The sequence below is a fragment of the Nannobrachium achirus genome (genome assembly GCF_963921795.1).
Source record: "Nannobrachium achirus genome assembly, chromosome: 3".
Classification (NCBI taxonomy): Eukaryota; Metazoa; Chordata; class Actinopteri; order Myctophiformes; family Myctophidae; genus Nannobrachium; species Nannobrachium achirus.
The window spans coordinates 33,336,731-33,397,678 of NC_137812.1; the positions used below are offsets into that span (position 1 = coordinate 33,336,731).

The window sequence follows — 60,948 nt, forward strand, 5'->3', positions numbered from 1 at the left end:
GACAGGAGGGGCAACCACAGGTATGACTCGTATCACTGATCAGTGTCCAGGTTTCAGCTCAATTCAAGGCTAAATAAGATGGAGTCCTAAATGTAATGCCCCAATAGTGATGAGCCCAACAATAAGGCCACTGAATAAGTCCAAACTTTGAAACAAACTCCATATTGGCTGTGTCACCCATTTCGAAACAAAAATTGGATGGCAAACAATAATGCTTTGGCATCAGGCCTGCTCATCCCCTAACTAAGCAGCTGGGGAAACCAACAACTCACTCAAGTCATACGTTGTCGAGTCCAGCATCTGCTCAGTTGTGAGGTCAGCGGCATCTGTGTCCACCAGCACGATCCTCCTTTGAAAGATGTTTCCGCTAACAGAACCTGCCGACGCAAAAAGACACAATATAAATGCAAACACACACACACACACACACAAACGCACACATGCATAACTATGTGCAGACACCTAATCAAAGTTGCAATTTCTGTCAATTAGTGTCTCTTTCACGCACGCACACACACGCGCGCATGCACGCACGCACGCATGCACACACGCACACACACACACACGCACTCTACCTTCCATTAATTTGGCTGGGGGGAAGGCCATGCTCTTGCATAACAAGTGTGCCACAGCAGTATTTGTATAATTGTATCAATTCTAAACGGAACATAGCCACATTCTCCTGTGCTCCTTTTAGAGACTCTCCCTGTGTGTGCTGATGATCACATCAACAAATAAGGGCATCATAGTGTACGTGGAAGTTGAACAATGTGCTTTAGTTTTTTAATGTTTTTGTTCTGTTTAAAAGTTAGTTAGTTACCTTATATTTTCTTTATAAATTATACCTGTAACAATTATGTGTATGTATTGAATACTGTATACTGTATGAGTATGCCATTGACTATTGCATAGTTTATTGGAGGGAGCAGTGGCTTTGTGATGTTTTGAGCATATTTGCACAGCCTACCACAGACCTGTCTTGTACCTTTGCAGACCTGGTGAAATCAAATTATGATTATCAATAAAAAATATATATCTGTAATATTTGATACTGTATCTCTAATAGACTGATTAGATACAAGTGTTCAGATACTTACACAAGATACAAATACAGCCTTTTGTCCTCTCTCTCTCTCTCTCTCTCTCTCTCTCTCTCTCTCTCTCTCTCTCTCTCTCTCTCTCTCTCTTTAGTTGGTCCTTTCCTATAAACCTGTCAAATACATGTGCATTTTTATACAAGGGCTGAGACTGTTCCTGGAGAGCAAATCCCAGCCACAAACCTCTAAGTGAGTGTGACGTTTCTTTTTTTATCTGTTCTGCCCCTTCTTGAACTCGACACAAATAACCTGCTGCAGCCGCTGCTGCCCACAGGTGTTCACTGCGGATACACTGTGTTTGACAGTCCCACTGTTTCAGGAACAGGAGATGATTAAATCAAATGAGATGTAAATGTTCTTAATCAATGATTAATGACCGCCTGTTTGCTGCCTGAAGCTCACAACAAGGCTCTTTATCTGAGGCCCCACAGGGAGGTACAGCACAGAGGTACAGCTGCAGGTTATATTCCACACTGAAATGTATTCCATAAGGATCACATCATCCTTTCATCAGATCGCTAAAATAATCTTTTGTTTTATACATTTTATGATAATGTCTCACAAAGTCTTGTCTCCTGTTTTTGTATCATGATGATTTGGTATAAATACAATTTTCATTTGTTTAATGTTACAACTACCAGGCAAAAATAAGCATAGAACACATATGACTATGAATGATAAGTTGCAGCTTGTCTCTGGAACTTTCACTTTGTGTTCTTCTATAAGGAAATAAATAAGTACTCTAATGAAGGCGTTCCCATTTTACTCTAGCCCATTCAAACAGGGAAAGCATCTGTGTCATTTTTATTTAATATAACAATCACAGTCATTTTAACCACTTTAACCATTATTGCGACCGTAGGTCGCATTTACTACCAAAACCTCCACCGGCTGTCCGTCCGTCCCTGAGTCAGTCAGTCAGTCACACGTCACACGTCACACTTTTGCCCTGCTCATATCTCCACAACCGTTGCCCCCATCCATGCCAGATTTTGCACACACACTCCTTACCTGCCAAACTACAACCTCCAAGGACCCCCAGAGCTCCAGGGACCCCCAGGTCCCTGGGGGACCCCCAGGTGTAAAAAAATTTCCCTCCGTGAGTCAGACGTCACACGTCACACTTTTGCCCTGCTCATATCTCCACAACTGTTGCCCCCATCCATGCCACATTTTGCACACACACTCCTTACCTGGCAAACTACAACCTCCAAGGACCCCCGGAGCGCCAGGGACCCCCAGGTGTAAAAAATGACCAAATGTGCAAAAATGACCAAATGACCACCCCAACAGGGCTGCTCACGGGGAATTCCTGGGGACCACCCACTCCTGGTGCTCCAGAACGGATGCAAAAGTGGTGGCGCCCCCAGTGGAGGACCCCCTCCACTGCAGCTCACATAAAATGCCGTAACTCGGGCTAGGAGCGTCCGGGAGAGCCGGGGCCGGTACCTATTCGTCCGCCAAGGCAACGCGGAGACCCCACCCCTCATTTCTCACATGGCCCTCTTCTAGCGCCACCTTCAGGCCGATTTTTAAAACACATTTTTGGACACTGCTCCTACAGTTTTTGCCCTAAAGTCACGCAAATCGCTACACAGTATGTCTACACTCATCCCATCAACATGAATCTGTCCCATATAGCGCCACCTTCAGGCCGATTTTTAAAAACACATTTTTGGACACTGCTCCTACAGATTTTGCCCTAAAATCACGAAAATCACTACACAGCATGTCTACACTCATCTCATCAACATGGATCAGGAAGATTTTGGAAAAACATATTTTTGCCCTATTTCCCGATTAGGGAGTCTTACTGGTTTTATCCACAAGTTTCCAATGTCCCATCGTGCATTGCGCAGAAGGTGTGCGGCAGTTTTTTACTAAAATCTTTGCTTCTAGGATGCCTTGGAACAAAATATTTTAAATTGGGGGTTGCGGTGGAATACATACCATGTCTTTGACATGAAACTGTTTGAGCACCACTGATAAATATGTTGTTTGCAATCCACAGTAGGCTACAGTACCTGAATCCTCCTCCACTTTCAACTATGACTCCTGCAGGTAACAAACACTGACTGTATGTGACGGTCAGTAAACAGAGTCCTCTTCCCAGTGTCCTGCCTCACGTGGCTGGCAGGACACCGACTTGTCACCATGGTGACACATCTTCCTGCCACCAGGAGAGTCATTCTAGGCAGAGCTAATTGCAACAGGGAGCCGTTTGGAACGTTTCCCGCGGTGAGCCCTGCATGGACACAATAATGCACAAATCTCAATGTACACTGTATTCATGTGCGCGCACACAGGTAAGGTAGACGAAGGCAAATTCATGAACATGAACAGATGTGTTACATTTCGGTACCGGTACTATGTGCATCATACTGTTACAGTATTACCGTACATGTGCATTTCTGTCAACTCTGTCATCAGATTCAGAGATATGGGGATTGATTAACCAGTATTGTTCTATTATAACCAAACAGGTGCAGTGCATAGTGCACAGCAGCATATGCACACACTTGACTCTGCAAGTCAAAACGTCAGTCACCCTGGCACTCCAACAATTTATTCAAACCTGCAGACCCGGTCGAGTGCTCCAGTATTTTATTTGGGTATAGTCTCTTTTGAAGTGCCCAGGTATTTATTTCTCTTTTTATACAAAGTACTTTGGATAAAGGCATCCACTAAATGACATAGTATTTAGCTGGTCCTTTTAAAAACAACAACGATCTTTTCAGTGTACAGCTGAAATCAAACAATGTACACAATACTTCTGTATCTTCTGGTCATAGTTAGAAAATGTACAGAGATTGTAGAAATGCTCACATAAAAACAGCAATGCAGATCAACAGAAATAGTAGCTGTCTAAGACTTATCCCCTGATTATAAGTAGACTATCTCTGCAGCTAAGCTTTAATTCAAAGTGGAAACCTGAATGATTGAACAATGTTCCATTCACGGTAGATGGTATAAACAAACATCCCTAAGCTCTAGATTAGATGCATCACCACCACAACACTGCAACACTTGATGCTCCTGAATGACACTGCAGGGCACCTGAGATCGGTGGTTCCCAAACTTTTTAACTCGGGACCCAAAAGAGAAATTAAACGTTTGCAAGTGAAAAAAAAAAAATCAGATCTACAAGCTCACAACACGGCTTTGCGCCTCGTTATGAACTTGTAGATTGGCTATTTTCGCTACTGCTTAATTAATATATTTTTAATTTATGGAATTTCTTAGATGTTTTTGTTTGTTTGCTTTAACATTTATAAAATATATATATATATATATATATATTTATTCTTTTAATATAGGAAAAATTAAATTGTATGTTTTACTCGAGTCGTGACCTATGAAAATGTGGGAACCACTGTTTAGGAACCACTGCCACAGATGTTCAAGCTCCAGAGGTTTCATGACAGGCCAATGACAGCAGAGTCATGCTCCCATTGAACTGTGGTTTTCAAACTTTCTATAGTTTCAAGGACCCCCATAACTCCGAGGCCCCTTTTCCACCAGGGTTGAACCGGTTCAGTTCTTTTTTGCCACCTAGTTTTGAACCAGTTTAGAGTGTTTCCACTGACAATTAATTGGTTCCGAACCCTAAAAGTTGGTTCAAAACTGGAACCAAAGTTGTCACTATTCTACTGATGGGGCCGGAAAAAAACTAAATAAAATTAAATTAAAAGCAATTCTAAACAGGTGGGTTTTCAGGGCGGTTTTGAAGGAAGGGAGGGAGGGGGCGTTTCTGATGTGTTTAGGGAGTGGATTCCAAAGCGAGAGGGCACCTACAGAGAAAGCCCTGTCGGCCCAGGTTCGGAGCCTGGTCATGGGCGGTCAAGGAGCATCACTGGACCCGAGGGAACGGGCGGGACATGTAGCTGGATGAGGTCAGAGAGGTAAGGGGAACCCCACATAATGCAAATCAATCAGTTAGTCTCGCTATATAGTCACGCTACGAGTCAGAATAAAAGATCGATATACCAAAAGAAACTAAGCGATTATACCAAACTAAACACATTTTAGGGGATTCTGAGAATCATTTTAGCGGTGCTTGGTTCTGGTCATGGGTCCCAGCCACCTGATGAGTTATTTCCGTTCCGAACCGGACTAGAAAACAAAAAATGGTATTGATCTCAGGCTAGCTTGCCACCAGTTCTGGGTGCCTGATGCAGTACCCTGCCACCCTCATCCTTCTCTCTCTGACCTTGTCTGTGACCTGTGGAAGGCGTCCGTAGAGGTCCAAGTTTCTAATGTGTTCCGCCTATGTGATCTGCTGTACTGTGAGCGTATGTCTCAGCCTCATACAGCATCACCTCCTCCACTGCAGCTACAAACAGCCGTCTCCTGAGGTCATCATGTCAGATGGGCATCGTTCCATGCTGAGCATTACTGTCCCAATGCCATACCCTTATAAGCAGGACATTTACAATCTACTTTAATCATTTCATGATCAAAGGAAAGCTCATGATTGATGCCAACTGTCACCTGTCACCACCAGTGGACAATTCATTTTCCTTTTGATGCAAGAGCCATGACCATTCAGCAACTGGTACGGGTGTTTCATATAAAGTGCCCACACATCACAGTGTAGCTTATGTTATTATAGTGTCCCTGCCTGGCCTCAATAACACACTGTGGCATCTCATCTAATCCACTGTTGGCTAATCCCGGCTGGTTCAGGTTCACACGGCAGTTGTAGGGTGAGGGGAAGGACAAGACAAACAGCATAGGGTGACACAGGTAAACGCTGTGGTTCTAAAGCTAAATGTTTATGCTTCACTTCTTTTGAACCTATGGGAAGCAGTGGAGATCGGTAAGGTATAGCAACAATGGACAGCTCCTCTTAAACCCTGTCAATCCACTGGGGAGGATCATGTGCACAACGATCATGGTGCTTTCAACCCTGGCTCTCCTTCTGCGACGGCATTTCAACATCCGTGTCAGCCCGTAAGTTTAGTGTATTTTTTTATCTTTTTCCAAACAGATTCTCAGTTGGTACTGCATTAATGGCTCAAATCAGTAGGTCACACTTTCAGTAGCCCTGATCATTGAGGACACACTTGACACAAGACTAGAGTGTACTATCCATACAGTATATTATAAACACAAAAAAAAGAAAGAAAGAAAAGTATCGAGAGATACAGTACAGTACCAATCTAAATAACTTATCAGTTGAGATATAGTGTTCATTTCACATGAATTATAGATATGCTCACGTTTTGGAAAAATACATTGCCCTGATAAATTAACCATGCAACAATTTCCACAATCATCATGGCCTTCAGTATTATTTCTGTCATTATTCACAGTTTATCAGATATCATTCTCTTCACAGAAGTTCACACTAATATAATAGTGACATTTAAACGCTAATGATGCCAGAGTTTGAGCCATTTTCCAGGAAACCTTTTCTCCTTCAGAGCCTCAACACCCCCAGGCAGCGTGTGGTTGTGTACCCATGGATATTTCGCTTGTTACGCTCATCGGGGTCCAAAGAGGAACAAAGCAATTCAATTGTGTGAAGACCACCCTACACTTGCAGTTGAATTGATTAAAAGGGAATTATGTGCTGGGAAAAAGGTAAATAGTTAACGTGAAATGTTGTTTATGTTTCTCAGTCTATTAACCTCTTTGGTGAAGGTTTGAAGCGCATCTCCAGGAAAAGGCAGCCATGCTATGCTCAGAACATCCTAATGCTCACTGTCAGTGTCTGATTGTAAATGCCAAGGTGATTACATTGACTGCCACAACAACAATAAAAGCTTGTGATCTTTTTTAGACATTGAAAACAGTAGAAGACAAAACAAACAACATATTCATGTTTGTTCTATTTGGTTTAGATGTTGATAGTTTAGATAAGCTGCTAAATTCATTGCAACATTTCCTAATTATTGTGACACCAATGCTAAATCAGCTGATATGGTTGTTTAGATTCTAAGTTCAGTGATTTAGGCTATGCAACAGTACATGTACTTGAACAATTCATCCGCCTGCATTCATATTATCCTGCATTTCACCTTGAGAAACCAAATACATGATTTTGACCTGAGTGGCCGGTCACAAGTCCACCTTCACTACTGTCACGAAAGCTAAAATGGAACAGTGAGGTCTACCAGTAATAGAGGGTATGCGCATGCATAAAGTGAATGGCAAATCGAGTGGCAAATCGAGTGGCAAAGTGAGTATAACTTTGTTTAATGCAATCAGAAAGTAGTATTTTGCCACTCAGTAGGCGTTCCCGCATAACTTCCGGGTATGATGATGATGTCACGCGCATACCCTCTATTGTAATCTTTTTCTTTTTACTTTACCTCCCTTTGCTAAAGGTCAAACTAATTTGTGAGATCCCGCTGCTTTGGAATTCATGGTTAAGAAAATAGCCTCAGACTATCTGGGAAAAAGAGTGAGTGCTACATTGGATGTGTTAAATGGTCAAGAGAACAGTTACAGCTACAGAAACTGTAACTGTTTAAATGTATGCTATAGTGTCTGTAGACCAGGATATTGGTAACTAGCTGTGAATTAGCAGTTTCCAGTCTGACAGTTATCCTACTTCCTACAACGTGGTTAAAATTGTGATATATAATAATTGTGTGAGTTCTACTTTCAAACTAAGTGTTAAGCTAATTAGCTGATTGCAGTGTATGGACTGCTTTACTTAATTGCAAAAAAGAAAAAGAGTGAGATACAGTAAGTACTGTATATACTCCTGGTCAAATATTACTCTGCTCTATATTACTACAGTAAAGTGAAAGTACAGATCGGCTACACAAAAGAAATCACTTAAGTACAGTAGTCAAGTAAATGTATTCCGTTTGTCCACCACAAATTGTGTCTACGTGTGTGTGGTGACTGTGGTCTGTGTTTTGGGTCGAGGGGACGAATTATGTTTTATAAGAGTACGCAAAGTGTTTCCATAGTAACATAAGACGGCCCTGCATTAGGCTATGACATTCAGTTCTAGCTTGTGCTTTTGTATTTAGTAAATCAACAGATGCTGTGGTGTGACCGCTCTTTTACAGTCTGTGGTGTTGAGTGGTGACTTATTATTTTCTCACATGCAGTGTGTGTGTGTGTGTGTGTGTGTGTGTGTGTGTGTGTGTGTGTGTGTGTGTGTGTGTGTGTGTGTGTGTGTGTGTGTGTGTGTGTGTGTGTGTGAAAGAGAGAGAGAGAGAGAGAGTGTGAGTGTGAGTGTGAGTGTGTGTGTGTGTGTGTGTGTGTGTGTGTGTGTGTGTGTGTGTGTGTGTGTGTGTGTGTACCATTTACAGTTTAGGCATTTAGCAGAGCAACTATAATGTCAATAATGAATCTGAGCCATGACTAACATTTCATCTGGACTTGAAGGACAACACAAATCAAGATCTGCCCCTGCTATCTTCTTTCTCTATAAATCAAGATCTCTTTCAACGTTTTTGGGAGATAGAAAAGATCTAACTTAATTGTACAGTTACTGTACTGTATTTTGTATTAAAAGCTGAAAATCACAACAAAGCCCTCTAATTGCTCTGTTATCAGTGTAGGCTCAGTGTAGCCTGACAGTGTGTCAAACTTTGCTGTGTGTCACTCCCTGTCTCTCTCCCCATGTCCTATCAATAAAGGCATAAAAGCCAAAGAAAAGAAAAAAACATATCTTAACAAAAAAGGGAATTCAGCAGACACTATGACAGTAAGTTAGAAAAATGCAGTTCCACCACAGTAAATCCTATAGGTCGACCTTGGAGGGCTTGACTGAAGTGAGTCAAATCTGTGCTTGTTGGATCATATCATTTGGCCAAGGCCTACTGTATGTTAGGCACAATAAACAGACATATAGGCAATCCAATTGTCATTATACACATTTCTGCGTAACTATACTCTGCAAACTGACAAAGTAGCCAACACCACTTTGCATTTTGCAATCTTCATACTTAACTGCTTGAAATGCTAAAATGAAAATGATAAGACCCTGCATCAAGCAAAACAAAATAACTTTTCCTCAGAGCATTTCATCCTTCTTCTGCTATTTCCAAGTCTTCCTCTTGAGAATACTGTATTTAAGTCAAATAACAATACTTACTATATAATAGTTTACTATATTTGTATAGTACTTACAGTACTACAAATATGTACTTAGATATTCTTGTACCCTCTCCAACTCTACGCCATTCCTTTCAGCTACACAGATGAATCGGCGGAGAAGAATATGAGCAACATTCAGAGCAGCCCCTCCACCTCAACAAAGTGAGGATCCCCCAGTGCTTCAAGCATACTGTACACCTCCTCAGGTAATGCAATGTTCTACGTCTCTGCAGACAGACCCAACATTTGAAAGGGCCTTTCCCACAGATCCATGGGCACAGAATTTGGTGCTACATCCCTGCCTGCGTGGAGCATTGACCAGGGTGTTTTAAGGATAGGCACTTACAGAGATCCTATGTTAGCTAATCTAACTGAGTGAAGGGTTGTATCAGGCCTTGAAGGCTTGCCATGCCGTTGGTTGCCTTGTAGTCCAACATCAGTGTTTTGTACTTGGTTCAGGCTAGGGAGCCAATGAAGGCAGCAGAAAAGCTAGTGCCACTGCCTGAAGCTCATGCGTGCATTATCACCCCTGGACACACAGGGAATACCTCTCGGCTGAAATGTGCTATTTCATGCAAGAGACCTGGATTGCACCTTTAACTGAGAGTGTGAACATTTACCCAAATATTTCTACATTCAGTAGAAAGAGTTAACACTGCACACGTTTTTATGTGTGCAAGGAAGGAGGTTTCATGTTTTGTGTTTGTTTGTTTGTTTCCCACCCCACTCAAACATTGACACTGTGTGAGGGAGTATCAGTTTCTGGTATCAGATTCCATTGTGGTGTCAGTCACCTGATTGAAGATGTAGTGAGAGAGAGCAATGAGAGTGGTATTCTTCATCATGGCAGGGGACGGACGGACAGCTGATGCCTGTCTGCCAGCGCACTGGAGGGATGTGAGGGACTGGAGCATAGAGAAAAGACAAAGTCATGGGGTAAGCAGTGTTGAAAAAGTACACATTTTTTACTTAAGTAGGCCTAAAAGTATCAATACTGCAATGTAGAAATACTCTGTTAGGGTGCCCTCACACCAAAATACCTCAGGGTTTCCTGCAGCACTTTACAGGCCAGGCGCCCCGCCCGGCCTGAAAACCCCCCCGCCCCCCCAAGGGTATTAAAAAAAAAAAAAAAAAAAAATCAAAAAAATTTTTTTTTCTCAAAAAAACTTTTTGGACCTCCAACAATGTACTAGGCATGATCGCGATCGCGAAATTGCATGTTTAACCCCCATACCAACCCTATCTTTCAAACATGGCAGCCATGTTTGTTTACATTTGAAGAAAACATAAGGGCTGGTATCTCCTGAATGCAGGAAATACTCAAGTAAAGTGCAAATACCTGAAAATCTCCTTTGTACAGTATAAGTACAGTACTTAAGTAAATCTACTTAGTTACTTTACACCAATGTTTCATTTTTTTTACTGTGCTGTAGACTTCTATTTATATGGCACAGTGCTGGTTGATTAACCTGGGGGAAAAAAACAAGTTACACTGTCCTGTGAAAAACGTAGTTATTCAATGTTGAATAAATGTGAATGATAGCATGTAGTTGTGTTTTCCGTCATCATGGGCACATTCATGTGTTTTTTATAGGGCAAAAATAAGAATTAATATAAAAAATTAAGTGAATTAATTACTCGAATTAATTAATTAATTATCAAAAAATTTCGGCGCACGCGCTTCGCGCGTGCGCCATGAGATCCCCCCCCTGGTCAAGACTTTTTCCTGCAGGAAACCCTGTACCTATGAGAGTGGAATCTGCGTTCCGCCAATGCATTTCAATGATAATGGAGCGTTTTTTGCAGAAATCCTTTGCTTGCATGAAACCGCTTCACTCTCATTGAAATGCATTGGCGGAACACGGATTCCACTCTCATAGGTATTTTGGTGTGAGGGCACCCTTATAAATAGAAGTCTGGAATTAAAAATGTACTTGAGTAAAAGCACAAAAGTATTAGTATCAAAATGTACTTAAAGTACAAAAGTAGAAAGTACTTATCATGCAGAATGTCCCATTTCAAATAAAAAATAAAATATCCGATCTTAGCTTGTAGATCAGCTATTTTCAAATGTCCTAAATGTATAAAGGGTTTAACTGGTTATTTAATGTTTTGTAATTATAATCAATCTACAAAGTAACTAGTAACTAAAGCTTTCAAATAAACGTAGTGTAAAAGTACAATATTTGGATCCGAGATGTAGTGGAGTGTAAGTAAAAGTATTGGAAATACTCAAGTAAAGTACAAATACCTCAACCTGTACTTAAGTACAGTCCTAAGTATATGTACTTTGTTACTTTACACCACTGGGGGTAAGAATGTGTTACAGTACACAGTCTTTTGTGAAAATAGTAGATCTACAAGTTCACAGGGCGTCACGTGAACTTGTAGAACGTTTTTGACACTCAATGTTGTCATGTGATAACGTATGCCGGCTTTTGTGACTGTCTGTCTCGTTCTCCATCTCTCTTATTGTACCCAGCAAATCCAGTGTTAACATGTCGTATTTTGTTGGTGTGTTCTGGTGGTTTCTTCTCTGCAAGCATTGGGTTAATTTAATTAGCTCTCCATCATTTAACTGAACTTAAATGAACCCTATGCTACTGTGTGTGTTGCTTCCTCCTGTTTTCTCTAGGCAACCCAATGCAACACCGCCAATTCTAAATGGTCTGTTATTTATTACTGTAGGTGTACAAACCCTCTTTGAGTTATATACAATGAGTTACAAGTGTTGAATTAATGATGCTTCGAAACTAGAAACTTTAGGTAAAGAGGGTGGCTAGTTTAGTTGTGAGGTACAGTGTATGTAAAATAATAAAACAATGGACTAAAGTAAGTTGTGCTGCACGGCTGTTTTTTGTTTTATTTAATAAAAACAGTACGAAAGTTAACAATTATTGAAAGACACAGAAGTAAGAGCAGGTGAGAGGAAACCAATATTGGGTTTACAAGTTTCACACCTAAAATAATAAACAAGTAGTAAGTTAAACATAGTAATCAAATACAAGACACAAGGTCAAAGAAATACATTTAGCATTTTAAATAATTAATTTGATTAAATATTTGGTTAAAAATGTTTGCAAAGCAAAGTCTTGTACGTTATAATTTGGCATATATCTATTCTGTGGCGTTTTGCAACAACTCTAAATTATTAATCAACAACTCTCTCTCTCTCTCTCTCTCTCTCTCTCTCTCTCTCTCTCTCTCTCACATACAGCTGTGGGTCCAAGATATACAAGGTGTTCTCAATTCTATGGCCAGGCAACTGGTGAGTTCATCCAACACTTTTTCTTTCTTTCTTTCTTTTTTCTTCTTTTATTTTTAAGACTAAATATGTCCCAGGAAATTACCTTGTTGGTGTTTGTGATACTTTTGATTCTAGGATGTAAGCCTTTGAAATATAGCATGGCTATTTCCTGCGTGAACAAATAGGCCTATTGACTTTGTTGTGCCAACTGATAAAGACTGTGGGTGGGCAGTACTGCATCATTGGCATTCCGAACCCAAGATGACTATAGATAGTCTTTACAAAATACATAATTGCTTTTGAATTCTCCTTGTAGGTGTTGATCTCTCAAAATTGATGTGACATTTTATCTTTCCCAGAGTGCCTCCCTGGAGAAATATCCTCGCCATATAAACAGGAACAGCCAACACCAATATCCCCCTTCCTTTACGACCGACGGCAAGCTTTCTTCCATCAAAACAGTTTATCCATACGGGCAGTTCTAGGTGTTCAATCCTCCCACTGAAGGGACTCAACGTGGATCATGGGGATCTAGAACTCAAACAGACTCTACAAACAGAGACGTTGAGCTTACATTATAGGGGAATTTCAAAGATTTCCTCGCTTGAACGGAACCTATGAGATATGGGCTCTATTAAGATTGTCTTAAGTACCAGCTCTTATGCTTTAACTTAAGACCTGGAGGAGTGGCAAATGCTGTTTAGGCCAGCAGCATTTGCCACGCCTCCAGGTTTTAAGTTAAGGCATAAGAGCTGGTACTTAATTGACAATCAAAATAGAGCCCTATATACTGTATATTGTAATAAACAAATACTCTTGCTACCTGCTGGGCATCCCTCTCCTCTTCCTTGTGGCAAAGCCATTTTCTGGACTCTGGAGTGACTTTATTCTATCCTCACTCCTCCCCTACAAGACTAAAATGGCTGCATGCCATTGCTACCACACATATCAGTTCAGCTAATAAAATGTTGTACCTTTCCAACATTCCATTATTAAGCATAAAGAACAAGGGTTGAGTGATTTTTTAGCACATATATTTTATATTGTTTTGATAATTGTACTTCTTATTCTTCAATTCTTATTTAAACTGTTCTTATTTAAAATATAACTGCAATTTTGGATATCTTGCATACAAAATAAATTCTCCCGCTCTTTTACACCTGTAAAACGTGTAATGTGACAATAAAGTGAAGTTGAATTTGTGTTTAATTACCTCATGTAAATGGCATGAACCACTAGTGTTTTATTTTGTCCTTTATGAATTGGTTCATTTCCTTTGCGCCAAATGGTATCCTGCCTTTTTCCTGGCTAATTAGATAAACTAGTGAATGTTTGTTGTCATAATTGTAGTTCTGTTCTTGTTGTCCTGGGGACGCCATGTTGTAATTGTTTACTGTCTGTGGGGAAAACAGGCCACAAAGCTATGCCTGAAAAGGGGCCGAAAAACATTAGTGTGACAAGAACATGCCGCAGTCATTCCATATACTCATTTAAGTCTATTATGAAGACTATTATCATGAATGTCTCTTTTGTTGTCATTATTACTGGGTACCAACTCCTAGTCATGATGTGCTTCTGGCAGAAACCTGGGAAAAATAATGTGTCTAATATGTCCATGGGAACATCGCCTCTGCCAACTGTGCACTCTAAATTTGCCTGCGTAATCGAGGGGTGTGCAGGACATAAAGATCTGCCGATAGTGGCAGCGACACATCCATATCTCAGCTCCTTCCTGTCCTGATGAGCTGGTGGGTCTCAAATTACATGGTGAAAGTGTGGCTCCTGTGCACCCAGAAAGACAGGACAGCTCGCATAATGAGTATTCTAGGTAGCTTTTCCTGCATGTTCTGGCAGAGGGAGATAATTCAATGATAGGGGAGAAGGCTATGGCTCCTAATGACCTCAGAGACAGAGAGAGAAGCCATGGCATAGAAATAGGGAGTAATGATGTCTGCATAGCAGATTCCTCCTCCCTTCATCAACTCTACCCAAAAATATGATCATTTCTATCACTGCAGCGTCACACTGACATTCAATATGGATCATCTCTGACACAGGTAAATTCATAGAATAAATATTGAATGATTAACTCTTACGAGACTGACTATAGCCTGTGAAAGATCAGAGCAAGGAGTGCATTCAGACATCCGTATTTTGGCATCTTTGATGTTATCCATCATCAGCAAAAAGATTGATCACAGCCTGCAATGTTTGCATATTAGTGTATGATTTAAGGCTTTCTCTGAAATGTCGTTAGAAGGCTCAGGCATTAATGTGGCATGCCTGGACCATATAAAATGTATTAATTCACGGCCAAGTGTCATTATATTATTTAGAACATTTCAGACAAGTAGGAGACATGAAATTGCTCAGCGTCCCACTTTCTAGGAGGTCATGGCACTCATCTGTCTGACCAACTAATGCCTTTATAATTTATAAGAAATAAGAAATAAAACAAATACAGATATCATGAAAAGGAAATAGACAAGTATAAATTAAAATTAAATAAAACAAATAAGCCTAAGAAAAGGCCTTAAGATAATAAGATTATAATAATGATAGCTTGGAGAGCCTCCAAACTTTGATGCCCCATCGGCCCCATAAGGATGTGAGTTTTAGAAACAACCTATAAGTGTCCTACATCAGGTTGTCATACTTGTCCTACATGAGGTTTTCATACTGTGCTATTAGCTCAGACTATTTGTATAGCACATAAACTGCTGAAATAAAATAAAATCAGCAACATGTATGGCCTACTTGTGCCCCAGCAGATCGCGCCATGAGGTGCACTCACCACTGGCATCACCATTGGCGATGCCAGTGACATCATCACCACTGGCATCACCAGGATTGCTGGTCCCTCATTGGCTGTTAATGATGACGTGGCCAGAAATGCTGGTCCCTGATTGGGCTACGGGCTTAAAGAAAGGAGGACACCGACATACCCAGCCGATCGCAGAACTTGCACGCTCTGCTTGCGCAAGTACTGTAATAAACAAAACTTTTGGTTATGTTGGAGACGAGAGATATCTTTTTGTTTACTGGTGAAGACATACTCTTGTATGAGTGTGCATTCAAGCATAAAAATACATAAGCCCACACACACCCACACCCACACCCACACACACACACACACACACACACACACACACACACACACACACATAGTGGAGATCATCTGGTTTGAAGGCTGTGTTGGTGAGATAGCGTTCAGTGGCTCGGAGAGGTGTCAGAATGGTGAAGCGTCCTTTCAAACAGCATGACATCTTCTGCTCTCATTACTGCCAAGGTGCCACTTCATCTACCAGCACTGTCAGCAGGAGACAAAAAGGTGCTGCACCTAGACAGAGGAATAGACATCAATGAGCACCATGGAAAAGAGAACAGGTCAAAATGTGTCTGATGAAAAGGTGTATTCATTACATCATGTCATACATGCATGCATTATGTAAAAAGCATAGCACGCTGCTTACCAATGCCTGTTTGAATTGGGATGATTGTGTAAGAAAACATGCACAATAGGCGCCTCCATAATGTTGACTGTTGCCTGGTAATGGGTAAAGCATATAAGCAACACTTTCCAGTCTTGTGCACCAATCACCACATCCCAGTAAATTCGCCCTTGAGACATTTCATGAATTTGTAATGCCCACTGGCCGTAATATTTAACATGTGTACAATCCGAGCTGTGTTCAAATGGTGAAATGGGCCCCCCCTAATCGAAACAGGCAAGTTGATTTATTCATTGCACAAGGCTGCTTTTCTCCTTTTATGACAGATATCAATGCACATAAAACAAATCCTGTGTCACGAGTGTTCCAACACCACACCCACGAACACTGGGGTGATTCTGCATAACAGCCTGCAGTAGGGAAAGCCATGCATGGGCCCGCTGCATGCCATGTGGAAAAGGCATGGAGACTTAGATCCCCTAAGTGTGTGTATGATTTCATCTATAGATATTATTGACACATTAATTGAGGTAAAGAAATATAAAGAATATGGCCTAATAAGGATGTGGCCTCCTTGTCCAGTTTTTAGATATCGATAACAAGTTAATATGTGTAGACTTTGTCAATGAAGCCATGAAAATCACAAGGACAGGACTTCTGGTTCCCTCACTTAAAGCCATGAAAATCACAAGGACAGGACTTCTGGTTCCCTTACTTATTCAAGGAGTATGGGTGGAATTCATAAGATATGGGTGCCATGAATATGCAGCATGCTATAGGGCCACATCTGGCAGTACACCACCATCATGACAACCACTGATAGTTGCTACAGCATAACAGTTAGTTGCGTTTTTCAGGAGATGAAGCCAGATGGTTGTGAATGTCACTTGTCACAATGTGACTGGTAATTGGTGCTAATTGGTGCACACAAGTGTTGAAATTATGCGATGAAAATGGTTGCTTTCAGCGTCTTGGGAGCCAATACGGCCTCTCCAAGCTACAAGTACTGAGGTTCACGTGGGAGTGACAGGAGAGTCTCTTGGCCTCATGAAAAGGACCTAATGCAAAGACTGTTCTCTTACACACAGCTGGAGAATTGCTGCCATTTACAAAGCCTCTAACCACTCTATGCTCCCACTCCTCAGCTGCCACCACACTTTCAATCAATATAGCTTTTAGGAATTTATCATTCTTCCACAAGTTTCACATGAAAAACCTATTTTGTTGTCATGCCTTTGTGCAATGATTTGTATGCAGTGATAAGGTTAAATAAAAGGCAATATTTTCAATGCCATTTCTAGGTAAAGCTTGAAAGCCTTAGACATGAAGAGAACATTTTTCACAACCCAAACCATAATTACCCATCTTTCAGATCGGAGCACATGAAAGACATTGCCTTTTGGAAGCAGTAAGACTACATTTTGTTGCACAAGACTTGCATGTGAATAAGATCATCTCATTCACCCTCAGGGCCCAGGTGTTTACTGGGACCGATAATTTCATCTACATAAATGCAAACCTCCCCCTCCACCCCCTCTTTTCTTCTCTGTGCATCATGTGCCACTGCCTAGAGCAATAGCTTGCATTCAGGGTAACAAGAATACTGAAGTGACTTTGATTTGAGCAAGGAGAAGTCAGACATGACCAGTTTCAGGTTTGCTCAAACAAATCATGTTTCAATCTTAAATGATTGATTACTGTGGCAATAATGAACTTCATGATTTGCAGTATCTTAAGGACAATTTAACTTGACTCCTGTATCCTAGTGATGGGTTTCCTGCAGCACTTTACAGGCCAGGCGCCCCGCCCGGCCAGAAAACCCCCCCGCCCCCCCAAGGGTCTAAAAAAAAAAAAAAAAAAAATTTTTGTTTTTTTTTTTTCCAAAAAAACTTTTTGGACCTCCAACAATGTACTAGGCATGATCGCGATCGCGAAATTGCATGTTTAACCCCCATACCAACCCTATCTTTCAAACATGGCAGCCATGTTTGTTTACATTTGAAGAAAACATAAGGGCTGGTATCTCCTGAATGCCTGAACGGATTTCCAAGCGGATTTTTTTGTTTGAAAGCTGTGAAAAGAGTGTACATGCATAGTGCATCATCTGTGCACGAATTGTGGGCACATTCATGTGTTTTTATAGGGCAAAAATAAGAATTAATATTAAAAATGAAGTGAATTAATTACTCGAATTAATTAATTAATTATCAAAAAAATTTCGCGCGTGCGCCATGACATCCCCCCTGGTCAAGACTTTTTCCTGCAGGAAACCCTGGATACTAACTACTTTTTTCCTAGGATCCTATACTGCCATCTGTTGGCAGAATGTTTTCATAGCTCCATAGAATAGTTAAATTGTTTGCATAAGGTAATCACATAGTAGCAATAGTTATAGTACAGTAATAGCACATGTATGGTCATGCAGATCAGATTAATGTTAATTTCAGTACATTGTATAAACATAACTGGAACCAGCAACTGGTGCCGTGTATCAGTAGCCAACATATAGGACTGCTGCTTGCATTATCCAAAGACAAATTATGGTAACATCTTAACCAACTAATTTCATTAACATTTTTCTTTTTCTGACATTGTATGATGTATGTAGTGAAATAACCTATTTGATGTTCTATGGCCAAAAATTTCACTTTTGATCATAAAGGTTCCCTAAATGATTTAATAATGCTAAAATGAAGTGTAATACATTATTTTAGCAGCATTTCACCATAATACACTTTTTTAATAAGATACCTTGTGTGCATTTCTAGAATTTCCCGTGAGCGAACTAGAAAGATTCTGGGAAATTGTGTGGATACCATGACACAAGTCACACTTGCAAAATGAATTCCGTCTTACAATTTGAATCTTCCCATTCAAGTCAATGGGGGAAATTAATTCACTGATAAATTAATCGCCATATATGGAGATCTCTGTGTCATCATCAATATTAAGCCCATATCTTAAGCCCATATCTTGGAATGCCCTTATATGGACATACTGTGTCAATCTCTGGTTTATGACGTCAGACATCTATGATGTCAGTTATCTCCATATTTGGGAAAAGTTACATTTTTGCATTTTCCATTCAAGTCAATGGAGAAAATCAATTCACTAATAAATTAATATAAATGTAACTTTATAACGCATCTTAGCAAAATGCGAGCACAGGATCCCGATGAAGCCAGTCGATTTGACATATGGCCCAAGTGCGTGCCACCAAAACTGGGGGAGTAGTGCGGCAAAATAAAGTTTATCTGAAATTATGCATGAATGGAAGACGAAAGTCGTACTATAAATACTATTGTACTAGTATAGTACTATAGTCTGTTTTCCCTGTCAGGGCAACCAACAAGTGTGGTTGCACTGACGAGAGTCGTGATGAATCCACTGCAGGGTACCGAATTCCGTCTTACCATTTATATCATAGAGTACAGTGACATCAGTCCAAAAGTGTCACTTTTCTATTGTGCAGCCTTACAACCCAGATAGCATTCCTCAAATAGTTTTCAAAACACATGGGGCTGACTTTGCTCGCAAAAAGTTCTCGACCAAATACAAAAGTGTGTTACCTATAGCAACTACACTTTGTTTTTGTGGGAATGTAGTGGCCATATTTGGGGTGTACATTATCATACATCGCAAAAAACGGTGGTGAGTATCAAATAATAAGTTGAGTTTCTGAGTGTTTGTTTATTTAACAAACATAGCAAAAGTGTGTGATCTGTCTCATGACAGCCGGGGCTGTTAATGAGAGAGAGAGCACATGTCCGGGTGCAGGTCTGCTATCTGCTGTGTAGCAGGCAGGAGAGTGACACCCAGCATACTCTATGTCTGGGTGCTCCAGAGTGAAGCACACCAAATGACAGCAATGCTTGTCTTTGCCCCCCTTGGCATCAGGGGTTGGATCAGCATACAACCATGGGATGGACCCATACAAACAGGTTAAGTTACATACATTGGCTGGTCACTACACAACATACAATACATGAACTTAATTACAAAGAGACAGAGAGTGAGAAAGAGTGATAGAGGGAGGGGTTGAGTTCCTGGTGGGGGCCATACAAAACCTGCTCGTCCCGTAGTGGGCCATTGCAATGTCTGTGTTGGACCAGACAGGCGTGCATAAGGATGTAGAAACCTGAAAGTGGAAAGTAACACAGATGACTTCAGTGTAGATTGTTAGAAAAGTTACTACTATGTTCTAAATTGATGTATTCTTGATATTGTCTTGCTCGTGGACACTTCTGTGCAGGGTCGGGCAGACAGATACAGAGATCTCCATATGTGAACAGAAACAGGGCACAGACAGAATAGGTATTCCATACCTGGGGCATGCATTCCCATCTCCATCTTGCATCATTCCAGTGCCCAATGGTGCCCAATGGTCTAGGTAGGAGATCAAAATGCACATGTCCCTAGTCACTGTTACTTTTGAAACACTAACTAGTTGAGTAGTCTTTGTGACTCAAGCTCCTGCAATCCACAACCTAATAATGAACCCTTTTCCACTTGCCATTTTGATCCAGAATTGAGGTCAACTGGGCCCGCTCAGCATTTCTGTATGCCACAGATTATGATAAGATGTTGATTCTGCATTTGTTATGTTTCTCTCACTCACAGGTTCTTCCTTGAATTTGTCACCTGTATATAAATAGCACATAGCACATGTGCAGTAGTGGCGGTAAAGTGAACTGTGCAATAATAATGGACAGTGTTGGTGTGTCTGTATGTGCAGTGGAATCTGTGGGTTGTTATAGTCCTTATAGCATATATCACTGTTTTGAGTTCAAGAATCTTGGGGAAAGAAACTGTCCCAGAGCTTGCTACCTCAGGGCCTGATGTACTGTTCGGGGCCTGAGGTAAAATTATCCCTAAAATAATTTACATTTTTTATTTATTTTTAAATGTATTTGAATGTGTTTTGATCTTTGTCTCTTGTTAAATTGTCCTTTCTGTGAGGCACATTGAGTTGCACCTGATGTAGTATGTAATGTTAAAGTTAAAGTTTGATTGATTGATTGATTGATTGATTGATTGATTGATTGATTCAAAGTTTTCTGGATGTAGCAGAGTGAACAGTTGGGACTCGGGTCCCTGATGATCTTCATTCACCTCACTGTTCTTGGCGTAGAGGTCCTGCATGGCTGGTCGTTCAGTCCTGGTGTTGTGCTGTTTTAACCACCCTCTGTAGAGCCTTGCAGTCGTGTTTTGAGCATCCTCCATACCAGGCATCATGCAGCCAGTCAAGACACTCTCTATGGTCGTAGTAGAAAATGGAGAGTATCCTGGACAACATGGAGTAAATGCAGAACATCTTCACCCCTTGGAAAAAAGAGAGACAATGTTTTGTGATGTGACAAACTCAGCTCCTCATTGGCTACGGTTCCATGGACAATATTTATTCATTCAGAATGAACTCATTCCGAACAGAAATATCATGCCCAACTGTTTACATGGAACCTGAATATTCTGATTCCAACGGTATATACCACCCCTCCAAACCTCTCCACTGCAGTCCCCTTGATGTGAATGGGAGGATATGTTCCCTTGGCCTGCAGTCTCTCTAGCCCACGTTATGTGGGTCAATCATCATCATCATCATCATCAGCACCGCTCACTTCACATGGGTGTTGATGATGCTGCTTTGTGTGTATGTGTAGTTATGACCTCCCAACCAGAGTATGAGGAAGAGGGAGAAAAGAAAGTATGAGGAGGTGAAAAGATGGAGGGATGAGATAGGAGGGATGGGGTGAGGGATGACGTGGGTGAAGAGGAGGGGGTTGGGAAACGAAGATGATGAGAGGGTTCCAATACAATAGGGGGCAGAGAATCCTGAGGGAGTTTTTTTTTTTCAAGGGGTGATATATAGTTGTTATCAGGTGAGATCGAGAAAGGAGGTTAGTCATGCCAAGTTGATGCTATCAAGTGATATAGAATCAGGTGAGTAAGGGAATAGTGAGGTGGTAGCATGGATGTTATTCCATTTGATTCTTCCTCCTGTCTTTCCTCCTGAAAATATGTTGTTCCAATAACTGTGCTCACATACAAGGGCATTTATGATTAGTGCAGCTTTTCCACTGAACACTGCATTGCGATGTGTGCAGCTTCCCACAAACTAGTCCAGTCACTATGTAGTGTACATAGCACTTTGGGCAACCAGGGGTTCTGGCTCCCCAGACGGGCTCACTAACCACTCAGCTATGGCCGCTGCTTTTGGTGTCCAGCCTCTTTCACATGCACACTTTCACCACTGCTAGTCCTTTGTCTGGAACCCCAGGCTAGCCCTTGTGTGTACATATGAAATGAAAAGCTTGCTAGGTACATACTAGGTGTTAATAAAGTGACCACCATGAATCTCTTTGAGTTAACAAGCATTGTTTTTTCCTCTGAAAATCCATCACACAACAATAATGACTGTAAATAGGCTATCCCCCTCCCCCTGGACAAAACTTGACCCCCCCCCCCCCCCACACACACACACACACACACACACAGCATTGTTCTTTCTTCATATTGCACCATTTGATCTTTTGATCTATTTCTCTGTCTACACAACCTAACATCAGCTGCTATACTTCAAGATTAGATTCCATATGCAAGTTTTCACACTTTCTGCCTGAAGTGCACATCTTGGCCTATTTGTGTTACAGATTTACCTGACTAATAGTCAGGTAAATATAATAATAATTTCACATTGTTCCCTCATTTCCATTCAAATCAAGTTTGAAATTCTGATTATTAGTCAAATCAATAACATTAGCATTCTCAAAGCATTAACTGATTATTTGGTAACAGATTATTACACAATCCACTTCAGTTGTCTGGACTCTTAAACATAAAAAGTGTTTAGATTAAGGGTACAAGGTGAAATATTATTTCACCATGTAGGCCTACCCTTAATCTAAACACTTTTTGAAATGAGTTCACAAACTCACAAAGTACTAGTAGGCCATTATGATGACAAGAGCTAGGAGGTTTTTTAGCCAACCTAACCATCGTTAACCATTTAGCTAAGCCTAGCTATTTGTTGTAAACATCTTGACCTCATCACTGACCTTTTAAAAATGTCTTTGACCTGTCCTGGATGAATTAGCTGCCTGGTCATTCTTTCAGTCCGTCGCTAGGTGGCGACGTGCGACCAGGTTCAGTTCTCCAAATGCATAACTCGCTCGCCAGCCCATCAACGTCCAACGGCCTCAACTGTATATATCGCAGCGACAACTATCAGCCCGCACACAGTCGCAGTCTGGCATCCTGCGGAGAGTTTGCTCGCATCCCCCCCGAGTGCATGAGTGTGTGCGCGGTATCCCGGACCCCGCCACGCCGATCTGCGGATCCCCGTGCCGTCTCCTTTCAGGATGGATCCAGAGAAAGCGGAACTGGACTCGTCCTGCTGCCGCAACGGCTCCGGCCAGGTCGTGTTGTACGGGGAATTCACGGGCACCCGAAAAGTCAGATATGCCTTAAGCCTGACCGAGAAGGACCTCACGGTTCAGAAGATCCCCTCCACGGCGGCTGGACGGAACAAAGTGGTCTTCAGCCTGAAGGACTGTGTCGGTTCTCGGGCGCACAGCGGGGATGACACCGCAGACATGGGAGCGTACTTCTCAGCCTACTTCTACCCACTGAAGAAGCGATGGATGAGCTCCGGGGGGTCGCGGCAGAGAGTGGAGCTGTGCTACCGGGTCTCAGGGGTCCAGGACCAGCGCGCTAATCTTGCAGAGGCAGAGAAGTGGGCTCGTGTGATCCAAGAGCGCGCGGCCCGACAGCAACACCTGAGAAAAGGTGAGAAAATATAATGGCAAACTTCCTTGTAGCCTGGTAAATTGTATAGGCCACAATTATGTTATGCATTATCAAATCAAAATCAAGCTATTAGGCTACCGTCAATCTTTGATCAGTCTTCAAAGGAGATTATCAGTCTGAAATGTTTACATTCTATCTGTTCTACCAGTCTCCCAGACAGTCCTTGTCAGGGTCTAGGCTAGGCCTACTGATGATGAGAGAGAAATCTGGAGTCAGTAGGCCTAGCTTACAAATGACATGGAAAAACTAATGGTTTTTAACTTTGAGCAGTAGTGGGGGGGTGATATTGTCCTCCTGTGAATAAGGATGCTAAGATTTTGGCAAAAGTTATAGTGTCTCCCGTTGCCACTTGCCACTTGCCACTGTCCAATACATAGGCCTAATTGAATAATATTAAGTCAGAAAGGGCTATTCTGTGTATCTAGTAATTTAGTCACTTATTAATAGCCTGTGGAACCGGTACAGGCTACAGGATATACCAGTTTCTTAGTGCTATATGTACCCCACCGCACCTATATTTCTGGTTATCCTAGTTTTAAGGACAAACACTTTCTAGGAGTCACATTACTGGAATGCACACTATTATTTTCGTGTCAATGACAAATGGGAAGAACAACAACAACTAGAAACAGTTATCATTTATGTTACTAATTGATGTAGCAGAGTAGTCCACTTAATTATTTATACTTTTTGTGTATGTGTTGCATGCACACGCTCACAGCATCACAAGAAGTTCACACAATGTTCTGGAGGATATTGGTCACCTCATTATCCCCTTAAACAAGTTGCACTTGCTGCAAAGATGAAAAATTACACAAACCTTTTCCTCCTTGTGCCCAAAGCCCACTCATATATCTGGCACACTGTGACCCAGATAGTTTCCCAATTTGCCCTCCCCCCTCTTTTTTCTTCTTCTTTTTTTTTTTTACAGAGGCAACATATTCTGTTACTATGGCATTCATTGTCCCAGAGCAGAGAAGAATCAGACGGTTAAAATGATGGTGTGGTTATCTTTTTAGAATGTTCATGTTAATCTGATCCAAGTTGACCTAAAATACAGTGTTGTCCTCATGGGAAATAAATGATTGTGTTCACCAGAAAGCCAACATACAAGAATAACAATGGCTCCACTTAGTTTTCTCACCCCCAAACCCTTATCTTTGTTCGCAATACAACACAGCTCCTGGCCATTTTGCAGTGTGATTGTATTACTGGGAGACATAACCATTGGGGAAGCCAAATGTCTCTGGTGAAAATAGACCTGATCTTTCTTCTCCTAAATCATTCATGTTTTAAATGAAAGTGGGCAGCCGGCAGACCAGGTGAATTGACAAATCTACAAGTTAAATCCAGAATTATATCAGCATGTTGGGCGGAGTTGGGGAATATAAAGCAAGCCCTGTTCAAGTTGCAGAAGCTTGACAATATTATGGAGACATTATGATTGTGGTCTCCAGGGACGTGCAGAGAATGTTAGAGAGGCAGGGGCTGAGATTTCTAAAAGGGCCTTTTGGTAGAAATATCAAAAAAAGCAGACCTCCAAGCTCACAAGGCGTCGCAACGCGTCGCAGCGTGACGCATTGTGAGCTTGGAGGTCGGCTATATTCAGTGTGTGATACCACAATGAACTAAGCATAATCAAGTCAAGAGAGTCACAGAGAGGGCAATTCTTTCAACATAAGATGCTGCATTCAAGTTCAGGAGAGTTTGGACAAGGCAATTCTCTTGAATGCTGCCTTCAGGTATGGCATGGAAAGAGGGCATTTGCATTTCTTTCACCATAGTGAAAACTGCATTTAGGTCTGGACTCTGGAGAAGGCACTTTTTACAGACGGATAAAAGGGGCAGGGGCTCAAGCCCCCTTTGATGTCTATGTGTGCATGTGCCTGGTGGTCTCAGCTCAAGACCTGAACATATTTTGAAACAATAATAATAATAATTATTATTTTTGTAGGTTACATAAAAAAGGGACATTTACTCACAACCCATAAGGCGACCCAAAAATGGGTCTCGACTCATTGTTTGGGAACAACTGGCCTACTGATACTGCCAGAGGCTCAGACTCACTGTCTCTTAGCTATTAGTCTAAGTGATTTCAGTAAAGTCTTCCTGACCGTTCCGTCAATAGGCCTATAGAATAGATGGACCTCCAATATACACAGAGTATTATTCAATATATTTGGACATTCTTCATTCTTCTGTCCTGGTCTATATTTCCAAATACAAATGTAACACAGATCTAGTAGCCTACAGGGCCAGGCTATATACATCTATTAAAATAGTTAACTCTACTTGAGAGTAAATGGTCTCAAATGTGTCCAAGTACTTAACGAAAAGCATCTATTTGCTATTTATAGCAATGGATTTTTCATCAGAGCTTGATCCTTTTAATATGTCATGTTCACTGCTGAATAATTGCTTTGTCTAATGTACATACGCAGTCCAATTATTTGTTTAAGTAGGCTACATTTTATGCATGCTAAGCCTTTCCCAGCAGGCCCCCTCCTGACACTCTTTTGAGCGGTGGTCACACCGTCTCCATAGCGTGGCCGTGTGTGTGTGTGTGTGTGTGTGTGTGTGTGTGTGTGTGTGTCTGTCTGTCTGTATGTATGTAGCCTCTGGTGTGTGTCTGTCTGTATGTAGCCTGCCTGTGGTGTAGTACCTTTTATGACCACACATGTTAAGGGAGGGGCGCTGTTTTCAGGCCAGGCCAGGCACACACACACACGCACACACAGTCACACACACACACCGGGGGGGGGGGGGGGGGGGGGGGGGGAGATGGGTAAACCACCGCTCAGTTCACACGGGTGTGATTTTATGTTCCCCGATAGAGAGGTCTCTTCAATAAACCTGCAGTGTGTACTTCTGCGTGCATTTTGCATACTGCACAGTTTAACAGCATAGCATTGCATTCCTAAGACAGTAATTTGATTACAATATATTTACCCCCATTGATTTCGCCAGAATCGATAGTACCTTTTTTGTCTTATGAGTGCGACAAATACAATTTGTTGTCTTATGAGTGCGACAAATACAAAAAAATCACACCCAATGTGAAGTGAGCGGTGGTCGTGCTAGGATTTGGGTCTAGGATGTACAGGATATGCTACACACACATGTTTTGCTATGGCAAAAAGCTGAGGAAAAAGGCTACAGACATACGACATATGACATCACTAGACAAACATGATGCTACGTACCGGTACACACATTTTGCTATGGCAAAACGCTGAGGAAAAAGGCTACAGACACACGCACAGCCACTCTGGAGCGGTTTACCACCGCTCAAAAATATTATTGAACTCAAGTCTCCATGGCATGAGTAATCAATAGAAAAAAATCATTTTGGGGGTGAACTATTCCTCTAAGGCTTACTTTATACTTGGTAAAACACAACAATGGCTGATTTGATTATTAGTTTATTTAAGACTGTTCTTATATGGCGCAATCTTAGATTTCCCGATGGGATTTTCAATAGAAAAAAATACTTAGGTGACCCAGAGGTATCGGGAGTGACGTCAGGACTTAGTTACTCTCAAATCACAAAAAGCTGTTTTGTGGCTCATACACTTCCATTGCCACTCACTTCCCAAGAGTAGCACTGACAAGATCTCTGTTTATTGATTATTTTAACGTCACTGGATTGATCATTTTAACGTCACTGGATTGATCATTTTAACGTCACTGGATTGATGGAGACAAGAAGGATATAAGAGTGACGCTGATTTTTATCAGTGTTCACTGATTTACTCCTATTGATTTTAAACACCTCTCCAGTTAAGAAACGGAGGGCCCTGAGTCAGCAGGTGCACAGGGAGGAACTATGGAGTGTAACCGTGGCAACCATTAGGCTACTAATGGAGAATCATTCATGTCTTCATTCAAGTATTGAGCTATTAAGTTTTGTCACATTGTCACCTATTATTGTCTCCGCAAGGCTGGATGGCTGAAGGTCCGAGACGTGCGTGTGTGTTTGTGAGCAGTTAATATTCGGCACCGTTGGCCCAATCAGCGTGAAACATTTTTCGAATCAGCCTCATGGTGGCCCACAGCCCACTGAACGTTTTAACCTATAACTCTTGAACCTTAGGTCATACAATCAGATTTGTCCCCCACTGGATTCCTTGGACCATGATGCATCTTCAGATACAGGCCCCAGCCATTTGTGCCAGACTAGTTTGCAGCCATTTCGTGTTTTCCCAAAACATATATTTTGATACAACTCCTACAACTTTTGTTCAAAACTCACACAAATTGGTACACATTATCTCTGAAGTCATGTGATCGATATATGAGATTTGTCATACACCATACCACTGCACCTTTTAGTCTTTAATTATTTATGCAGTTAAAAGCCTCCTGTATTAAAGGATACGTTCTGCGATTTTAGAACTACAGTACATGTTTCTCTTACATATCTGTAGTAATGTGTGCAGTTGGTAGAATTAGTGAGCTCAAATTTCTCGCCTGCTAAGAAACTGTCCAAACAGGGCATGTCAAAATATCTCCCAAAAAGATGGCCTCTAAAAAGGCCAAGAAATCACAACCATGGTACCATTTTCACTCAGTGGCTACAGTTTCCTCCCAAACTTTACCAGGTTCCATGTTTACAATCTGACCTGACCTGATGCAGAAGATTACATCTTACCTGCAGTGCAGTCTGGGCTGCAGCAACTAAAAATAGTTCTGGGATTTCCTGATTAGTGCGTTAGATGAAATAACGGTCATGCATTTCCAGCAAATTGTACTTTTAAGTTCTTCTTTCATTTCATTCTTATTTACTGTAACTCGTTCTCAGGCAACGTGATATGATGATGTCACCAACCATTACTGCGTGAGTTCGACACAATGTTGTTCCACATTCTCAAGGGACTTTGTTTCAGTAGCAGAAAGCAGGCCGCACTCAACCAGTCAATGCCATTACTAATAGATTAACTCTGGACCCAGCCAGTACAATGGTTTATGATCTATTATGTATTGAGCAATGGGGAGAGTTCACTATTACCTCATGTAACGTCTCTCTTTTACATCTTTTATAAAGGAGATGGAACAACCAATACTTGCATTTTAGTTGCTTTTCCGTAGAGATGCTCCAACATAAATTATTAGCCAGTATTGATAGCCAAAAGTTCAGAGAAATATTAACACCTCAAATACCAAGAATTTGCTGTTAATGCTTTGATCGGCTTGTTCTGTGATTACTGAAGAACACAAATATTCAACCTTCTTGAATACTTATTTTCATATATATTTTTTGGTTTATATGCCTAAATTGTATGCCTAACCAGTATTTAGAGATGTAACAGAATTGAAAGAATTAGCAGCCAAGACTAACTTTGGATCAGCGGTTTATAGTGAGTAAATACAGTCACTTAAATCTGCAGACATACTGCACCATCATAAAATATTTTCCACAAGAATTCATCTCTCGGCACAAGAAATCTGACTGCGAAGCAGGAAGCAAATCTTTCATCTGGCCTGCGTACAGTTTGGATTAGGCAAGATTAGGAGTGAGCATTGTTGAGCCGAAAATATTGAATATTGGTCAACTACAGTATATTGCTTGCCTTGCTTAGTTGGCTATTATTTTTAGGGCAACCAAACTATAGTACTAACTTTCTTCCATCTTTGAATCTTTCTGGATAAGCTTTAATTTTCCGCGCCACTCCTCCCACAGTTTTGGTGGCACGCACTTCGGCCATATGTTAAATCGACCGGCTTCATCAGGACTTGCATTTTACTAATTCATCTTCTCCTTTGACTTGAATGGGAAAATACAAAAATTATAAACATTTCCCAAAAGTTGAGATGACTGACATCCTAAATGTCTGACATCATAGACGACATGAGAGTGACACATTATGTCCATATATGGGCATTCCAAGATATGGGCTTAATATTGATGACATCAGGGATTTCCATATATGGGCATAAAGGGGACAAGGACGGAATTCATTCAAGTGTGACTCGTTAGCTTTCTAGTTTACTTGTGTTGTTGGCACAGTTCACCATTCCGGCCTTGTCTTTCCTGGGTGTAACACTTGACACTGACCTTTCCTGAGGGCGTGACCAATATCAAGTGACCAATCCAGTCTTAAATAAAGCATGAATGATGAAACTTCCTGAGTCTCTGGCGTAAAATGCAGGGTACCGTAAGCAGAGACGTTGCAGCAGTGATCTCCTCTGTTCTCAAAGATAAAAAGAGATCACATTATCAGATAATTCTACCGTCAACTTAAGCAATGAAGTCCCAGTTATATATAAAGGTGTCTAAAACACGGAAAGCTTCTAAATTGTGTGTGTGTGTGTGTGTGTGTGTGTGTGTGTGTGTGTGTGTGTGTGTGTGTGTGTGTGTGTGTGTGTGTGTGTGTGTGTGTGTGTGTGTGTGTGTGTGTGTGTGTGTGTGTGTGTGTGTGTGTGTGTGTGTGTGTGTGTGTGTGTGTGTGTGTGTGTGAGAGACACCTTGTTCCCTGAGGAATGTGAGGATTCCTCTTTTGGACAGTGACCAAAATATAATGTCAGATCCGACCACTCTCATCTGTCTTCTCTTCTCTCTTGTATGTCTTGTCACATACAGGGACTGTCTCTCTCTCTCTCTCTCTCGTATATGCAGTCTCGCTCTCTCTCTCTCTCTCTCTCTCTCTCTCTCTCTCTCTCTCTCTCATATATACAGTAGCCTATATATTAACTTCACCCTGGGGATTTCAGCTGCTATGTCAGAGCTGTCAACGTGAGCTGTCAATGTGATGCCATAAGCACATCATTGTTTTAATTAAATCCAACTAGAGTGTTGCCCCTGAAATTTCACAACATCCAGTCAAGCTTTACCAAACCTTAGTATGAATTTGGCATGACTACATCAGGACAAGCACAAAAAAGTAAACAATGTTCACTCATTTCAGAAATTGCCTCTTAAGTCACTCACTGATAGATACGCAGACAACAACCGCTAATTGTCTATTCACTCTACAAAGCTGCTACTTTCTTTCAGAGAAAGACAGGATTTTATTTATCCAGTAAGAGAACATGTGGTTGTGGCTTTTTTATGATGGGAAGTCCATTTCCTCCACATGCAGGCAGGGTATGCTTTTTTTAATGGCTTTGCTGCAGTGCGTATGCCTTCGTATTAGTTTAGAAATTGATACTTTTTTAATTCAAAGTCTGTCTCACAGGCCTAAATTATGAAATTGGGAGGAGTTCCTGTTAAATAAGGAAGAAGAATATACTGTATTAAATACAGGAAATACAAATCTCATTTTAAATTCCACTTTCACTGAGAGACAAAGTTATTGGCAGCAAATGTTCCGCTAGTCGAGAAATCTTAAGCTTTTGAGTTTGACTTTCCAACCTCTCCTCCCTAATTTGAACCGTCCTAAAATATCCATATGGGACGCATACCATTCCGAAAAAAGAGTGGTTATGAACCCCCACAACGAATAGATCCTGGTGAATCCGTGCACAGTCAAATACCAAAATAGGCTAGGACAAAATGGCAATAAAAAAACAAACAAACACATTGTGCCTAACTTTTAACTGCTTAAGCCTATTAGGCTATACTTAGTTGTATGACAAATAGCAAATATAGCAGGTCTTCACACTCACAATGTGTTGCAATGTGAATATCATGTTTTCTTAGGTGCCCCTTAAAACTCATCCTCCCACATCGACTCCGTAAAGAAAGACATCTTTCTTCCATTCATGTTTGCCGCTACTTCATTCATTCTTTCTACATGGCAAAATACTTTGTAAGTCAACTCTTGAGAGTGGGAAATGTACCTAAATGGACTCCTTATGGGTCTCTGCCTTAATTAGCACTGAGGATTTTACTATGTACTTTAAATTCTTGAAGATAAAATCTTCCAGTCTATATATCTCTTTTTCTGTCTTGCTTTCTTTCTCTGGCTCATTCTTTCTCCTCTTACGTCTCAATATAGATCTGCATAAAGTTCACCACCACCACCTCCCTCCACACCCTTTGTGGTTTGGCTCCGCCAAGATCTGCTTACATGCTTCAAATGATTCCATGTTGCTGGACAGACAGCACTGTGAAAAACAATCCCCACAACTCTGAAACATTAATTATTATACCGTACATAGTTTTATGAGATTTTCATGAATTTTACAAGTGAGCGGGGGTATTTTTAGTATACCCTTAAGAGATTCTTGACATGGCTTTGTTTGCACTACCAATAGACAATTTTTGCAGGAGCCATCTTGACAGTTAAACATAGCTGAAAGTAACATAATTGTGGGCATTTTTCATTAAGGTCTTACTGTGTGTGCTAGCAGTGACGTACTACTTACAGCTCCCGTACAGTTAACTTAATGCTGGCACACAGAAACGCCTAACTGAAACAGCTGTCATGACTTGCTATCTTCACTTCGTATTCAGTTAATGACTGTAAACTCAGCAAGCCGATACAAATATCATATATCTCACAGGGTACATTTTCAGAAGCTGGGTTATAGACTTCACAACAAATGCTTTTTTGATGCCCGGCAATTTGTTTGTTTTTTCTTCGTTTTATAGGCACAGTAACAGTATTCATGCAACTTACTGTACAGCTAGCTAAGGGATAGTGAACAGTGAAAGGTGGTCATTATTGAGAAATATATCCAGACAGTGCAATGCAATCCTGCAGGGGGTTATTCCTCAATAATGACAGCCTCGCTGCTTATCCTGCTTAGCTGCTTAGATATTTCTTTTTTTGACACAAAGCATAACAAAAAAAATATTGTTCTGCTATTGCTAAAGACAATTAGATTCTACAGTTTCCACATGTACATTCAGGGTATGCATAGAGAGTATGCGCATGACATCATCGCACCGGAAGTTATGCGGGAACGCCTACTGAGTGGCAACAGTCAGTAGGAGTCTTGAGGAGTGAGGAGGAGCGCTTCCAAACTCGAATGCTTCATGCTGCTTTATGTTTTGCCACTCAGTCTGCCACTCAGTCTGTCTGTCCATGGCCATTGACTGCTAACAAGAACAGACTGCAGACTACTGTGATTGACCAATTAGAATTGTCATCATGTCATTATTACATAAAATGTACACAGATATACAGGACCGCAATAAAATGTCACCCGCCCGTCTTTAGTCGCGCACCACCCGCCCTCGTACCCGCAATGTCTAATAGTATAATATTCCGCCCGTTTTCACCCGTCAAGCGTGGGGACCCGGCCCGTTGCAGGACTCTGCTGTCTAGGTTTGAACTATAATCCATGATACCTTTCTCTGAGAGTTGAGTGTACAGGTCCATTTGGTTCAATTTCTACACTCAAGTTAATTAAAGACCTGTAAGGGTCCATTTAGAACATTCTTAAATGGATCCAGAGTTCCCTGGAGTGGACCCCACTTTGAAAACCACTGTAGGCCTACTAGACCAAATATGTGTGTTTTGCTAGGTAGCCTATAAAACTCCCATCAGTGACGCGTGATTGGAAATGACACCCGGGCTCCAGACGGAGCCGCTCGATTGTCCACGACACTGCAAGCGGCGCGAAGGCCAGCGGACCTTGGTCCTGCTCTTCGCCCCCGAGCGCCGCAGGCGCGAGTGGCCGCGAAGAGCCGGCCGCGCCTTACGAAGCCGTGGTGAATGCAATCGTTACGGCCTGGGCAAGCCCACGATAAACGCCCTGTCCAAGCGACTACAATTGAGCGCTCCCTAGCTCCGCTTCAGCCAATCGAAAGCTTCGGTGGGCGGGGTTTCCCTGGAGCCCGGGTGTCATTTCCAATCACGCATCAGTGACTGAAAGGCTTTGAATCTGAAACCTAAATCAAGTGTAGATTACAGGTTTTTGGAATATCTTCTCAATATGCATGTAATATTTTAGGACACAATTACACATACTTTCAGAAAAAGGATCTGAACTAATACATTTTGGTACATTGCAGTAGCCTTTAAGTAAAGTATGTCAATAAAACTGCACCTACGATAACATCAGTTCACAGATTCACCTTCCATGTGGTCGAAACAATGCTACATACAGTTAATCCATGATAAGAATGTGAACATGACTCATGGATGGTCAACACTGTATGCGATAAACATTAACTAAAGGAGTTGAAATGTATCTGGCATTTGTTGAAAAGATGAAGATCATGAGAGAAGTAGGCTTTTTAAAATGTATCGATTAGCACACACACGTCAGGCCCTCCACCCCTCCTTACGCTCCCCAAAGACCCCATATCTTGCATAGCCAGACAATATCATGGCAGATAGATAGTGTAGCTGCGCTAGGCTACCCCATATCTAGGCATTTATTTGTATGAGCCTATGACTCAGTCAATCAGGCTATTCTGTCTGAATGGCAGACTGAACCTAACCATGTATGACAGAAACGGACCTCTTGCTCAACCCCATAAAGCTAGCAGTCTGTCTTACTCACCAACAGTAATGAAGCTGTGTCATGCTTCCCTACAGTCGTGGAATGTCTGGACTGGAGAAGTCGAGACAACCGACATGGCCGGTATTATTATGGCGAGTGTGAATGACAAATTGCCATTATCTACAGTATCTATAAATTCACGAAACCTCTGTGTGTACCGTATGTCGTTCCCGGGCATAACTCAGCCTCGGGTGACTCCAAGTTGACCTCTACTTGGAGTGTGTGCTCACTGTGCTGGTGATGACCGTGTGCACAACTTGTTGATTGAAGTACTGCACTGTCCCAGTAGGCCTACAGCGAATACTCTTGACAACAGGTACGACGTGAATTGCACAATTGGGTGGGGCATGCTTTCCCGGCTTAACACAAGACGTTTTGTGTGGCCCCAGCGTAGTCCGCTGCCCTCGTAATAATAATAATAATAATAATAAACTTTATTTATATGCCATGTTGAAAAGCATTTTCAGGATTTAATCAGGAAAAGAAAAAACTATGAAAACAAAGCAACGTTTCAAAATTAAGTATTATAGAACTAAGTTAAACAGGCAGCAAAACAAACATGGCAGTAAGACGACAACAAAAGCACGGAAAGCTAGTGCTGAAGTACATTTTCTTTTATCTTTTAAAGTACATACTGACTTCAATAACCTACTGTAATGTTGTTCCAAAGTGTAGAGGTTGTGATGGCAAAGGCAAGGTCACCTATGAGAGAAAGATAACATACGGAAAGCTAGTGCTGAAGTACATTTTCTTTTATCTTTTAAAGTACATACTGACTTCAATAACCTACTGTAATGTTGTTCCAAAGTGTAGAGGTTGTGATGGCAAAGGCAAGGTCACCTATGAGAGAAAGATAACATATTATACTGTAAGATCATATATCATTCCTGTGGCCATGACAACTCGGTAGACAATAGATAACAAGCAACCCATGTCCAATTAAAGAAACGTCTGAATGACAACGGACACATACATCACAATGTTTGACATGTCCTCTTCTGTGGTGCTGAAATTGAACACCACCATTGTCCCTATTCTGTGAAATTGTAGCTGAGTTTTGTTTTTCTCACATATCATGCACCTGCAGTGTTATTCTAAGATACTGTGCTGAAAAAGCAGGCCCTTTGGGTTTTCCATTCCATTTTAACTTCCGTTTCCTTTGGTGAAGACCTCAGTAGTGATTATCCAATTATGATCTGGAACCATTCCCACGCTGTGGTTTAAAGCCTGCAGATCAGGCATCTACTGTGTAAGCACATCTTGGGAGCAGAGCAATACTGTATATTATGTCTTTGCAGTAGGTTTGCTATTCATTTCTCGTCAATCCTGCTCTTTTGCAACTATGATTTGCGACGACATTTATTCGTCAGTATGAAGTGTTTAACAGTGTTCACCTTTTATACTGTAGTTGAGTGGTTCTCAACCCGTTGGGTAAAGTGACAATTTAAGGACTTTTATTACCCAATTAACAAACGATACTATAAAAACTGGTGAAACATTGGACAAATTGTGAAATAAATAACAGGCAGAAATTTTGAAAATGGAAGACTCACAACACCTCTTGTAGAGCAGCTATTTTTTTTATCTATGGAACAGAGTCAAACATGCACTAAACGTTTCAACTCCTTTAATTGCAAGTGCTTGTCAGAGCGGGGGGTCCCCAGCTCAAATATCATTTTTTTTTTTTCATACTGGAAGTCAATTGGAGGTCGGATTAGGCTGAATCATTGCCAAAATATGGAGACGACTGATGTTGTCATAGTCAGACTGGATTCCAAGTAGTTTATTAAACCTGTGGAAAAAACATGTCATAACCGGGGAGAATGACATAAGGGCATACAGCCAACGTGTGACATTAAATGAAAGACTGTCCATGCACTTACAATTTATGGGCAAGAGCAGCACGATGTCATCACTTGAACCCCAAATACATGGGTGGAGCTTCACTCAACATTATCCAAACAAGCAATAGAAAATGTCTTACTAACATTTAACAACCTCAAGTTAACCTCTCAAGTCATCACACATGTATTCCTTACTGTCCAGCGTATTGGCTGCTACACATAATCTACAGTCTACACGTTCAACACAAAAAAGAAAAATTGCATTTGTTGATTTGATGCTGTCATTCCTGAGCTTTGTGCTGTGACGTAACGGCAAGCGAGCTAATGATAGAGGGTAAAACCCAAGCCTTGAATAGACGACACACATTGATAGAGCTGTGGGATGTTTTGAAAAGGGGAGGAGGTGGTGGTGGTGGCATAGCACTGGAATTAGACAAGTAGGTCTGTGTGGGATCCCAGAACTGCAAGGTCACATCCTCTAATGTCAAGTAAACTGTTTTTGAACTGTTTGATTAACGAGGACACGTCTGTAGCATCCTAGTTCAGTCTGGAGCTGTGTCATTATCTCCTTTGAGAATTAGAATCTAGTCCATGGATTCACAAGGAGGATGTCCCCCCTACATCTGTCCACTACTGTACATCATTGGTTCCCACACTTTGTCAGCTGAGACCCAACACCGGGACCCAAACTTACAAAACATCCATTATGAAGTATTACTTTAAGCGCTATTTAATAGTGGGAAAAACAATCTACAACCTCACAACGGGTCTCAACGCGCATCATCTGCTATTTTTATCACTAAAAGAAATGAAGGAAGGAAACAAAAAGGGGTCGGGCTATTTATGTACAAACCATAAAAATGGGCTTGTCTGCGACCCCAAAAATTGGTTCCCATCTATTTTCAGAGAAACACTGGTCTACATGATAAAATAGGTTTCAAATGATTTTCCTCTAAAGCTTTCTCAGCAGTACCATGTGATTACATACTGTATGCAAACATGATCTACTGGTAGATCACAATCTACCTTTTGGGCACCCCTGATGTAGTGGGACCCATTCACACACACATTCATACACCAGTGGCGGAGGAAACCATGCAAGGCACCAACCTGCTCACCGGGAGCAACTAGGGGTTCAAAGTCTTGCTCAAGGACTCTTCGACATTAACTCAGGGGGAGCCCGGATTTGAACTGGGAACCCTTCGTGCTCTAATAACGGTTTCTCTACCCCTGAGCTATGCCGCCCCCTGGCTGCTTCATCTCTCTCTCAGCTAAGGGGGTCCTTGGCTTAAAAAAAACAACAACATTGAAGACCCCTGATATAGACCATTGTCTCAGAGTCATTCCATATCCCTCCCTGGGTGTCCTACTGTCCTCCTTGTGTCTTATATCTCAGTTTGCTGCTGTTTTGTTTGCAGGGCTGCTGTTTGGCGAGCTGCAGAGACCCTGCAGGGTGATGCTGCTGGTCAACCCCCAGAGTGGGAACGGACAGGCCCTGACGCTCTACAACAGCCATGTGCAGCGCATGCTGCACGAGGCGGGGATCCCTCACACGCTGGTCATCACTGGTGAGTTACTGACGCACGCACGCACGCACGCACGCACGCACGCACACGCACACACACACACACACACACAAAAGAGTGAGTGAACTAAGTACATAATGGAGCTGTGGTTAGTCATCATAGGATATACAGTATATAAAATATAAATTAGATATGATTGCTACAAGAATAATCAATAGTTGCAGCCCTACACAAAAACATGCACATAATCACGAACATTACAGTATACATTACACACACACTGTTTTGTAAACACTTGGTTTTATCCCTATACATTACATATTATCACAAACAGATCACTCTGAATCCCTGCCCATAGAATCGATCAACACACATCATGCGAACATAAACACATGCACGCACACACCATAGCACCACAGATCTTCTGCTTAACGGTTCCTTTCTCTGCTTATTTTTTCAACTCATTTTCTCCCTTTCTCTCCATTTAAATCCTCAACATGGTGTTTTCTGCTGTCAGTTATACTCGCCCATGAATTGCTGTTGACCCACATGCACGCAGGGCTCTTCTTATGCAATATATTGCAAGTGCACAAAGACACATTCATGATACGCAAATTGCATTCCCGTGCAAACACGTACACACAAGCGTGCATCAACACTAACACAGACATGCATGAGTGCGCACACACATACACATAAATAAAGCCTTTATCCATGATTTGATTTGATGTAATCTCACGGGGGGCTCATATTGATGTAGGCGTAATCATCATCATAATCTAAACTAATGATTATAATGGTGCCTTGCCGTATTAGACCATGACTGGAGTTATAGCACAGAAGTCATTGGCATCATGTTGGCATAAACCTGGAGAGCTGGAGCATTTTAATTATTTGGTGGAGGCCTAATGTGTCTGTCACTGTGAACCTTTTCCCCCGTGTTCATAAATCACCAGAGTGTCAGACTCACAGACTTCCATCACAGAGGGAGGGAGATGGGATGGCAGACAGAAGGAGAGAGGGGAGGGGGAGGGGGGAGGGAAAGGGATGCACTTGAAATCCTCTTATGTGTGTATGACAGAGATGAATACAAATCTCAGAACTGCTCATGACTTCAGATATGTGCTTTTCAGAAAATGTAATCCAGGGTTCCACATAAGGACAGATTTAAAACACCAATGTACAGTACATGTCGCAAATGGCATGCATGCCCATTCTGCAAGAAATGGGTACTTCCCAGTGATTGACAATGTGTACACTTCTGAGAAAAGCCCTTCTCTTCAATGGCACACTGCGTGATTCCTTGTTACAAGAACATTAAACACAACAGTGACGGGAGATACATTACACACACATAGTGGTAATCTGTTCTAAAATAAACAATACAGGCTACCAAGCACTGGCCTACTAAACTGGCCTGAAGATCGCATGTAAACGTATGCAAAGAGCCTGGCATGCTTCCATAAAAGACATTTGAATTGGAAAGTATGCAGGACAGAGAGCTTTTGTGCCATCATGCGTTTGGTGTCAACGCAGCTGTCCTCCACCACGCATCACACAAAGTACAGGATACTTGTATTAATGAATTGCATTTGTAGTGAATACTAGCATTTTTATAGTGCTTTCCCAAGTGCTCAAATACTTTACAATGGTTCATTCATTCATACATTTGGAGGTGAAGCGATGAACAGTCGACACCAGCGTCCTCACTTCCCACATGCACACACCAATGGTTAACACTGACCAACTGCAGTGTTTTGCCCAATGACACTTCGACGTGTGGACAGGAGGAGCTCTGGAGCTGGGATTCAAAACACCGACCCACGGATCATTGGACGACCCGCTCTACCTCCTGCGCCAATCTTCAGCTCAATCCCTTGGGTTAGGGTTAAATTGTCTTTGAGCAAAACACTGAACCCCTAATTGGTCCCGATGAGCAGGTTGGTTACAGTACCTTGCATGGTTTCCTCCACCGTCTGTGGCTGCATGTAATGCACATTGTAAACTGTAAAGCGGTTTCGATAAAGGCACTATATAAATGCGCCATTTATCATGTACGACTGCCTGTGAATATTGGATGCACCCTAATGGGTACATTTTGACATGCTCAGAGTTAAATGACCTCTGGATTTGACTGTACGCTCCACTGTCCGTCTGTATGAAAGACAGAATATGAGACATAAACAAGCTAGGAGATACACAGAGAAAGGACAGAGATTTACAATAAAACCTTCCTTTTTCTCTGCCATTTTAAACATAGCCTGAACTCAGCAACTGCCAAATTGTCCTTACCTTTTAACGTGGGCACGTGCACGCATCACGCACGATCTGTGCATGTAACATGTACCAGCGTTGCAGACCGGACCACAGCTATCGAAAAAAAAAACAATCCCATTGGAAAAATCAATATCCGTTGTTAGGCTGTATCTGCCACTGTTTACAGAAAAACTATGTAAAACGCCGAGCTGTGCGCTATGGTCCTGCGAGGGCACGTCGCGCACATAGCAGACGATATGTGCGCAGATCATATGCCAGGCGGGTAAAAGAATCAAACGGCTTCCAAAAAAAAATCTGCGTGAAAAAGACCATGTTATGGCCGTCCAGGCAGCTTCCTTGTTTACAATGAAAAGCTATGGGATCGGAGCTATGATGCGGCCTTAGACCGGATACGGAAATCTAGATCCGGTCAAAACAGGAAATACGGTTGTATACAGTTAGGAGGCGGGCCTAAAGAGTCGGCTATATACAGCGATCATACTTTTAATTGTTTCATAATGATTACAGCTAATTACATTTCCGGGTTAGGGTTAGTATCTACTGGCATGGCAGCACGGTACAGCGGGAAATCTCTGTTTTCGACGGGGATAGCAGGAAATGAGTTAAGGTAGCCATTTGAAACTCTGATAGCTAATGGAACCTTACAGGTAGGAATGCACTGATTGTGAAATTCTGGACTGTCCAGAATTTCACAATCAGTGCATTTCTACCTGTAAGGTTCCATTAGCTATCAGAGTTTTAAACATCAATATCTGTTTCAGTTGTTTAAAACTCTGATAGCTAATGGAACCTTACAGGTAGGAATGCACTTATTGTGAAATTCTGGACTGAAACAGATATTGATGTTTAAAATAACAATTTGTCAGGTTTTTAGTTTTTGTTATTCATTCCCACTTTTGTGCCAAGGAAACAAATACATTTTCATTACGAAATAACTGTTTCAGTCTTTAAGCCCTTCATCACACTATCTTTAAGTGAGCACAAATTCAATCAAATACACAGTAGATTTATGGAACACCAGCTAATCTGAGTTTTTGATGCTTTGTGCAGCACAGTGCAGACAGACCCGCCGGTAGGCACACGCACGCACAGCACAGCACAGCACACACTGTGCTTAGGGAACCACGGTGCCCAAGGGCACGAAAAAAAGAGCAAAAAAAAAGCCAAAAGAAAAAAAGAGAAGAGCTAAGCCGATCATCTTCATAATAACTAATATGTATTGGCTGTATACTCAGACCTGTAAAATGAACATTTTCAATTTAATGCATCTGTTATACCCATTTTAACAAGTATGGCTCTGACAGTTGAAAACTACAACAACTCTAAATTAGACCGCAAGGCCCTGATACAGTTGTTGTCTTGTAATGAAAACGAGCCTGTGGCAGTGGGATGCGGTTTGTCGTTCCCTGCAGCTGTCAACAGCCACAGACACACGACCTGCTCATATAAAGCTGGGGATTTAAGGTCTAATAATCAGTGTGACTGGCTGGAGTTTTTACTGCCTTTGTTTAGATCTGGACTAGAAGTACAGTATGTATAGAGTTTTCTCAGAGAGAGAATAGATTTGATCTCTGGCCTCCATTATAAAAAGGAGACTAGAGCCTCCTCAAAATCCACAAACACTCAGATTCACAGTTTCTGGAGTTTTTCTCTTGCAGGCAGGAGAACTGCAGTTTTAGCAGCTCATGTATTTCCATCAGTCAGTAAAATAGTCCATTAGCCATTTTTGTGTCTGATTTCTCCTTTCCTGTTGCACTTTTTACCATTTAACAACTTTTCAACCTGATGTCCCTATTTTGAAAAAAAGGTAGAAAATAGCTTTTTAGTTTTCCTCTCCTCAGTCAACACAGGCACATACTGTACTGTAGACTCGAGAATATCTCTGTGTTGTCTGGGAGAACCTGTCTTTCTGTCTCCATAACTCACTCAACTCGTTTCCTATCCTTGGCTAAGATGAGTTATAGCGCCACCTCATGGTGGCGCTATAACAGGCCGGTTCATGTTTTTACCTATAACTCCACTGTCTAAAGTTTGTAGGATTGGCACAGGGCATTGCACCTTCTATAGCACACAACAGTGATAATTGACAAAACATCTGTCTATTGTGAAAAAAGGTAGAAAATAGCATTTTAGTTTTCCTCACCTCTGTCAACACATAGGCACATACTGTACTGTAGACTCGAGAATATCTCTGTGTTGTCTGGGAGAACCTGTCTTTCTGTCTCCATAACTCACTCAACTCGTTCCCTATCCTTGGCTAAGATGAGATAAGGATGTTCTGTACCGGCGTCCAGAGTTACATCCTGTGCATATTGCTGAACCCTCCTCAGCTCAGCATCACACAGCTTCTCCATCTGCGTTTTCCTGAATCAGCCCAGCTTGCTCAGCCAGGCTTCCCTGCTCGTTATAGAGCAGTGAGAATAGGGGTGTCGCACCAAATTCTGGGCCCTGGGTACAAGGATACACTGCGGGCCCCCCATGAATGTTTTTCATAGGGGGGGGGGGGGGCGTTTTTGTGCTTCAACTATTGAAGCACAATAGTGCAGCGCGGCACTCGGTGCCACGCTTGTAGATCCGAGCTTGTAGATCTGCTATTTTTGAAAAATCGTGAACATTTGTGCAAGTCTTTGAATATTTCAGGTTTTTTGAAAATATATGTTTCTATGTTCAGTGGTGCTCAAACCTTTTCATGTGAAGGACCTCCCGAATTATATGTATCTGGCCACGGACGCCCATCTCAAAATATTTAGTTCCAGGGACCCCCCAGAATTAAAATTTGAGTTACAAATGTTTGCTTAAAAAATACGTATATTCAAAGATTTGCACACATTTTCACGACTTTTCCAAAAAAGCAGATCTACAATCTCACAGCGCGGCACTTGGTGCCGTGCTGTGAGCTTGTATATCTGCTATTTTTCAATAGCTAAAGTATAAAATAATTAAGGCCCCTCCACCTTGGGCCCTAGTAACTCAGTCCCCCCCCCCCTTGTGACGCCCCTGCCTGCACACTGTCTGCCATCTTTGTTGCTGAGCTCTGCTTGGTGTTTTACCTCCTGAATCTTCTCTTGTCTCTCCGGGGATCATCTGCTGAACCTTAATGTGCACTTTTTCTCCTGTACTGAGAGAGAAAGAAAACCCAGCGCCATTAGTAGAATTTGCCAGCACTTTCAAATCAAGTTATCGCCTCAGTCTTTTGGCTAGACTAGAGTCTTAAATCAGACCGTAATGGCCTGCTGCTTGAGTTAAAAGAGATGCAGTTAGATTTATTGCCCCACACAGCCTATTGATACCCACTCTCAACTCATTAAACTTGCAGTTGGTAGGACTAGAAGGCTTTTTTAGGATTGTTCAAATTGAACAACAAACTACCTGATTGAGACGAAGCCAATCACCATGTCATTAGCTAATTGTATGGTGAAGACTGTTTTGTACCCTGTCTGTCCGCACACACACTCCCTGGACCCTACAGGTCTTGTCCAAAAATCACGCAAATCAGTACACAGTATCTCTATAGTCATTAAACGAAACAAGTCTTTCAGATTTTTCATATTCCATTCTGATTGGCTACGGTTGGCTTCCAAAGTTTGCGAGAGTGCTATGTTTTGAACAAAATTGCTCAAATCATGAACACAGCATGCGCATTCCCACTAGGGCGAGAAAGAAATGCCACTAGAGGTTTTTCAATTCAGCCTCATGGTGGCACTATAACAGGCCAATTCATGTTTTTACCTATAACTCCTCTGTTCAGTGTAAAACCTACTCCTTAGAGGCCAAGGAAAAACCTTTGCCCTGTAATTTTCACATCTGCCTTTATAGCGCCACCTGGAAGCCGACTTATGTAAAACATTTTTTTAATATTATGGTACTCTTTTATCGTAACATTTTATCAAAATGTTACGCAAATTGGTACACTTGATCTCTACAGTATAGGATGTGATCAAGACGGATCTGTTCGATTTTTCATATTCCATCCTGATTGGCTAAGATTGACATCTAAAGTTTGCAGGAGTGGCCTGTTTTTAACAAAATGCCACAAATCATGAACACAGTGCCTGCTTGTGGTGAAACTACGGTGAGGAACAAATGCCATCCTTTTAAAATTGGCTTATTATTGTGCCACTGGGAGGCTGATCTTTGTGTGTCAGGCAAGTCGGTACATATTTTTTGTACCTTATCTTAGTTTTAGTTTTAACTAAAACTAAGATAAGAGAACATATTACTCCAGTCTTAGCGTCGCTACACTGGCTCCCGGTTGTTTTTAGGATTGATTTTAAAATACTTTTACTTGTTTATAAAGCTCTAAATGGTCTGGCACCTTCGTACCTCTATGACTGCCTGCATAGATATGTTCCAACCCGCCCACTCAGGTCCTCTAGTGCAGACCTACTTGAGGCACCAACAATGAAATATAAAAAATATGGTGAAGCAGCTTTCTGCTTCTACGGACCGACAGCTTGGAATAAACTCCCACTACACCTAAGACAGGCAGCCTCTGTGGATAGCTTTAAAGCACAGCTCAAGACCTATTTCTTTACTCTTGCTTTTAGCTAAATTTTTAAATCCCTGTGCTGCTAATTGATGTCCGCACTGTTCTGAAATTGTTATTTCTCTGCTTAATTGTAATAATTTTAATTATTTCTTTTTATTCTGTATTTTTTATTTTATTTTACTGTTTCTCTGTTAAGCACTTGTGCTTCATTTTCTGCTCTGTAAAGCGCTTTGAGCTGCATTTCATGTCATGAAAGGTGCTATACAAATAAAGTTTTATTATTATTATTATTATTATTATATTATCTCTATAGTCAAGTGATCAAGCGCTCTGTGCTGTTTTGTGTTGAAACAGTAAAGCACAGGGGCCTTGCATTTTCTAGCACATAACAGTGATAGTTGATAACAACTCTTTTAACTGTCTTCTGTCGATTACTCTGCCCATGGAGACTTGAATTCATGGATATTCTTTTGTTTTTGTCACATTCCTAAGCCAATAATTTGATGACCAGCAGTTGTTCCCTATGGAGACACCAATATCCTGCTTTGTTCCCTATGGAGACACAAAGAGTCTCCTCAAATTATTGGCGACAAAAACAAAAATATCCATGAATTCAAGTCTCAACAGAAAGTCATTTATGGGGTGAACTATCCCTTTAATAAATACATTTTTCAAGAGATAACTAGGGTTCATGACACTACTCCGGATGCATAGCGTTGTTCCGACATGCATTACTCCGACTGTCCCCATTACTAACCCCATCTCTAACCCTAACCGCACGCTTAGCCACACAGAGTACGTATTCCAGAGACGTGTTCCTCCCCACTACCCCAACCTTGCACTTCATAGGTTGCTCTGGATAAGAGTTTCTACTAAATTGCTAAGAGAGACTGCCAAATTCTCTAATCCCAAATCTCTCCAAATCCAATATAGTACATTAATCCTTGCATCCTTGCGTGCATGCATGTTAATCCAAACTTTGAGTGAGAGTGTAATATGAGCCCTTCTCAGAGTTCAAATAACACTGAGGGTTTTACTGTGAGTCAGTGTTGCGCATCAGATGTGTGACACAGTCCTCGTCTCCTCTCTTTGGTCAAAGTTGATCCCATTCCAAAGCACTAGCGCTTGCCCAGCAGTCTGCCGTCACCCAGGCGGATGCGCGCACTCGCCCATGTGCGTGACTCGCTCTAAGGGTGTCTTACTGGTATGAACCTGGATGCATCCATGAAGTTCTCTTGCACTTTGGTAGTTGGAACATGGGGATGATAATATCGAACTCGGAGCCTGTTTTCAGCAGCAGGATGTTACTGTCACATTGTTGTATGACTCCATTCCATGACTGACAATCGAATCATTTCCATTTCCTCTGTTGCAATCCTAAAAGCTCTCCTCTATTTGAGGTGGCGACACAGAATGACAGGATCTAAATGTCTCAATAGAAGAGGAGGGAAACCAAGTTATATTGTATTAACATATTACTCCACACAGACTGGACAAAAACAACATTGTATTCACAAAAAAATACATTACATAGCACAGCTTTAATTCAGTTGAATTTCAGTTGAAGCATTGAGAACAAGATGACACCAAGGCAGCACCACACAATATGTCCAAGGGTTTATTACAGTTAACACACACAGAATACATGCATTTGCATTAGCCTCATTACATGGGCGGAAGATAAGCGAGTCAACTGATACAGAAGTATACAAGACGGAACAGGAACAGACAGACAATGTGATGTTGGTCAAGCTTTGTGCATAATTTATTAGTGTGTGTGTGTGTGTGTGTGTGTGTGTGTGTGTGTGTGTGTGTGTGTGTGTGTGTGTGTGTGTGTGTGTGTGTGTGTGTGTGTGTGTGTGTGTGTGTGTGTGTGTGTGTGTGTGTGTGTGTGTGTGTGTGTGTGTGTGTGTGTGTGTGTGTGTGTGTGTGTGTGTGTGTGTGTGTGTGCGCGTGCGTGTGAATATATCAGGCAATTAATTAAATTGTCACAGTAAAACACACACACACACACACACACACACACCACTCTCCAGTTAGCGAGGCCAGAGTATAAGAGAAGTGGGTTTATTTTAGATGGAAACACGAGAAACTACTACAAACAAAGATCTAAACTGCTCTGCATTGTTGCCATTTTGGTATCAATCTTTATCTTCTGTCTTTTTTTCTTTTTTTTTTTATGAAAGGCCTATAATGCACTTCAATTGAACCATTTGTTTTGGGAGCTATTTGGTTGATTGGGTTAGACTCTAACCCATTCTAACCGTTAGAGAGAGGAAATGTAAGGATTGGGATTTGGGTTGAGATAATATCTTATTTGTTTTAGTCCTACTCCTCATATTTATTGAAAACTAAATCCAAGTGCACAGATTATGGTGCACTTGGATTTATCACTGACCATGATACTGACATCATCTTCTTCTGCAGTATAATTGTCTTCCTTGTCTTAACTGCACCTGTGTAAATGCACTTGAACTGCACTTTTACACACCTTTTACTCACTCAATTGAAGGTTTTCACGCCTTTCGATTTTCAGTCTTTAGTCAAAAGTCAGAATTATAATGATCATATTATTTTTATCATTAGAGTTTCTTGCGTTTTTAAACCCATTAAGACCTGAGGCCGATTCCACAAATGCCTTCTAAATCAGTAGTTCTCACACTTCAAGATTTTTTTTAATGTTCAAAAATAGTAGATATCTGCTATTTTAACATAATGAAGCGTGTGCATGCAAAAATCTAAAATGACACAGGTACTTCCCCTGGTTTTAATGGGTTAAAATACATAAAAGTAATTTTCGCCTTTTTTCGTTTTTACATTTTTCCTATTGACCCCCTGACGCCGCCTGGCGACCCCCACTCTGAACCCACCACATTGAAAACCTGCGCTGCCTGTATCCCATGGACGGTAGACGCCATGGGAGGACACGTGCATAATAAATGTGTTCAGTGCTGTCCCCCTCCCAGCCCTCTCTGTAGTGGTGCACTTTGCTTGCTGGTTGCAGGCCTTCAGTCCTTTTAGTTCACCGCTCCTGCATGGATACTGTAGGGAGATGTGATGTGACTGCACTGATAAGGAGGAATTGATTTCTCTCTGGGATGTCGTCCCGTGCAAAGATGGGAAGGGAATGAAATGTAAAGAGAGAACCCTTGTAATCGGATACCTCCTCAGAGGATACTGAACTGTGTGTGTGTGTGTGTGTGTGTGTGTGTGTGTGTGTGTGTGTGTGTGTGTGTGTGTGTGTGTGTGTGTGTGTGTGTGTGTGTGTGTGTGTGTGTGTGTGTGTGTGTGTGTGTGTGTGTGTGTGTGTGTGTGTGTGTGTGTGTGTGTGTGTGTGTGTGTGTGTACATGGCACTGCATGCGAGCGTGTATATATATACTGTATTTGCATGTGTGCAGGCACATCTGTGTTTCTCTGCACCTCCGTGTTTGTAGGCATCATATAGTGATTCTGCTGTTAGACTGATGATAGGGTCTTGGTAGGGATGTGCGATATTGACTTTTTCACCTGTCCAACTCTTAATTTCCGATACCTTTATTAACCGATATTAACCAATACCGATATATGCTGCTATTTATATGCTAACATTAACAAGCGCCAATGAATGTCAACTGGACAGACATACATACCAACATACCTGCCCTCTGCAGTGAAAGTGACTGGAGTCTCCCATTTCTCTCCAAAAGCCCTTGAATATGATGGAATACTATTTAAGGATTACTGTGATTATGGTAAACTTACATTACATTTCATATATATTACAAACACTAAACAGTAAGAACTTCTGATATACATTTTTATGCTAATATCGGCCATCCCAAGTGCTTGGTTTACCTATGATCCTATTTTACTATTTCTATGCATTTGATGTATTCCCTCGTGTAGTCCTTGCTTACTGTAAATTGCTCTGGATTAAGAGTGTGTGCTAAATACCTGTTGTGTAGCCTACATTTGTGTAAAGATTTTGGCACAGCGGTGCAGCAGCTTGTCAGTCTACTTATAGTTGCAATAATGGCAGTCAATTGGAAAACGAGACACGGACGTACCTTATGTTTCAGTTGTTGCGATTGTGCTTGGTGTTTAAACAAAAGGCTGCAGGGTGTTACTGTGGTTCAGCAACCCACAGGTGTGTGTGTGTGTGTGTGTGTGTGTGGGGGGGGGGGGGGGGGGGGGGGGTAGACCTTTGTTAATCCCATGGCGAGGGATGGGACGATAAGCGATATTATCGTTTATCGTGATAAAAACTCACGCTAATCGTACATGGAGGAGATTTAATTTATGGTGATATCGTCGTCCGTCATGCACTGGGATCAATTCACTGCATATCCGGTACCACTTAAACCCTCTATAATTGGTAAAAGGTACTTATAATATACATACTTGATACAGTCTTTTTTTCACTCTCTATCAAATGTCTTTGCCAAAAAATAGCCGATCTACAATCGTTGCGACGCGTTGTGAGCTTGTAGATCTGCTATTCTTTGGCAAATGTTCCTTCCCAGGATAATGGATGTTGGGGATATTTGGATTATCGCGATAATATCGTAATTCGTGATTTCTTTGGTCACAATAATTGTGATATGAAATGTTCATATCATCCCATCCCTATCCGTGGCGAAGTCTCTGTTCCAGGAGGCGAACTGGTGACCTTCTCATTACCAGACCGGCTGTCTCTCTACACGCTCATCTACAGCTGCCCCAGGCGATCTGTCATTTGAATCGATCGCTACTCCACCCTTCTCTATATTTTTTGTTCCTCTCCCCGTCCTTTCAGTTCTGTTGTTTTGAAAGGAGAACTGTAGCATTAGCTGAGAGACAGACAGAGAGAGAGAGAGAGAGTGAGATGTGATTGTTATTCAGTGTTGAAAAGAGGAGATAGCACATTGTGGTTGACGGTCCACTGCACTCGACTGGCTCTTTTTTCACTCTTCACAAGACTGCTCATGACCTTTCACCTTGAAGAATAGAAGAACATACAGTATATAGAAACCGTGAGACACAAATGCCTCTGAAGTGCATGGATGGATGGATTCTTATCCACCAGGGACTTATTAAGCGTTCCAGAACACATAACAGACAGCAAGATAGACACACAGAGAACAATAATGCACTTGTGCACTCTCTGTACTTTTGGCTTATAAATAAAATAAGCTACACAGACAGCTATATAAAATAGAATCATTTAAAAACCACACTCCAGTCTGAACTTCTTTTTTCATTCCCTGTGCGTGAGTCCTCCCTTGGTGGCATGTAACCTTTTCCCTGTCGCAGAATAAGACAAATGAAAGGACAGACTTTTAAGGCACAGCTCAAGTCTTGTGAACCACACAGAAGAAGGAGAATACAAATGTGAACAGTGAGGATTTAGCTCTGTGTACTGTATGTTGGAAACGGGACAGCACACTGCACCACTTCACTGTTTGGATGGGTCATTTTCACTCAAAGTCTTTTAAAAACCAGGATGAGTTAATATCTTCAAAAAAGTAATTTGTTTTATTGTGCAAGAATATGTGTCATGTTTGTCAATTGGTGGACATCCTTTTGGAATGAAGAATGAATGTCTGGTGTTTTTAGAGGTGCAAAATGAAATCGTAAGGAATAATTATTATTTGAACTATTAACAACTAATACCATTCATTCTTAGGTTATTATTTGTACTTTCTACTTTTTACTGATTCTGAAATGCCACCATGTAGCATCCTCCTAAGAGATGTCTGGCCCTGTCATGAAGGTTCATCAGATTAGTCAGCCTTAGTTTAATTTGATGGAGTGCTCCTGGCTAATTCAGTGCTCCTGCTCTAATTGGCACTGTGATAGACACTTAATTTAAGACCCAATATCAGCTTTCTCAGCCACTTGATAACTGATACAGTCAGAGGCACAACGTTCTGGAGCCTTTGACAAATGATAGTTTTGAGTGCTGGGATACATGGCTTACTGGGATACTAGTCTGGGATCACTTCCCGTTTCTGGTTGCTGATCCGGTCGAGAGCGGAAACAGACTACGTCATTTTGTATTCATCAGACGGACTACACTTTTGGCCGGAACTACCAAATCGGAATCAGTTCAAAACATTCCCCGCACTCAAGGACAATTTTAAGGCCTACTCAATAAAACCCTTGATGCGGTGTATGTAGTTTTGCTTATTTTTTTAAAAGTTTGTTTGTTATATCTATCTTTTAATCCAACTCGCAGTGACTGGCAAGACTGCACTTCTCGAGCATTTAAATAGGGATTGGTGAAACAAACAGGGGGGACCAAAACAAAGCGATGCCGCTTCTTCTGCCTGTTGCCTGTTTAGGTCACACCTAGACCGGATCACACAGCCTGTTTAAAAATAATAACCAGGCTTTCCTGGGTTACTGGGATGCATGCTTTACAGTGTAATAGATGTGGACCTGGGTTACTGGGATGCATACTTTACAGTGTAATAGATGTGGACCTGGGTTACTGGGATGCATACTTTACAGTGTAATAGATGTGGACCTGGGTTACTGGGATGCATACTTTACAGTGTAATAGATGTGGACCTGGGTTACTGGGATGCATACTTTACAGTGTAATAGATGTGGACCTGCGTTACTGGGATGCATGCTCTACAGTGTAATAGATGTGGACCTGCGTTACTGGGATGCATACTTTACAGTGTAATAGATGTGGACCTGCGTTACTGGGATGCATACTTTACAGTGTAATAGATGTGGACCTGGGTTACTGGGATGCATACTTTACAGTGTAATAGATGTGGACCTGCGTTACTGGGATGCATGCTCTACAGTGTAATAGATGTGGACCTGCGTTACTGGGATGCATACTTTACAGTGTAATAGATGTGGACCTGCGTTACTGGGATGCATACTTTACAGTGTAATAGATGTGGACCTGGGTTACTGGGATGCATACTTTACAGTGTAATAGATGTGGACCTGCGTTACTGGGATGCATGCTCTACAGTGTAATAGATGTGGACCTGCATTACTGGGATGCATACTTTACAGTGTAATAGATGTGGACCTGGGTTACTGGGATGCATACTTTACAGTGTAATAGATGTGGACCTGCGTTACTGGGATGCATACTTTACAGTGTAATAGATGTGGACCTGCATTACTGGGATGCATACTTTACAGTGTAATAGATGTGGACCTGCATTACTGGGATGCATACTTTACAGTGTAATAGATGTGGACCTGCATTACTGGGATGCATACTTTACAGTGTAATAGATGTGGACCTGGGTTACTGGGATGCATACTTTACAGTGTAATAGATGTGGACCTGCATTACTGGGATGCATACTTTACAGTGTAATAGATGTGGACCTGGGTTACTGGGATGCATACTTTACAGTGTAATAGATGTGGACCTGCGTTACTGGGATGCATACTTTACAGTGTAATAGATGTGGACCTGCGTTACTGGGATGCATACTTTACAGTGTAATAGATGTGGACCTGCGTTACTGGGATGCATACTTTACAGTGTAATAGATGTGGACCTGCATTACTGGGATGCATACTTTACAGTGTAATAGATGTGGACCTGCATTACTGGGATGCATACTTTACAGTGTAATAGATGTGGACCTGGGTTACTGGGATGCATACTTTACAGTGTAATAGATGTGGACCTGCATTACTGGGATGCATACTTTACAGTGTAATAGATGTGGACCTGGGTTACTGGGATGCATACTTTACAGTGTAATAGATGTGGACCTGCGTTACTGGGATGCATACTTTACAGTGTAATAGATGTGGACCTGCGTTACTGGGATGCATACTTTACAGTGTAATAGATGTGGACCTGCGTTACTGGGATGCATACTTTACAGTGTAATAGATGTGGACCTGCATTACTGGGATGCATACTTTACAGTGTAATAGATGTGGACCTGCATTACTGGGATGCATACTCTACAGTGTAATAGATGTGGACCTGCGTTACTGGGATGCATACTTTACAGTGTAATAGATGTGGACCTGCATTACTGGGATGCATACTTTACAGTGTAATAGATGTGGACCTGCGTTACTGGGATGCATACTTTACAGTGTAATAGATGTGGACCTGCATTACTGGGATGCATACTTTACAGTGTAATAGATGTGGACCTGCATTACTGGGATGCATACTTTACAGTGTAATAGATGTGGACCTGCGTTACTGGGATGCATACTTTACAGTGTAATAGATGTGGACCTGCGTTACTGGGATGCATACTTTACAGTGTAATAGATGTGGACCTGCATTACTGGGATGCATACTTTACAGTGTAATAGATGTGGACCTGGGTTACTGGGATGCATACTTTACAGTGTAATAGATGTGGACCTGGGTTACTGGGATGCATACTTTACAGTGTAATAGATGTGGACCTGCATTACTGGGATGCATACTTTACAGTGTAATAGATGTGGACCTGCATTACTGGGATGCATACTTTACAGTGTAATAGATGTGGACCTGCGTTGTTTTACAGAGAGGCAAAACCATGCCAGAGAGCTGGCCAGGGAGGCAGACCTGTCACAGTGGGACGCTCTGGTCATCATGTCTGGAGATGGACTACTGTTTGAGGTACACGCACGCACGCACGCACACGCACACGCACGCACACACACACACACAGAGTCACACACACACGCACACACACACATGCTCGCATAACCTTTCATTATTATGCAACAAAGACCACAATATCCGCACACAGATATGGGCTGTCTTCCTCCATATATGGGCATTCCCATATGAAGTCCTGTTAGATATGGGATTAATATTGATGACATCAGGGATCTCCATATATTAACTTTATTTGCATCACTAAACCATCTCTTATTCCATTGCTAAAACATTTGGTTAATTTATCATTTCAACCCTAGCTCATGACACATTAGTGTAGCTATTTTCTTATATTTTAAGAAAAATATAAAGTATTGCATTAAGTTATGAGAACATACATGTATATTACTGTACCTACAGAGTAGGTACCTAAACCAATGTATTCTAGTGTAATCTAGACATGAATAGGTTGTGGGTGTTCTAATCTACAGTATCAGGCCTATTTGATCAGATTGACTGACATGCGTCAGTGCAGATAATAACTAAGGACAGCCACAGCAAATTCTAGTCCTTCTCCATTAGAATCTACATGATTCAAGCTGTCTTGTCTGTGTCTGACAGGTAATAAATGGCCTGCTGGAGAGAGCAGACTGGGAGGAGGCCATTCGCACTCCACTGGGCATCCTGCCCGGGGGGTCGGGCAATGCCCTGGCTGCCTCCATACATCACTACTCTGGGTGGGTGACACACGCACGCACGCACGCACGCACGCACGCACACACAGTATTTAACAATGTATTTATGTCCACACACAGGGTAAGCATACAGGGACACATTGATAATGAAGCCTTTCCAGAAGTAATTTTTTCCTTAATTTTTTACAATAGTAATAGAATCCATTGAAAAAACTTTTATCAATTATTTGGGGGGTATCAACCATATACTGACCTATCTAACATTTGATTCATTGCAAACAGACCACTAGGGGCGAGCCCAACTCGTTTGCGATGGTTTTTGAAAACCTTATGCCCATACCTAACCCCAAAAACTACTCACCAAGTGCATGAACTTTACCAATTCATTGCCATGGTCGCCTACCCTTGTGCATTCATACGCATGTGTCATTGCTACAGTACACACGCCCCGAAGGGTTCTTTTCTTCTAGTAGGCCTACTAGTAATCACAGGAGGGGTGCCTTCTCTGGTAATTAAAAACTCAGTTACTGCCAATTAAATATGCCTTCTTTGGGTTCTCCCTGCCATAAATCTCCATAGACTTCCATGTAATTTATAGTGCACAGATCATGCATGCCCATGCACAGATCATGCACCATGTTTGTGCAGGCTGTTCACAGCTTTCAAACAAAGGCATTCTTGAGAAAATAGCCATTATGTTTTACATGTTATGTAAGCAAAGATGGCTGCCCTGTATGAAAGATGGGGTTGTATGGGGGGTGGAACATGCAAAATCGCGATTGAAATCATGTTTACTAGATTTAATGGGGTCCAATAAAAAAAAAAAAGTTTTTTTGTTTTTTTTTCTAAGTAAAAGTCGATTTAAGTCGTTTGGCAGGGAAGTCCATAGTGAGATAGTTGATCTGAAAGTCGTTTGGCACTGTATGAGTTAATACAATTACTGTATTTGGCTGTCATACTGTGGTGTGACTAAATGACTAAATATCCCTCACACAGGGCATTCTGTGTAGCAGCTGTGTTGTTTTATTGTCTATGGGTACAGCCCAGCCTGGGTTACATGTCAAACATATACATGGGTCTGCTAACTACCACTGGGTGTGTTGCCCTTGAGCACAGCGCACAGGACCATACAGGTATTTATACATGTCTCTGTCTAATCTCGGATTTAGATTATCAGATTGTTTATAGATGGACCATTTTTCCATGAATGGCTTTGTTTTAGGTCATTAAAATACTATCGAACTTACATGGATAATTGACTCAATGTTGGCTATAAAGGTCACTGTATGGTTAATGTTTCAGAATTAGAATTTTGCACTTAAAATGCATAAAGAAAACAATTAAAACAAAAAATAACCATGTCATTATATTTAGCGTGCATGTTCGATCTCAAGAAAGCTCCAAGTCTCTGCAGTGGTCCTTGACAGGGTTCCAGGTGGTCCCCAACTAAATGGTGGAGAGTTGGTGACCTTTACGTTGGGTCACCAACTTGGTGACCTTATGGGTCCATTTGGTTTCATTTATTACTCTTTAAATAAAGAGTTAAATTGTTAAACATCTGCATTACTTACTTAAAGGAGCTATAGACAACTTTTTCTTGACTAACAGATGCTAAAATAAAAATAATGTTTCGAAAATATTTTATAAAAAAATAAGCTTCATATATGTGTTTCTATTCAAAAATGACCACAAAAAGGTAAAATAATGATAAAATAATCATTTTGGCCATTTTCAGGCCGACACTTTGTTTACATTCTAGTCTATAGACTAGGATGTAAACAAAGTGTCGGCCCTACAATGAAAAAGTTGACTATAGCTCCTTTAAGTCTACACAATTAAAGAATGTAAAATAATTGTTATTTTGATCAACATTGGACTGTTATCTCTCCTATGGCCAACACCAATATAGCATGGAATTGTGGACAAAATCCTATCCAACGATGACAAAATATTCTAAGGTTTGGGTCTGATCTCATCAAATGGAGGTCCATGGCTCAAATGCGGTATACATAATGGGCCTTGATATGAAAAGGGTTGAAAACCACTGATCTACGAAAAACACCAAAAGTGGAGATTGTTTACCACAGAGACACTATCCTACATTCATGTTTGTTAGTTTTTTTAATTAAAGAATTCACCTCCCACTGCTCGTGGTTTCCACAGAACATCATTCATTCAGTGCTGGTACAGAATTGACCCATCAGTCACACATTGTCTAATGGCTGTCTAACACCAACAATGACCAGAAGAGACCAGACTCTACATTGTTCACCCTCCCACCGACTCCCCCCCCCCCCCCCCCCCCCCCCCCCTTCCCGTCTCTCCCCTCCTCTATCTCTCTCATTCTGACTCTCCTCTCACCCCATCTTTGTCTCTCTCCCCCTCTATCTGTCTCTCCCTATTCCTCCCCCTATGTCTCTCCCTCCCACAGACCAGCATCATCCAGAATGTCTATCTAGACTACAGACGCAGCGGTTGGCGCAGTGGAATCCCCTAGCTAGAATGTATCTGTTATTATCAGCTGAATGTAGGGGTTCACTGAGGCTGTGAGAGCCGCATGTGGATCCAATGAGTGGCAGCTAGAAGTGTGTCTGCTGGTATTATGCAGAATTGAAAGACTCGGTGAGTTCCTGGACACAGCTCTGCAGCTGTGTGTGTGTGCGGTACTGGAACGTGTCCTTGTGTTATGTATGCGTGGTTGAATGATGAGTCCAGTGGTCGCTAGTACAGTATAAGTTGATTTAGATGTCACAGGCTATGTGTGAGCTGGGCGGGTTCGAGATGCCTCCCCTGAGAGTCTCCCTCTCCTGGTGATTTACAGTCATTGCTATAATGATGATCACTATCCCGATACAGCAGTGGTTTGCAACCTTTTTCATGTCAAGGTCCATTATGTATTTGGCATTTGAGCCACGGACCACCATTTGAGATTTAGCCTCTCAGACCCAACACTTTGAATATTTTGTTATTTTGTTATCGTTGGATAATATTTTGTCCACAATTCCATGCTCGAACAGGCAAACATTGACAAAAAAAACAATCTACATTCTCTAACTGTATAGACCTCTTATCAAGTAATGCTTAAAGTAATGCAGATGTTTAACAATAATGTTACTCTTGAGGGCATAAAATGAAACCAAATGGACCCGTATTTGGTTACCAACTCTTCATCATTTAACTGGGGACCACCTGGAACCCCCTCAAGGACCACTGGTGGTCCCCGGACCACTGGTTGAGAACCACTGTTTTACAGTACACAAGCAACACATAAGTGTTGGAGGTGGGTAAAGCTATCTTCAGCAGAGATGAGCACTGCCAATTACAAAACTATGTGGTTGATAAGAGGCTACAAGGAAGGAGTTGTAAGAGAGAGACTTTTGAACTTGGAAGGTGCCATTATTATATTCAGGGGTGAGATGCCGTGGGCTCGGTTGGGCTCGGCGAGCCCAGACTTATTTAGCTTACGCGCATGCGCACGCGCCTCACTTGTACGCGCCTCACTTGCACGCACATGAATCATCACGTCACGAATTTAGAGGGGCACCACTTCTAAAATCCATATCACACCACTGATTATATTTGATTGAACACAAGTAGAATTCATTAAGGTCCTGACACAATTTGACTTTGTCTTCTTGTCCCAGTTTTCATCAATGTCCCAAAGATTTCTTAACATGCCCAAGTGTGCGAACCCACAGTAATGTTTAGCAGTCTATAGTAAGTGACTGCACATGAAGGTTATTATACCATTAATTACGTTTGTGCGCAACTCATAATACTGTTCTAGCTACTTTTATCTATGAAACACTTAGGCAGGGAGCAACATAATCTGAAATGCTCAACATGTACATGATCACCACAGGAATTTATACAACATTTGATTGACAAATAATGGTCTGATTCAGAACAGACCTGAATGGCATGCACTGAATGTGCACTAGACAAGCTTTCCAAAAACACAGTCTGCTCACTGGATCATGCTCCAAAGTTAAAAGGTTTACTATTTGGTTTCCACCAAAACGGACAATGCGACATTTCGAGCCTCACCGGCTCTTCATCTGACATCGTCTTTTAACTTTTACCTTCAGAGCGTGATGCAGTTTGTGCAGACTGAAATTCTGGATTCTGACTTCTGCCCGGCACCTGGTAGAGTACATTAGTTAGTGGATGTGCCATCCATGCTTTATTGTTTATTTCCATGCAAGCTTTCCTCCAGCTAACCACAAGACCCTATGTGTGTAGTGATTATGCTAGTTTCCGTAGATGGCAGCATTATTCAATGGACGCTTTTTAACCCATTTAGGCCTAGAATTATTGAATGCTTCAACTATTGAAAAATAGCAGATATACAAGCTCACAGCGCGGCACCGAGTGCCGCGCTGCGAGCTTGTAGATCTGCTATTTTTGAAAACGTTGTGAAAATGTGTGCAAATCTTTGAATATATGTATTTTTAAAGCAAATGTTTGTAACTCAAATTTTGCTTCTGGGGGGTCCCTGGAACTAGATATTTTGAGATGGGGGTCCGTGGCCAAATACATATCATTTTGGGGGTCCTTCACATGAAAAAGTTTGAGAACCACTGACATGGTATGGTAGTCTCTCAAGAACAGACTAACTTTGACGATGGCTAGCCAGATTGCTGACATAGAAACATAGGTTTTTCAAAAAACCTTAGAGGGATTCAAAAGACACTTATAGAATCAGGTCAAAATTCTAATTTTCACGATTTTTCAAAAATAGCAGATCTACAAGCTCGCAGCGCGGCACTCGGTGCCGCGCTGTGAGCTTGTATATCTGCTAATTTTCAATAGTTAAAGCATAAAATAATAACATGTCTACTGTTAATAATAACAGTAGACATCTTGATCGGCAAATGCAGCTGAAGGTAATAAAGTGAATTGTGGGATGTGATTTGTTTAGCTGTTCCTGTGTGCCAGCAATCCCAGCATGCAGAACTGTAGAGGAGTCTTCCATTCTGACCCACTGTTGTTATCACCTTCAGCTACTGTTTACCTGTCTGCTGCCAGAAGGGCATGTCAGAAAAACCTGGTACAGGATGTCACATTCTATTCTCCATCCATGGAGGACCTCGTGTTATTTATTCCTCATGTTATTATACCAGTTATTTATTTCTTGAATAAATGGGCCAGGTAGCCATGTTACATTAAAATGTTTTCATGTATTTAAATCGCAATCAGTCTGCTGGGCACGCAGACAAGGTAAATATATACTTAATGACTCATTCAGTCTGATTCAGTTTGTGAATTATTATCCTGACTTTTGTTTTACCACATAATCGTTTAAAACGATCGTCCTTTATTTTACCCAGGATAGCTATGCTGAGCACGAGAGCTCTTTTACAGCAACGCCCTGCTTCACTTTCACACACCGATTAGAAAGAAACACGAGAAGACGGTGTTTAGACTGTATTATTTGAACGGCCAGACCAGTGAATATGATCAGGCTGATGAATATGGATGGGATTCTGGCCTTGAGAGGCAGTCAATTCCATTGAGGCACCCATCTTTAATGAGGGGTGTGTGTGTGTGTGTGGGGGGGGGGGGGGGGGGGGACCTTTTACCCCTGCCTCCCAGTCTTACAGCTGAGGCCCATGTGCTGATCTGGCCCTCATGATTCCGTACCACCTCCCAGTTCATTTAATCCCCTTTACTGGTCAACTCTAGTTGCTCTCCACGTCGGCTCTATGCGCAGCAGCCATATTGGAAAGAGATTGGGCCCCTTCCTTACGTCCTTACTCTTCATTACTTGGCTGCATTTTAGCTGTGATGTTTAGGTCTTAGCCCGTGGCTCGTCTGTCTTATGTAACCCCCCTCCCCATTCCCCAGTGCCCCCATGTCAAGTGAGGTGGAGCTACTACAAAACAGTTTGATCCTGCTCTACTGTATAAAAGATTCCCAGAGTTTTCCCAACACCGGATTTAACATATTTACATAATGGTGAAACTAATCCATTGTGTTTAATGTTTATATGTACAGCTGTGTTCATAATGATGATGATGAGGATGGTCGCATGATTCTTCCTGCGCTTGGATGTGTGGTCATCAAATTAATTAGAATGATATCGGTCCTTAGACACTGACCTCTGTCCATCTCCACAACACTGAACACTCGTCTCCCGGTGCTCTCTGACTCTTCTCGTCCCACTAATGCTCTCCCTTTCCTCCCTGGTTCTCCAGAGCTGTGCAGGTGTTCAGTGAGGAGCTGCTGGTGAGCTGCGGCTTCCTCCTCTGCAAGGGCCTGGTGTCGCCCATGGACCTGGCGTCTGTCCACCTGTCCTCCAGCCCGCGCGTCTTCTCCTTCCTGTCGCTGGCCTGGGGCTTTGTGGCGGATGTGGACGTGGAGAGCGAGAAGTACCGGCATGTTGGATCTGCCCGCTTCACCGTCGGGACCCTGGTGAGGTTGGCCTCGCTCCGTGTCTACCAGGGCAGGCTGGCATACCTACCCGCTGCTGACAAGGAGAGCAAGGGGGAGGAGGAGCAGGAGGAAGGGGGACTTTTGGGCACGCACACAATACCAAATAAGCCTTCGTCTTTCTGCCCGGCCTCCCTCGGTTGCCAGCCCTCCCAGGACTCTCCCCACCACACGTTTCACAACTCCTGCAACTCCAACAACTCCCTCAAAGTGAGGAGGACAGACGGCACGCCGTCTCGCAATGCCACCAAGGCCCTCAATGGTCCTCATGACTCCCTGCTGTCGCCCCTGGATCAGCCGGTGCCCAGCGACTGGGTGGTGGTGCAGGAGGAGAGTTTCGTCCTCATGCTGGCCATGTATCAGTCCCACCTGGCCGAGGACCTAATGGCAGCACCCGGCGCCGCACCAGACGAAGGTGTCATCCACCTCTTCTATGTCCGAGCAGGGATATCTCGCACTGCGCTGCTGAGACTGTTCCTGGCCATGGAGAAGGGCGCACATTTGGCGAGCAACTGCCAGCATCTGACTTATGTGAGAGTGCGGGCGCTACGGCTGGAGCCCCACTCAACCAAAGGGGTCATAACGGTGGATGGGGAGGTGGTAGAATACGGGCCAGTGCAAGCACAGATACACAGGGGGATAGCAAGACTGATCACTGGATGACCCTGAAGAGAAATGATCCCTAGGGCTCCACTGAGTCCTCTTGCTGTATGTTGAGGCATGATATGATAATCTACTCCTTTGTATCCCAAATTAAGAAGGTTACATTTCCAGCAATGGATAGATACCTGTATATTGTTTTAGCCGTTTTATGTTTAGATTATCATGCTGCAACACGGTGACAATAATTGCCAGTCTTTGTTTACTTCTGGCTCATTTTACACTGGCCCTCATGTTGGTTTTGAAAATGTTTGGGGGATATTGCATTGACATTCATTCCATATCCATCAACTGGTTTGATGTACACAATTCACTCCAAAATGAGGTCTTTGTCAGACACGCACATATTACACGCACACAATGCATAATCTCCTTTAAACATCAATCATTTAATAATGAATGG

At 41.8% G+C, this 60,948-nt stretch overlaps 1 protein-coding gene across 1 annotated transcript; it reads left to right on the forward strand.

The window, feature by feature from the left end:
• Positions 1-23,218: 23,218 nt before the first annotated feature.
• On the forward strand, positions 23,219-60,548 carry LOC308281433 (sphingosine kinase 1-like; the record flags this gene model as incomplete). Its single annotated transcript, XM_080721610.1, has 5 exons — positions 23,219-23,645; positions 37,324-37,473; positions 52,682-52,776; positions 53,380-53,495; positions 59,651-60,548. 5 exons carry the CDS (start codon positions 23,219-23,221, stop codon positions 60,546-60,548), a joined length of 1,686 nt encoding a protein of 561 aa, XP_080577736.1.
• Positions 60,549-60,948: the final 400 nt, after the last annotated feature.